Below are 72,089 nucleotides of genomic sequence, written 5' to 3'. Positions count from 1 at the left end.
GAGATAATTGTCCCAATCTGCATTAGATAAAAATTAAACTTCTAATAAAAAAGCAATCAAACCCAGACATTTGATGTGGAGAAAAAAGACACGACCAGGACAGAGCAAGTAATATGACTGGAGAAGACTACATCAGCAATGATGGTGGAAATTATGGAGGACTAAGAAATTATGGAGGATAAGGAAAGAGAAGTAGTGGACAGGAAAACCTAGCTTGAAGTAAATAAACACGTTAGCCTAAAATAATCCCATACATCAGTTACTGAGCACAAGCACTATGCTCAGTAAGCAGAACATCTCAATGGGAGCAAATCTAAACAACAGTATCAATTTCTGCCCAGCCTCCATCAGAAGTGAACAGTACAGATAGCATATTTATATGACATCTTTATACTCTTCAATGCTATTGTTGCATCTGACACACTTTTCTAAGTGTCATTGATTTCAAGATAGGGGGAATAGCTAAAATGGTAGCAGGAAAAAAAAGGCTTAGAAATGCTTTTACTGTAATATTTAGCAGTGTGAATGGGGACAAGGAAAAAGAAGAGGCACAGTTTAGGAGTATTGGGAATTATATTTGACAAGTAAAAATAAACTATGGGATTCATTGCTGCAGAAGGCAAAATGCCTGTGATGGCCTTGAATCATTAAATGATGCATCCCAAAACAGGCGAAGGAAATCATATTGTCAAGGTAATAAAGATATTGGACATCAATCTGAAATAGTATAGAACTAATTAGCTTCAACAGGAATTGTTTTTTGAGGAACTGTTCCCTGGATTGAGCAGAACATGGTGACATCCACGGTTTTCCACTTGAAGACTGCAAAGTAATAAATACGAAATGTTTAAAAAGTTTTTATTTTTCAAATCCTAACTTAGACCCCCTAAATTATAGAAGAAGCTAGGCTATGCAGTGTTTGTTCAACCAGCTAGTTGTCTGCAATATGTATGAGTTTCATGGGAATAACAGTAAATGTCAGAAATGAATGTATGCCCTCATGGCCACAGTGACTTAATTTTTCATGTCTCCATTTTAGTGATATAAGGCTTAAAATGTTTTAAAATGCATTTAGAGAGTTCTTTGTTAAAAACCTTATGGGTGTCCCAAAGCTGGTATTTTCAAAAGATTTTGGAATAATGTAATATGCTAAAATGTCTGGAAATGGCTATGCATCATTGTGAGGATCAGTCTGGCTTATTCATCTTCCAGACACTCTTTGAATGTGCACAGTGAAGCCAAATCCAGAATTCTGATTTTGTTGTACCTGCTCTCTGACTTCAGAAGAGGATCTGCCCAAGGATGATCACAGGATTACCTGAGCAATAGAAAAAAGAGATAAAACAGGTTTTCTTCTTGTTAAACAATTTTTCTATGACTCAGAAGCAAGACAAAGGATGAACAGAATACAGGAACTTATGAACACATCCTGTGTGATGTAAAATGTCTTAAATTGGATTGCTTTTAGAGGAAATTTGCTTCGGTAGAGCTGAGATCGTTTTAGAAATTATTTATTAGAAAAAAAATCAGTCAATTTACTAGAAAAAAAATCAGTCTTTCAATGTGTGTAACTCCTGATTTCATGATTTTTCAGCTTTACATAAGAGTGAGTTACCAGCATTTCTTTGAAGATTATCATACTCTGATTTTTGTTCACTGATGTATGAGAGTTTGAAAGATGTACAAAGAGAACAAATAATTTCACTGCAACAATGGTGAAAAGAGGAGATATTTTTTTAAGGGCCAGATTATATACCTAGGTAGCCAAACCACTCACTATTTGCATATTAAGGCAAGTGCAACTTTTCCTTTCTGTGATTGCTCTGTGAGGAACAAAACTTCAGGTTTGCGATACCTGAGGGAGTTTTGATATTTCCCTACCCAGATCTGCACTGTCTGTGCTGTTATGATTGTCCTGGGTTGAGGTGTATTCTATTACCATCCTCATGAGCTGTTGAAATCAGGTGGGGCAGTGTTTCCTTGCCTCCTCCCCCCAGACTATCTTGCTGTTAATGGCTCATCATTGTCCTGCCCCATGACTCAGAGATAACTCCCTCCAGACTATCTTCTGTTAATGAGCCTAATCAACACTTGGCCTCATGACTCATTACCCCATTGTGAGATGCTCCACCCAGAGGGAGAAACCAAGCATCCCATCGTGGATATAATCTGGGACTCTGAGCACCAGAGACACTCTTTCCACTGGATTTCCAGAGGACAGGAGCTACACAGCCACCACTGGACTTTCTAAGGAAGAGCAGACCCCTTCTACCACAGGATCACCACTTCAGAGGATTGCAGCCACCATTCTACCAGACTGCTACCACCACCCTGCCTAACAGGGACTCAGGTTGTATCTTGATTCTGTCAGTTTGAATTAGTGTTTTCTTTCATTTCTTCCTTTTCTTTAATTTCCCCATTAAATTGTTATTATGACTTGGTGCCTCCCACTGGTTTGTTTTCAAACTAGTACAATGATCCAGTCACTTGTCCTATATCCTGAGAACACTTCAAAATTTTTTTTCACTGTAAAAAACATGATTTGTGTGAATGACTAATAGAAGACAAGCGTCAATGAAAGGCTTGTCCTGTCCTTAAAACATTGTCAGAATATACCCACCTATCCAAACTGCTTTGCAAATCAGGCTGATCAGAACCTACCATAGCTCAGCTGACAGGTATTATACTGCATCAATTTGATGCCTTGGGAACATCCACTGCATTCCTGCTCTCTGCACCCAGAAAATACATTCAAGTGGTAGTTCTTGGGTATGTGACTTTATAAAGCACTCATCTTGATGAACATCAAGGTCTTCAAACCCCTCCCCCCCCCCCAGACAATGGAGCAGGGACCTCTCACCAGCATCTCTTGATTCCCAAATGCTGCCTTGGGGAACCCACCTAAACTTGGACTCCATGTCTCAGGCTTGTGGGAGGATGTTGCCATTCCTGGTACCCTTCCTTCCCCTCTGCAGACTGCTTAGGCATTCGACCTCAATTCCCAGAAGAGAAGGATGCATTCCAGTTATTAGTAATATTATTTATATGTAAAACCTGTATTTCTGGTGAACACTCTACAACAGATTGACAGTGTGATAGTCTTAACAGTCCTGTCTTATAGAAATCATTCTCATCTCTCAGAATGTTTTACAGTATTTCTTGTAATAATGTCATCTCAAACCTTCAGATTTTAAAAAAAGGATTTTGGGGAAAAATCCTGCAGCAAAAATAGAAAATTCTAAACTGTTTTATGACAACAGTTTAAAATGAAACTGTTTCAGCATTAAAAATCCATTAAAAGTTAAACGAAACCTCCCAGCACAAAGACAAATATCTAGGGATTCAATTACTGAAACTGCTTTCAATCTACTTATTTAAGTGGAAGATTCTTTTTTCAAGCTTACAAGAAAAAAGAATTCTTGAAATAAAGAAGCTAACGTCAAAGTTTCTGTACATCACAAAGCAGTAAAGCAATTTAATATGATATTAACATATGAAACAGAAGTTAACTATGCTTTTCAAAGTGTTCTTTAAACAGAAATGGAAAAATAATGGGCTGATGATACATTCTTAGGCTTCTGATTTAAAATTGCAGTGTTCCATAGTTTCAGATTAATAAGATGAGTAGGAAAGTTGGTTGTCATGTCGTATGCTTGTGCTTCTAGACCTAGGTCCATTCAGAATTAGAAATAGAGACTATTTGCTAAGATTTGCCAGATCTGAAAACAGTTTTGAATTTAGGCCTATCTGACTTACAAGCAAAGTGTCTAGGTCCTTTCCTTCCTAAATAAAATTAAATGGACAGAAACATGCAGTGCTCACTTATATTGATCCAGAACAGATTAAAATAGAGCACTGTGAGAATCTGTTTTAGCTCTCTGTTACAAGTGGTCTGGAGTTCAAATACTTTGCGCTGCTCTACATTTACTAAGTAATATCCATCATTCTGTACTAGCTGATGATTTCTTTAGCTACAGAAAGGAAAAAAAAACCAAAAAAAGAAAAACCATTTTATTCCAGAATGTTGATTCTCTTAGGGAAGTTTTTCAAGTGTTATTTCTTATCCTTCTAATAAAACTGAAAAAAAAATGTACAATGACTCTTCTCATCACTCATAGACCTAGCATCCATATCATGGCAAGAATTGTTCTTTTCCTGCTTTATATAACCTAGGTACATTCCTCTCATTTTTCTAGAGGCAGACATTTTAAGCCCAGGAAGATGACTGTAAGTAGCATGTCTGGCCTGCTGCAAAAAAAAGGCTTGAGAACGTAAACTAGTCACTTCATCTCAGCTGTCTAGGGTTTGAACAAAAGCACACACTGATTTAAATTTCCTAAGTGGTGAAAAATCCACCACTTAACCTGGTAAAACCTTCCTGTGATAAAGTGATGCCTTTACTATCTGTGTTATGTCATTGAAAGGTGTTCAGGGCCAGTACTTGGCATGAAATGCAGCTGTGGTGTCCATGACATATGTTAGACAAGCTAATAATAACATTTTTATTCAGCTCCAAAGAATCAGTGTGCAAAATGTCTAATTTACATAGTTGACTATGTTGGGCTGGGTTTTTTTTTACTCTATATATGCACAGGCAAGGCAAATGTAGAAAACCAGAAGGTTATTAGAGGAGTTTGAAATGGAAGATAAGTACTGACAGAAGAGGATTATGAATTCCTGGCAAAGACCTACCTTCCTGTCTGTAAAATAGACACATCTCTGGTGTCACACAGCAGAGAAGGAGGGGGAGGAAGAAAAACCCAGCTGAAAAGAAAGCACAGTTTTGAGAAAGGCAGACAAAAGAGAAATTGCCATGTTAAATAGCAAATTTGGGCATGCCTGCTGAAAGCAATTTGAGTTCACATGGGTGAGAGGGAAAGAAAGCTCTGAGTTCATATATAACTGACACAAATTAGTAATAAGCTATTTATTCTTGCTGCTCCCGTCACCTTTGACTAATAACAACCTTTCACAAGAAAGTAATGATTAAAGTCATCATGACCAGATTTAACCCACTGACCAAGAAATCAGCAAATGAATCCACTCTTGTGACCAAAGTCAAGAATGGCCAGTGGTACAAAATTAACCCAGTCGTAATGATATTTGAGAAATGTAATTTCATGCTCCACCTCAGCTGGTTTGCCTTGACTTGTTACAGTTCTTTAGAATCACTAATACTGCTTTTGAAGAAGGAAGAAGCCCTTCAGTGAATGGAAGAGAAAGTGGAGTTTCATCCTCAATTCCTAAATGTGGTAATCTTAAATGAAATGTCTGAATTACGTGGACATCACAGTTAAATGGCAGGATAATCGGGTTTTTTATAGTGTCCAGTGTTGGTCCCTGGATGCTTTAAACACATGAAAGGCAAGATTGTTATGAGGACCAGCCAACAGGGGTTTAGTTTAACCAGGGCAAATTAAGCAGATAATGCCTGAATAAAATTTGCTTCCTGTGCTGAGGTGGTTGAGGCTGTAGGGAAGGGGAGGGCAGTGGCTGTTCTGTGCTGAAGAAGTGCCTTTGACACAATCTCCCACAAGCTTTTCACACAGGAACCTCTGAAGTTTAATAAAAGTCACTGTGGAGTCTTGTATCTGGGATGAAATAATCCTGGGTACCAGTGCAGACTGGTTCTTCTGGCTAAGGAAAGGATCCACCTCTGCAGAAATGGATCTGGAGGTCCTAGTGTGCAACAGGTCATGGGTCAACAGTATGGCCTTGCAGCAAAGGCGTCCATGAGTGTATTAGTAAGAAATGTAGATATCTTTTTGTTTCCCTGAGTAAATTGCAAATGCAATTGCCAGTGTAGGTTGTTTTGAGGACAGCTAACTGCTTTAGTCATTATCCAGGTCCAGGAAAGCCATCCACCCCCTATATCTGGCATTTGTGAGACTCCAGGTGGAATCCTGCGTCTGATTTTGGCTTTCCCTGTACAAGAAGGATGTTGTTGACATGCTGAAAGGAGTCCAGGAGGCCTACAGGATAGTCGTGAGCCTGAAACACAATGAATGAGGAAAAGCTGAGTGAGCTGGACTTGCTCAGCCTTAAGAAAAGGTTTCAATGAGACCTTACTGGTTATCTACCGCTCCTGTTACTGTGGCAGGCTGTGGAATCCCCATCAATGGAGATGTTCAAGAGTTCTCTAGGCATGACCTTGAGTAACCTAATCTTATTAAACCTTCTTTGAGCAGGGGTTTGAACTAGGTGACTTCCTGAGATCCCTTCCAGCATAAATTTTTCCATGATTTGAAATCCTCAGGGCTTCTTTGAGGAAAATGAACAGGTCTTGAGCAAGTGTTTATTCAAAATCTCTCACAGACCTTGTGCAGGGAATAAAAGCAAAGAACTGAAGTAAAATACTTTGACAAACTAGATCACAGTACATATGAGTAATGGTGGGATGTATTAAAGTTGTAATTTTGATGTTGTAGGCTAGATGTTCTTTTAATATGAGTGTGTGTGTGTGAACTGAAGCAACTGAAGAGCAGCTGATTTCTTAAAGTTGTATTTAGCTTCATATTAAGTCTCTTGTATTTACTTTTCAAGTGAGTATAGGCAATTCTTGTTACTTTTAGATTAGTTTCATTTACGTGGTCTGCTTATTCACCCTTACAGCTACATAAAGAAGAAACTTAAGAAACTACTTAGTCTGAAATGCACATCATTTACTTGTAATTCTCCACCAAGCATTGTGAATTAACCCACCTTTATCATGCTCTTTTATGTATTAATTGGTTACTAAACAATTTCAAGCCAGTTAAATTGCTTGACCCTCTTAAATTTTCCCAGTCTGCCTTTATTCCTTCTTCTGTGCTTCAGAACTTCCTACCTTCTGTTGAACTGGCAATTAATCATAACAACTCTGTTGGCAAGCAATTGCTTGCTCTTTATAGAACACACCGTATGTCTCTTGCTCACAGTTCTGTATAGTTTTTGGATATGTTAAAAATAAAGCTGGTTGCAAATAGCTGAGATTTTTAGCTAGAAGCTGCTTTTGGAGCTGTCTGTGTGATAGAAGCAGAGTATTTTTTGTGTCAAAAAAGATTATGCTGTTACAGGGAGAAGTATGAACAATACCTTTATAATTTCTTAATCAGTAAGAATAGACCCCATACAGTCATAGAGTTTTGACTCAGATTTCCCTCAGATATTTCAGCAATGTCTCCCACCTGAAATAGGACTGATGAACAGCCTGGATTCAGAGCAGAAGTGTTGCTCAAAATGGAGTTCAGCATGTGTTTTAATTGTGTGCTTCAGCCTGTGCTTAAATCCATGAACGATCAGGAAAGAATTTATATATACTTTAAATAGAAGACTGAATGGCTTTCTTAACTGCAAAAGAAAGAACGGATTCTTGTTGTCAAGCTTAATGCAACCTTGTGCTCAAAGTGTGACTTGGGGTTTTTTTTGGAGGTTGAGGAGATGTGTTTGGCCTAATGTAGCTCATGTGGTAGTTTGAGAGCTGAGGCTTTACTGGTTTAAGCAATAGCATCATGATCTCTGCTTTAAATAATTTTAATAAATCCAAGACTTCTCTTGGTTCAGGCATCATCAGTATCATGGCTCAACTGCAGTGGGCAGAGTAGATTGTTTGGAGGGAAACTGACCATTTATCTTCAATCATTTGTGCTTGTTCTTCCTTTGCCAACACAGGGCTATTTTGAAAGTATAATTAATAATCATCTGAAATATATATTAGTATTTTTAGTCCAACAGTCAGAGCACCTTTTTTAGGTATGGAGGATAATTCAAAGTTTCTAGTTTTTTGTTTTCTTAACCAAAATCTATTGGTTCAGTGGAAAAAATTTGCTCTATTTTGAACTCTGGGAAGGAATACACAGAAGGATAAAATCCAGACTCGTGGTATAAATAGCAAACCATCCAGAAGAGTCCATGAGGAATTATTTTTGCCAACATGATACTGATGGTTGCTTTTGTTTAAAACAAAACAACCCAGCCCCCAGACAAACCACGAAGTATTCTTATGTTCTAAATTTGATCACACTAGCACATTGAAACACACAGAACCTCTGTAAGCCAGACTTACCTAAGGCCCTTTTCTGAATTGCAGTTTTAGCAGTATTCTGACGTGCAGTACTGCACCTCGTGGTGTTTTGGGTGGTTTAATACTGTGCAGCAGCTGATTATTTTTGGCTCTGAGCAGTGCTGAGTCATAACAGAAATTATAAGAAATACAAGCACACACAATCTTCATGAGCATCACCCTTACTCAGGCACTTCAAAAAGCAAGAAACAGAAGGGCCAAAGGCTTTCCCAGCTTTCTTCTTCCTCATCTGGGGAAATCAGCAGAAGTAGTAGTGGAAATTCTCCATCCTCAGTGATACAGCTGGCTTTTTGAGCTTTACTTGGAGGTAGATATATATCAAAAGAGAAAAACTTAGAGGTTGCATGCTGCAGGAGTCTGAGGAAATAGTGATTTCCTGTTACAATCCTGAACCCATTGGTGGCAAGAGTAAAACACAGTTTTTTCTTAGGCTTTACTTTTATTACCTCAGATATGCGTGTTTTGTGTAGAGGGTCTGACTGACTTCCAGCTTCCTGTTCTTCTCCCCTTTTGGAAGCCTTTTGTTTAGAAATCTCCCATGACTAAATCTTTGTGAACTGTACTCAACCCAGTTGGAACATTCTGAGAGGTCTGAGGGAACAGGACAAGGAACTGGTTTTGCAATACTATTAATGCATTCTGTTTTGTCTCTTTGCTATCTTGAATGTGAAGGAATTACACCCTCTTTTAAGTTAAAAATAGTCCAAAAAATGCCACTGGGCTCCCATTTGAGTCACAAGATAGAAGTTTCAGTGGCATGTTTGGTTCAGGATTATGTGAGCCAGTCTCCTGAGGGTGCTGAGATGCTCTCAGCAGGATAAACCCCCCTCTACTCTGAGATGACAAAGTCTCCATCAGTGAGTTTCTTGTGTAGCCTACTGGTATGGCTGAAAAGATGCAGGAATGTTACTGGATGTACCACAGAGGAGAACATACTGAATTTCTCTGTTTTCTTGCTATATTTCTATGTTTTCTTTCCTGTCTTATATTTATTACCATTAAGTAGTGAAATAGTAGCATGTTCCCTACCTTTCTTGACTTATATATATCCTTCATGAATTTGTAAGTACTTTGAATTAAAAAAACCTGAAACAGGAGTATTGCCTCAGCCAGGAGGGTTTTAAATTTGCATGTTTCTTCTTAATGCAGGGGGAAAGAAGATAGACCACAGAGAACATTTTGTACCCATTCATCATCTGCTTGTCTAGTCTGGCTTTTTGATTTTTTTGTTGACATTTTCCTTTAGTTAGAGATAATATCCAGGCCATTTCAAGGCCTCTTTTGAATATGTAAATATTTTGATGATTTAAAGGCTCAAAGCCCTAGAGGGTATAGGAGGCAAAGAAATTTATTTAAAATTAAAGGATCACCTCCTAAGGACCACTAAGGCTATGAAGAGACTGGAGAATCTCTAGTATCAAGAAAGACTGAGAGCTGGGACTGTTTAGCTTGGAGAGGAAAAGGCTCTAGGAGGAGCCTTTATGGATGTGTGTAAATGCCTGACAGGGGGGTGTAAAGAAGGCTGAGTGAACATTTTTCCATTGGTGCCCAGTGACAGCACAAGGGGCACAAACTGAAACAGGTTTCTGAACCATCAGGACCCTCTGACCACCAGAAAGAACAATTTTAAAGTGTCCAGAGAGGCTGTAGAATCCCCTTCCCTGGACATACTTAGAAAACATGTGGACATGATCCTGGGCAAGCAGCTCTGACTGGCTCCTGCTTGAGCAGGGGTTTGGACCAGGTGGCCTCCACAGATCACTTCCAGCCTCAACTATTCTTTGGGATTCTGTGCTTTGATTTTACTCATGAAGCCTCTGAACTCAGCCCTGATGCCAGCTGGAAAGGATTTTGACAGTCAGTGATCTCAGGCTCCTCCACTAGGATTCACCCCAAAACACAATCTATCTATTCCAGGTTATCACATTGTGCTGTCTCAGCACCTGCTCCTCAATAAATGGAAGAAGACTGATCTAAAGTGAGGGTAGCTGTACAAACATGCAACCACCTGAAGTTTTGTTCTGCAGAAGTAATGTTAAAATCAGGGCTCATTTCAGGTGGAAATCCCTACACGAAAGAACTTGATTATCACCATAAGGTAATAAGGTAATAAGTTAAATAACTCAGACAATTAGACACGAAATGCACATTGTGAAGCTTTCAGGTGTCTGCTGTTGCTTCATGAGTCAAAATATCAGAAATTCCTACATCCAATCGACAACACTTGATACAATAGTTATTTACAGTTTATAGAGGGAAAAAGGGCTTTATATGGAATGTGCACTGTAAGTGGATTCAAGGCCAAAAATGTTAACAAGAAATGGCAGAGGAGGTATAGATATGTTACTGGTGCATAAACAGAAAGAACAAACATCGAGGGTTTTCCCTCCTTTCTGAAGGAAGAAAACAAGTACAATGAAAAGAAGGATGCATCACACTATCTTATGGCCAAGGGAGTGCAGAATAAAGCATCAGGAAAAAACAGCTTAGAGACATAGGGTTAGCAATCATGTTAAATGTGTAAGTATTTGTATGTGTCCCGTACATTTTTTGGGTAATCACTCATAGTGTAACAGTGTGTTCAAAATTCTATTCATCTTGCACTTGCATTTCACATTTTAAAAATTCATAAGCATGAAGGTCTTATTTTTTATCTCCCATAGTGGGAGATGAAATCCAGAGACTTAGAAAAGTCAGGAATCTCAGTAGGAAACAAGAAAAAGATAACATGTCTGTAATCTTTAAAGCTAGAATTATTCACTAAAGCTTTTTTTGAAGACAAGCATCTAGAACATTTCTGTTCCACTGGAAAATAATAAAATTGGTAGAAGAATAGAAGACTTTTAAGAAAATTAAAAAGAGGTTGTTGATGATACCCAGCAAAAAACCTGTTGGATCTTGTGGTGTTTGGTAGGGTGCTTTAGTCCTGCTTTTTGTATTGCTTAAAGACTGATAAAGCTGTATCTTGAGGTATAGGCTGAAAATATACCAGCTATTATAAAATCTCTCTTACCTAATTCTGTGTGGGATTGGAGGATATGGGTCTGATTTACATTTCATGAAGTTTGGGTTTCTTAGTGGCAGGGAAACATCTCACCAGGTCTTTCATGCTGACTGCAGAAGGATCCTGACTGAAGAATAAGGAATAAATCAGCTGGGTTCTCAGACAGGGGTTCACACACTGTATGCAGAGAGCAAATGCTTTCAGTCCTGTGAGGAGCTAGGAACAATTACAGAAATACAAAGGCTGAAATGTGTTTGTGTGAGGAACTCCTAGACAGGAATGCTGGCAAAGTTTTACTGTTCCAAGTGAATTTTTGTGAGTTTGATACTGCTGCAGACTGAGGTTGGGAGAGTGGAATCTGACTCTGAGCTGGGGGGGGTTGGGGTATGTGTTTTTCTCAGTGTAGTAGGTATCCAGGTCTGGAAGTTTACTTCTCATCAAACTGCTGCATTTGTATATATGATTGAAAAAGTGTGGTAGTAAAACTTCTTTTCAAGTGTGCTGTTTTCCTGTATTGATGTTGAACCAGTTAAAGAACAGAGCCTGAATAAGCAACTTGTTTTGTCATGCCTAATTCAGATAAAGGAATGACAATGCAGATCATTGTTATTAAGTGACCTGGGTTACCTACACAATTTTGTTCTATAACACAAGTGTGGTTAGCTTTGGAAATTATTGGTGTTTTGACTGGTCAAGCATCAATTTGCATTTGATTGTGAGTTAAAATTATTTTTGACAGTGACACAGGTAATTTAATACTTATTTTCTTAGGTTAGAATAACCTTAAATCACATTTCTTTTCTTGCTAGAAAATTACTTAAATGGCTGTGTAAAACCAAGTCTGTGTTTAGTGCTTTTCATGAGTTGGGATCCTTTTCTGAAGCTGAACGTGGCTATCTGTGTGCTGTCAGAATTACCAGGAGCTCATGCTAAGGCCATGAAAATCAGTGGAAATATTCCATCTAACTACAAGAAACTTTGGAGGAGACTTCATTATGCTCATGGTAAGAGCAGGGTCATAGGCTCATAAAAAATAAGATAAATAGAAATGCCCACATTTGATGAAATTGTAATGGTAACTTGTGCTTCTTAGGCGTAGACTGAAACATTCCACCTACTTTGCAGCTAGGACTGGTTACAATCTAGAAAGGAGTAATTATTTCAAAATACTGCCATTATTAGCTGAATAATTTATATGAGTATGAATACTGCAAAAATATTAATTGAATTATATTCAGTGAAAAATTGCATTTACAGAACAGTCATAGAATAGTATTGACAAGATCTGCTTGCAATGCAATCACCAGTCTTGTTCTACTTGAGAAGAATGTCTTCTGAGAGATGAAAGAATTTGATCTGCATTCCTTCTTCATTGTGACAAAACAGCTTTAAGGTAGCTTTGCACACATGATGCTGAACCTGGTTAAATGTTTTTGAGAATAAAATTTAAAAAAACTTCACAGTACACGTATCTTTGTCATAGGTTAGCAAACATAGTCCCGGAAGGGATGTCCTTGCTAAGGGGTGCTTACAGTTTCCTCTGGGACCTGACAGAACCTATCAGTGGCCAGTTTGAATATAGACAATTCTTTGAGCCACTTAAAGTTGTGACCACCTCTGTGATCCGCACTTAAGAATAGACAAACTCCCCCCCAAGCTCTCTCTCGTTTCCAGCGCTGGGACAGGTGGCTGCAGGCTCCGTGCGGGGGCCAGCGGGCCCGGCCAGGCCCTGCTTGGGCCAGGCCAGGCCAGGCCAGGCCACGGCCATCCTGGAGCCATGGGCCTGTTCCAGCCGTGGAACCACCCCCCCCACTGCCTTGCTGTGGGCAACCAGAGCGGCTCGGAACCCCCCCCTCCACTGCGATAAGAAAAATTCCACATTCCAGCTGCAAAGCTGCAAGGCCGAGGTGAGATTAACCCTTTTATTGCTGTGAAGAGCTGAAAACCTGAGGGAAGAGAGAGAGGAGATGCTTAAAGCTGAAAGTCTGTTGTGAAGCTATGATATATCAGAGTATCCCGTTGTAATTTCACGAAGATATGGAGGGTGGAGTGTTCAGCTCGTAAGCAAAAGCACCTGCGCTGAGATAGGCAGATGCTGACGCAGCTGTAATTTCATGAGAAGTTTGGACAGGGAGAGATGGACCAGATGAGGACTTTTGCTCCAAATGGGAAAGGAGAAAACCTCAGTTCCTAGAGATGCTCCCAGAGATAGTCCTAGAGATGAAGATGAGGAAGACCCTTTGCTCCCAGGGAAAGAGAAGGGCCTCTGTTTTTGTTTCTGAACGGCTCAACCTTAAAATTGTGCCCCAAAAACTTCAAGAGTGGACCCTCGAAAGCAGTTGTGGGAAAAGCTGCAAGTCAGTGGAAGGGACTCACATGCGAGCAGAGAGACTCCTCTTCCTAAATGCACTGAACAATATTTGGAAGTGGGTGGCTGTCTCGTTGTGATCATGTTTTCATAGCACGAGCAAGAAGAGACTTCTCTTTCTAAATGGACTGAACAAGGTTATTATGGAAGTGGTAAACAGACTGAACATCTCAAGGGTTGTCTTTTTACATTGTCAGTGGGAGAAGGGAGGAAGGTGGGGGGAGGAGGAGAGTTCTGAAGGTGGTATAATTTTTTTTCCCTTCTTTTAGGTCTGTTAATAAGCTTCTTTATATTCTTTCAAGTTTGGTGCCTGCTTTGCATTTCTCCTAATTCTTATCTCACAGAAGACAAACAGTAATGAGTATTTTAGGCCAAACCACTACACTAAATTGGTGTTTCCACCTGGTTACAAACCCAACGCGCAACAATCTTTTAGGAAGGGAGAATAACTGAGAAATACTTGTAACTGTCTATCTAGAAAACAATGGTTTCTCTGTTGGTATGCTCAGTTTTAGTGCTATTAATAATAATGTAAAGTTCTCATATGCTCTTTTTCATCTGGAAATAAAAAATCACCTTGGGAAATTAATCTCAGCCCTTTGTCACAATAAGACTCATGAAGTGATTAAAGCAAGGACAGCAGTGCAGAGAGACAACCCTTCTGTTCCAGGCTGGTGCTCTAACCAAACAATCAATATTCATTTTGGGTGCCCTAGGTCTATCAAGGAACTCAGAGCAGATCACAGCTAGTGCTCAAGTAGTTTGTTTCCAAGGAAGGGTTATTCAGAAACAAAACAAACAACTCCTCAAGTCTGAGTTTTAATATTTTAGGGAGGCCAAAAGAGCACACTGGCAATATCCACGAGCTCTCCAAAGATTTAATGTCTGTTACACAGTAAATGCTGCATAAAAGTGATACTCAAGGCATTATAAAGAGATGTTATATTACCATAGCATATCTATATTTCAATTAAATTAAGGGACATAAACCTGTTTTATGTGTTTTAAAATAGTTTCAGCTTGCAACCTAGTAACTGTTACTTACTAGCTGGATGAGTTCGTGCATCACTAGAAGACACAGTTAAACTCAACACACAAAATATTTGTAGTAAAGCGAGACAGAGGATTTTATTGAAGAGCATTGCAATTATTAACTGAAATGCTCTGCTCAAGTTAGGCATCACACTTCAGTAGAACAGTCAGTAGAAATATGTGTTATATGGAGTTATGGCTATGTGGGAACGATAGAGCCAGGGAAATGGAATAAATACCAATGTACTTTGGTGGTGTCTTGGCTTGATCTTAGATAACGATGCAGGTGCTCTTTCTGCTATTTTTCCTAACATCTGTATTATATGAGGGATGTTGTTTTAAGCTTTTGATAAAGTGCTATTTTGTTGTCTTTGAATTATGAAGTTTCACAAGCAGAGCTAATGTCTTAGATCACTTCAGAATAAAAAGGAAAATAGAATAATAATTTATTTATAAGTTAAAGATAATGAGTTATAAAGAATCCTTTCCTATATCTATATCACCAGCTCTTTCATTGTCAACACAATTAACCCCAGTACACTTTTATTTATTATTATTTATTAGAGGCAAAATGAACATTACAGTTCCAGGGTTTTAAAGAGTGGCTTACCCACTAAACTTGTTGCATTGAATTAAGCATACTAAAGTCTAATTTTGCCTTAATATTTAGATGACGTACAGATTGTGAAGATGGTGGAAATAGTGCCTAGGTGGATTTATTGCTACATATCTAGATTTGAGGTAAAGGACAATAAATATTCTTTGTGCTAAACAGAACCATGGGAATAGCTATGCATTAGTAACAGTAAATTTTATTTTAATAGTTGTTTAGCACCAGAGTTTCCATATGACTAAAAAATGACAAACGTAGAAAATACGTTTTTTAAGGAAAGGTGGAGGGGATGGAGGTTGCAGGCAGCTGTAGCTCTGTTAACGTGACCTTAATACTATGCAAAGCTTTAGGAAAAAAATTGACTATGTAGCAGATCTGACTACAATAATAAACATAGGGAATACACTGTATTCCTTTTTCAAAGGAAGAAAACAAAATTGTACTTAAAGAAGACTAATTTAGCACCAAAGGAATGCAGATTAAAGTAGGTAAAACACCTTAAAATCAAAATCAAAATAACTTTTTTCTTTTTTTCCCCCGAGGCTTGGATCCTGTAAATTGTATTAGTGCTTCTCTGTGGGTTTTACACTTTTAAATTGTTCCAGTTCTAAATTCTTACCAAATTATGCAGGGGAAATTTATTTCTAGGAATCAGTTGTCTTACTACTTTTTAATTCAATATAGGTTTTAGCTTGGAATGTGGATATAAGTAAAATGGCCCATTTTAGCTGAACTGGAAGCCTTTGTGTCTTTTCCAACACATGTCTTTGCAAGGTGGACTTACATCCTGATAAATAATCACCAGGTTGAAAAATTCTTTGGAACTGTTGCTTATCTATAACAGATTCAGTATTTCAGATATCTCTTGTTAATGGGGATTTGGTTGAATTACCTGTCCTTGCCTGTTTTCTTGTGGGTATAGTGATGAGCTGTTGTCAGCTGTCCAGGAGGTTTGACATTAAGTGATAGCTTGGTGCTCTCAGCCATTTTGAGGTTTCCATGCTGCATCACTCAAATTAGGACTTCTGTGTTCAGAGAAAAATTTTTCTCCCTGATCCTACATTTAAAAATCAATCTGCTGGATGCAGTTTGAAACAAGGCAAAAAAGCTACCCCATATGTATTCTAGTTCCATGCAAAGAGTGCTAAAATTATAAAGAAGCCATCAGTAAAACAGGTAAGAAGCCATTTTGTTGATTGTTTTTTTCCTCAATCTATATTGTGTATGGTTTATAGGCACAGGTTATTTTTCTTCCTGCTTCTGTAAGTATAATGCTGGATGTGAGGACACATTGTACAGCCAGGCTTTTAGAACATGTTTCAGAGAAGTATTTCACTGCAATTTCTGTTATGTGTTTTTGAATGTTCAGTATTTTGCTGAAGCCCTATTTTCCCAGCTCACCGCCACAGGCCTAGAACAAAGCTCTCTCTTCAAATGAAAAGGTGAAATCACAGAAGAGAAAGAAGTTTATGACCAGAGCCTTGCTCTTACAGGCTGGCAGGCTATTTTAATCATCAGCCAAAGCACAGAAGCCCCTGCTTGTTACTCAAACCTCCTTCACCTTTGGGAGCAATGTTCTGTGACATTAAGGAACTCTATGACAAAATAATACCACCTAATGAGCTACAAGATAACAGACATTTAAGATGAAGGCTAATATTGAAAGACACTGGAGTTCTTTGTCTCGTCTTCCTCTTCAGTTTGCCAGGTGAGTGTTAGATTGTGCCTGTCTGCTCCTCCCTGAGGAATGAGCAATGTCCAGCTCTGCCACAGCAGTTGTGTCTCAATGCCTGCCACAACATTTTCCCAAGGAGGAATCATTTGCTTGATTTTTTTTTAAAACCAAAGGTGGCATACCTTCTCCTCTGTTGGCATAAGCAAGTCTTTTCCACCCCTTCCCTTCCTATACTCATTTGTTCATGGAAATGTGTGTGAAGTGTGTGTGTACAGCCAAACAAACCATAGCATCTCATCACTCATTCCATCATAGTCTCCTTGGGAATGCTGCAGTAATAATATTTAATTAGTTTTGGTTTAAAATTTAGAACTAGCCTGAGACTGGACTTTAAAGCATTAAGTAGTTTATTTCATAAAGGGATGACTCATTTAACCAACACGTGGAGCCACTAATGAGATGACAGGGAGCAGTAGGGACATTTTGTAGGTCAGGAGAAGAGGCTAAAGTTTAGCCTTTAAACTATGTGCACAGAGGTTTAATATGTTTTCTCTTTGTGTCTGTACAATCTTCTTGACTTAGATTTGCCGCTTAGACTCATGGCACAAGTCTCAAATTTACGTACACGTACTAAAGAATCATTTACAAACAGCATGGAATGAAAAAATTTACAAGTTCAAACCCAGCACTTTCAAATCTCAGTCCTTTTTCTACACTTCATTAAATAATTTTCCCCCAAAGTCCTTACACACACTGCTGCAGCCATTTAGCTTTGACTGCAACACTTTTTCAGAGGGAAGTGGTCTGGCCCAGACCAATTTGACTACCTTGGACTGTGCTGGGGGTTTAAGATGTCTCAGTCATCAAATCCTATGCAACTCATGTCCAGGCACCTTCATCCACAACCATCCCACCAAGTTCCTGCGTTTTCCTTGGGTTGGCAAAGGCAGAGCTACTTTGGGTGAGTCTGCAGAGGACTACTAAAACAGGAACTAGAACCCTTTCTCTGAGTGTCTCTTTACTCTTTTGTCAGAGCAGTACATTTCTATACCATAAAATATGGTTTGATGAGTAAAAAATTCCTTTATACATGTTTTATTAGTGCCAGATATAATAAGGTCTGAAAATTAGATCAGTTCCCTTGATCAACATCCAGATAATTTAGACAAAAACTATTCTTTCCATTCTGTTGCATTTTTGAAGCACGAGGGAAGGATTTAAACAAGATGTTCTCTGTCTTTTTAAATGGGAAATTATAAAGATACTAGGTAATTTATAGCAAGATAAGTTTATTCTGTGGAAGTGTCTTAAAGGGAACCTCTATCACCCTTCTCTGAGTGGGAACACAAGAACAATCCCCTTCAAAAAATGATTTTCAGTGGAAATGATATTCAGTGGAATACATTATTCATATTTATAGAATAACTTCCAAAATGCATTTAAAAAAAAAAAGTTGAATGAGCTTTTGTGAGGAAGAAGCTGCAGAGAAAATGCATGTACATAAACAAAAATCCCATTGTTTACTAGGAGTTTGACCTATGCTCCAGAGTGTATGTAAAAATAGAAAGTGAAGTATGGTAGGAGGGGTGTATAATCTCTTGCACAAGCTCTGTAGATTGTGTTTATTGTATGTCACAGTGTCAGTAGTTCCCACCACTTGCACTTCTGCCTCTTTGCTCCCACTGCAAGTTCTGTTGTCTAGAGAGGCTCTGAATGTTGGATTCAAGGCCTGTAGCAAGCCAAGGGTCACTTGATTTTCCTTTTGCTGCTGTGTGTTCATTTGTATCTTCCCTCTCACTCAATTATGTCAGAATCATTCAATGCAGGTAAATGGAGATCACCAGGAGAGAGATGGCAAGTAAATAAATAAAACCCCTCCTCACAATCAGGGAATATTTCTGGGTAGTCTGGTTAAAGAAAAACTTTGCAAGAATCCTCTACTTGTTGCTGTGAATGGACTTTTAGCTTATTTCTTTTTTGTTTTTTTCCCAAGGAATGTAGAGCATTTTCTATTTTCATAAGGTTAAATTAATTAATGAACTGTGTTATCTTCATTCATGGGGACAGCACAGATGACCAAATTGCTAAAATGTTTTTGTCTTCCTCTGCCAAAAAGGAGTAAAAGGCTTCCATTATGTCTTCCTCCATTTGTACTTTATTGGTGAATCATGACATTTAGGATCAGCATATTAATTCAAAATACAAGCTGATGGCAAGGAAAACTTTTGAAGATACGTTTCTTTTCCCAGATTTTGACTTACAATAACAATTAGCTGGCAGATTGTGTATTAACTCTTGGCATCACTGGAGGGTATTTCTATTTAGGTCTGTCAATTAAAAGAAACAAAACTTAGTTTTAGGCGCTTCATTGCTTTGACATTTCAGTGCTAACTAGATTCTAGCTGTAGTGCAAATATCAAAAAATCCTCATTAAGTTTTATTAATTATATCATAGGTAAGTTTATTTGACATGTAATCAATTTAATATCACAAAAGCAGCAAATACAGTTATACTTCCTAACACATTAACTTAATAATGAATGTTATATAACATGCATTTAAAGGGTATTTAAAAATAAAGCTGGGCTAACTTGCAAGTAACAGTGAGAAATTATTAACTGGTGAAGTGACACCAATGTGAAACTGAAAGAGTTGGAACGAGTCATGAGACTGCTACTGAAATAAAGAATTTTCATGGCTATTTTTCTGATCTGTAAGATTTCACTATTTTATGCTGATTTGGTTTTTAAATTTTCTATGCTCTTTGTCTTAATAAAGAGCAGTTTTCTTTGGTCAGAGTAACCACGTGGGTATACTTTAAAAGCACCATTTCCCCTGTTTTTCCCATGGGTATATTAACAGGAGGTTCAGTGACTGTGGACATAAACAGGCAAAATATATTTTTGTGTGTAGATCTGTACATCCCTACAAAGACATAACTGGGATTAAAATAGAATTCCTCTTTTCAGCTAGCAGAACAGAGCATATCACTTCCAGGTATATAAAGGCAAGAGCTCAAATATTCCCACAGAGGAGAGTTTAAAAAATCTTTGGTTTTCTCAGGAACAATGGATCTGATAAGTGATTAAAAGTGCAAACCTTACAGGTATTCATATCTGTGAAGTACCATAACCATCAGAGCCTTACATTAAAAATTCTCTCCAAGAACTCTCAGTGGAATGACAACTCCTAATTTCTGTGGAGCCAAGAGAAGCAAAATATTTACTTTTTATGTCACCTGTCTTTAAACTTCACTACTATAAAATCCCTTGCTTCCTGCAACAGAGGAAGCAAAGGGGACACAGCATAGACTTCCTTTTGCACATGGAACAAAGCTGGATGGTACTTTTATCCTTGGGTTCTTTGTTGCTCCCCAAATCTATCCCTCTTTGAACAATCTGCCACTACTCTGTGCCAGCAGGAGCTTTAGAAGAAGGCCATCTGCACTGATTGCTATGTTAGCAGACAGATTCTCTTAATTCCTGATGTACTGGAAAGGGTCTGTGTTCAGAATGCGATTTCTGGCCATCATGTTTTGGGGATGGGGCAGGGGCAAAGATCTCACGGACCCTGGTAATGCTGCTGAGTGAGAAATGGCCATTTATTCCCAGAACTGCAGAGCTGGATACAGCACACACCCAGCCTACCCTTCAAAGGTAAATGCAAGGCCTGATATCATTTTGTGTAAGTACTGACAAGTAAATGGGAGATTTTGAGGAAGATTTTTACAGTAATGCTTTAAGTGGATCACTGATGTTCTGCGGTTCACTGCAGACAACGGGAAGCTTTCAGCTGCAGCAAAGGGTCACCAGTTGTTTATATAGTGGCAGTACTCAAGAGGATCCTGTTATGCTATGCAAGGATGGAAAAGAGACAATTCTTGCCTGGAATGTGTTTCCACTGCAATAAATCATACTTCATCCTGGGTTATATCTCTGCTGTATGCCAAGAGAAAAGGTTGTTTGGTTTAATTTAGACACCAGGCAGAGTTTTGTTCTGTTTAATTCACTCCTTGAAAAGATGAACTCTCCTAAGTGTTTTCTGGACACACATCTCCCTGTTCCCCTCCCAAACTTTCTCCTGTGTCCTTATTGCAAGCCCAGTGTTTTGGAAAGACTGTTGGGGTATTTCCCATGAAACAGAGAGCAGATCATCTTCCCATATCCCTTCTATTCAAGGAGAAAATTACATCAGTTAAAAGTTCTACCTCTTCCAGTGAGCTCATTGACCTGTTTTTTCCTCCTACCCTCTGTGTAACATGTGAGCTGCAGATTGGTGGGGACTGTTCCCCTGGGAAGAATGCATGTTTAATTTTTTTTTTTTTTTTTTTGGACGGACTCTTGTCTGATTGACTATACTCAATTGGCATTTCATCTGTTTTTCTCATGCTGAATCTTTGTTACATAATTGTCATTTTTAAAAGACAAAAGTGATTTTGGTAACTGAAAGACCCTCTGAAGATACAGATATTTATTAATCTGAGTGACAGAGGGGAGGCATCAGATATTGATGCTTATCTGTGACCTCTTTTGAGGTATATACAACTTCATTGTAGTAGTTTAAAAATAGTGAGTTCTCCTTCTTGTCTCATTAAGATATGATAAAACCAGGTAGTGCCCTTTTGGGACCTGTTAACAGAATAGTTTTGGTCTTTTCACAAGGTTCTCTTCAGTGCTGAGCAGGAGTTGCATGAGTTGCACTGCACTGCAGGTACAGCTCTCTTTAAACCAGGGGGTTAATAGGCAGTGCTAAAGGAAGGAGCTTGTCATCAGAAACACAGGACATCAACATTTTTAAGGAAACATGTAGGATGGGGAGTCCTTAATTAGATTTAAAGTACAGAGTTGAGTTTGACACCTTACTTTAAGTATTATGTCCAACAAGGAGAGAGATCCAGGTCACTGCCAACATACACTTGTTCTGCACCGGGGAACATTTACAGAACATTCCCACTATTGCAGCTCCACTGACATTAGTGGTAGGACGAGCTGCAACATTCACAGCTCTCCAGCACCAGCAGCTGTCTCAGCACTGTGCTAATTAGATTGGCACTGAGCTGGTTTCATAGACATGATGCTGCTGACAGCTGCTGGGGTGCCATCTACACTAGGGCTGCCAGCACTGATAAAGCTGTAGTAGTGTTGGGAGCCGTGGCAATTATTTGTAAGTAAAACTGAGATATGTGGGCTGAAGTTGTGGTATGTGTATGAATGCATATATGTGATTTACTTTATTCCCTGTTTCCCCCTAGCATCCTACTCACATGTATATGCTTTGCTGATTGTCTGTGAAAAACTGAAAATCTCTTGAGTCATGTACGTTCTGGCTTGATGGAGGAAGAGTGGAGGGAGCAGGAAGGTTTCATATTTGGGATCGAGGATCTGAAGTACAATGAATCTGGGTGAGAGTAAAGAAGGGACAATAATGATCTCGATGTGCATTGTGCTAGTGGTGATAAGCTGTGTATTGATTTTTAAAAGACTTTAAAAACCTTTCTGTGCCCAACACGAGTTCGTTGTGGTGGTCATATCCACATGTATCTGTGTGTGATACCTGCTTTCATTATCAAATCAAGATCTGTTGGCATGAACAAAGCATATTTCTAATGGAGTATCATTTATAAAGGTAAAGGAATAGAAAGGTGTCAGTGCATGTGAATATGTCAGATCATTCATTTTTCCTACAATGTTTTGTCATTTCTCTTAACATTTTAAAAGAGGTAGAAACACTTTATTGAAATTATGGGTCTAATCTTTATTTCAATTTTCCTTATTCTTTTACTCAAAGCACCAGAGTACTTGACAGGTTTTTTCCTTTATTGGAAATAAGCACTGCTTGGCTCGGCACAGGCGAGAGGTTACTTAATAAACCCTTAAAAGGATAGGTAATTAAAAGGATACTGTAGGCCAAAGAAAGGACACCATTGTCCTTCACAGCAGTCCCTTTCTAAAGCAATTTCCTTTGAACCAACTAGGGCGATATTTTTCACAAGTAACTCTTGGACCTCATATTGAAATAATTTTGAGACATGGCAGTTCTACAAAAAGTTTTTTCTCTGCATGCAAAACCATGCAAACAAGTGAGAACAAAATTTCAGAGAGAGGCTGTTTAAACCATCCTGTACTCTGAAGAATAGTTTAAGGGAGACTTCAGACACTTTTCTACATTTATGGATGTCAGCAACATAACCCTTTAAATTCTGTGAAGTGTCAAGACATGTCAAACCCTTCCCGTCTCCCCCCAGTATATTTTAGTATGAATTTTTAGCATTTAGTTGAACAAAACTAGCAGGGTTCCCTCTGCTCCAATGCCTGTACCCATACAGAGGCCCAAAATCAATGCCCAGATCCTTTTCCAGAGAAATGCACACACACTCAAGAAAATGAAATAGTCATTTGCAGCTAAATTGCCTGTGGCAGACATTCAGAAAAACTGTACTGGTTGCCTGATCAATCACCCACCCAGCCATGTGAATCCTTGGTTCTAACCATTCTTTTACACAACCCCACACTCACACAGGGTTTAGTTTAAAAAATCTTATAGGCTACACTGAGTAAATTTTGTTGAATGTGAAAGAAAATTCTGGCCTGTTTGAACTGTTCTATGTAAAATATCTATGAACCCCTTTGTCTTTTTTGTACATCAAAATTCTCCTTTTTTTCCTGAGGAAAGTTAATTGCTTTGAAAGCACTGTGTTGATTATTTTGTTCTATTTGAAGCATAAAATAGAAATAAGACTGTGTATTAGAGAACTTATTCTGGATTCATTAGAAGGGAATACATGCAAAGAAAGTTGACTCCTCCATTTTTTGTGTATCTTAGTATGTATTATCTGTTCTGGAACATGATAAAAGCAGTTGTGAACTCCAGGCATTCAAGACCATAAGAAAATTGTAATGATAGATCTACCAAAAAGCAATCTACCAAGTGACAAGCATATTTATTAGAAATCAATACAAGTATTTTGCTAGGTAAGGCCATGCATTAGCTCTGTTGTTGTTTTGTGTAGTTAATTTCTAGTCCTTAAGCCTCTGGAGCACTTCACAGTTAAAAGAAAACAGTTTTGTGAAGTGGGCATGATAGAGCTACCTGTCACATGATATTCTTTGTCTTGTTCTTGTAAACATAATCCTCGAATAAATATAAATATTTATGTTCACAAGTAATCAATAAATATTCATGGCTGCCTTATGTGTGGGGGAAAAAAACCCTTCATCAACTTCAATAGTGAGATTTTTCTAGAATTAGTGAATTTAAAGATTCCCATGGTTTGATAAAGAGTAAAATACTACAAATCTGTGCATTGCAATGTGAACCTTGGATGACCTAAATTCTCTCATCCTTCACTCATTGTGGATGATATTTTGAATGTGAAAATAATTGAAGGTTTCTGTAACTGGTGGCTGTTCAGTGATTTCACAGTATATTCCTAACCCCTGTTAACTTGTATTACTCTTGGTCCTTTTCATCACCTGCTAGTCCATATTCTTTTCCCATGGGATTCCAGCACTTTATTCCTACAGAAGGATGTAGTTTGCAGCTGTGACACTGCAAAACTCTTTTTACAGAGTAGGATCAGACCCAGGAGAGCAGAAGATCAGTACTGTTGGTAGCACACCTTTTTTCCATAGACAAGGGAGGGCTCAAGACTGACATTGCAGAGGGTCATTTCCTGATTTCTAGCTCCTAGACCTTATAGCCAAGAGAAGCACAGACAGCAGGAGACCTCAACCCAGCCACTTGACAAGGGCTCTCAGCAAGCATTGCTTGGGAGGTGCTCCAGAGATGAGAGGGACCAAGGCATGGTTGAACCACTTCAGGGATCAGAAGTATGACCATTTTTCCTCATCCATCTCCATTCCCCTTTCCATTCATCATTTCTGACTCGGCCTAGCTTTGCTCCAGAATTCATAGCCATAGCATTGAGGAAGTAAATAAAAGAAACCTGAAAATAATTCTTCAGACAATGTGTTCAAACCTCACTGAAAACTGTGTGAGACATTTCTAATTAGAAACAGAAGTAGAAATCATGCACCAAAAGGCAACACAGAATAAAAATTTCACCAATAATTCATCATGGTTTAAAAAATTTAAGGTTTTAATTCAAGGTAAAGAATAATAAAGAGTGGTTTAGTCTGATTAGTCTCTGACAGACAATATAATTTTGCTTTCTTTCTGACAATACAAAGAACTGTTGAAAAAACTACTGCATTAAGAACAAGGTTTTTTCATGAGCTACTGAAATTCTCACGTAGCTGTCATCAACACTAATTTGCAATATTGCATGTAAACAAATTAGCAATGGGCTTATGTTTAAGACCAGTGAGAAGGAATGGTAAGTGTAATGTTAAGTACAATTAAATGGGTCAATGAGCTACTTGGGGTAGTAGTTTAATTTAGTTTCTTAAAGTGAAACAATTTTGGTAGGATTTGAAATGAATTGAAGTCAGTACTAAAGGGAGAATGGGAAGCATGAGAAAGCAGAAATGGAAAAGTAATTTTTACGGTAATGTGGGACCTGTGAGTGTAATCTGCTCTTGCTGATATGCAGCTACAAAGTTAAGAGTGTCTTTTAGCTGGAGAATGTATTTTAAACTGGCTATCACCAGCAGTAAGGAGTAATGATGATCTCAAATAAAGAAGAAAGTGTCTGGTAGGATGTACTTCTGTAGGAACTGCTGGAAGCCAGGTGGGAGACCCATGGAAAAAGGCTTTTAACATAGTGATAACTCATGTTCCTTCTTCTACAGGCATCTGATGCCTCTCCTCTCTTGAAATTCTAGTAATACCAATATATTTTATTCATAGGGTTTTTTTTTGTTGTTGTGCTTTTGTTTTTTTAAGAGACACAAGACTTAAGTGCAAGTTAAGTTTTTTCTTCAAAAAAACCCCTAGTGTCTGAAGATAGGTTTAAAGGGCTTTCCATTTTACCCACACTCACCTCTAGCCAAACATCTGTAAGAGCAATAAGTCTTACTTTCACCATATGGTACATAAAGTGTCTGTATGTCTGGACACAAACTGATAAATTAATTGCTACATGCATTAAGTGTGACTGTAAGTCTGCCTGCAGAGATAACACTACTGTCATCCTTCAGCATCATACCAGATCTGATGTTTAATCTTTTCCCTGATATATTAAAATTCTAACCTCCAGTTAGATAGTCCTGCAGGTGGTGCTGTGGGAAATGTTTGCAGTTCAGAGACAGGGCTGGAACAGGAGTGGAGAAGAACAGCTTCATTCCTCTCCAGCTTTTTCCAGAACAGAAATATTAAGGTAATTTCTTTCAAAAACTTCAAAGCACACTACACTCACCTCTATGGAGCACTCAGCCAAGGATCAACAAAGTATACAAGGGATGCAAGGTGCCTTTTTCACCTGGTGGAACTTTTAACCGACTTTCCTATACTGTGAATGACTAATATTCGCATTTCAGCCACTATAACTAGGCTTTAGCTTCCAGTAATAAGAACTCATGGGACAAGAAAAGCAATGGAAAAGAATAGCCTGAAAAAAAGTAAAGAGAATAAAAATGTATTCACAGAAAGATTAATGGATTTTAACAGTAGAATTTTACTACCCAAAGGCAAAAGGAAGTTTTCTGCAAATGTAAAGTAATAAGTGACCTGGCTTTGAGTTTTTGCTTGTTTGTTTTGGGTTTGATTTTTTTTTTTTTTTTTTTTTTTTTTTTTGAAAGTTTAAGGCTGTTTGCATCAAACTGATACAGTGTGTCACCTTTTCCTGAACTGGCAGCTGGCTGGTGAAGTTTGATTACCTTCATTTTGTATTAGCAGCAAAACTGTGATGTAGTTCACCAACCAGAATGGTCAGAGACATTTGCAGGAAACTTCAGTGTTCAGCAAGATTAGTACTCGAGTACTTTTGGTACGTTTTAATCTGTAGGAAATATTTCAAATCTATGCCAAAATGTCATATTTTTATTATTGTTGAAGATTGTTATGATTATAATAGAGGAAAAATATTTTATAAATCCACATATGAGTGCTTATATTCATGTGTAGAAGTATGCTATCTTATATTATCCACTAGATGGACTCAGGAATAGTGTTCACAATCCAAGCTCAGACTCCTGGTAACGAGGAATATCTGCTGATATCCAGCTGATTGCTGGAGTCTGGCACACAGCAGCAAAGCTGGGGAAAGGAGCTTCTGCACCTGCACCTTCTGTCAGGCAGTCAGGGCAAGGTCAGACTACGATCTGGTAGGACAGGGGTTCTGCTTGGCTCCCAGTGCTCTCGCTATGATGGTGTAGAAAAGACAGGATTATATCCAGCCAAGAATCTTGCAGGCTTCTGCATATAGAAAACATGATATAAATGCTTGAGGTAATTTGAATGAGACCTCTCATAGGTGCTCAGAGTGCACGTAAGGCTGCCATATGGCCATAAAAGTGGGAAAAGCGTGTGCAGAAACATTCCAATAATTAGCTTGAGCAGACAATTGAATATTCCACTTCAAATGACAGGCTTATTCACAATCATTGTCTCCAATTACTTATTTCTTTTTCCAATCACGAGCTAAATTATTATTGCTCTTTGTGTTGGTTTGTTTCCTTATCATAACCAGCTGCTTTTCACTTTAGTTGGTGTATTTGTTAAATGATGCAATATTTTCTCAACCCATAAAATGTGAACGGTGAGCAAAGGCATCAGCAGTACTCATTTCATTGAAATAATTATTCTCAAATCACCTGGAACATCCATCTGTAGTTATGCCTACAGTAAGGGATGGAAATAACCTCCAGAGAACATGCTTGTGTTTCCAGGTAGCACAGGCTCTCAGAGTAGCACTGTATCACCTCCTTACTCTGTTCAGATATTAGAAACAAGCCAAGGGATAGCCAAAAGAGAAAGTGGAAAAAGACATCAGCAAGGCTTGGTGACTAATACCCACTCTTATTCCACCTTCCTTCTGTTCTGTGCAAGCTGAAGCAGTAGTTTAGCAGCTGTAATGACACAAAGGTCCTGGGATCCTTCACTACAGGACTGATTGCAGACTATCCAATGCCTCCGTCTGACGCTTGATAAAATAGTCAATGCAGTCAGTGGGTAAGATGTCCCAGTAGTAACAAGACAATACATCTTAGAAAGCAGAAGTGCTTAGTCCTGTGAAAGTAAAGTAAACTTAATGGAAATAAATAATGCATGCTGCAAAGGAAAATAAACACGTGCTCCTACCACAGCCATTCAATCCCCAGAGTTGGCTTTAATAATAAATCACCCCAAATGCTTCAATAATTTTTGGGGAGAAGATTACACTTAATAGAATTTTTATTTCAAATACCAGTACAACACCAAGTCAATCTTTTTTCTTTGCTTCAAATCTGTAGTTGTTTATTGATGTGTCTTTCCATAGTTATTTTTGTGAGAAATACAGGACTAAATTGATGGTATAAGATGTGCTATATGAGTACAAATGGCCAGACTGATAGGGGCATAGGACTACGAGGAACTTCATAGGGTCACCTAGTCCAGTATGATAATATTTCCCCTATATCATCTGTGATGGATTTTCCATTCTTATTGCTATTAATGGCTATCCTTTCCTTAGCAACTCCCAAAGACAGTGACTTGGGACTTGCACAGGCAGTCTCTGACAGTAGTTCATTATCTCTGTCATTGAGGGCTGATTTATTTTTTAATCAAAATCCCCTTCCTGTGTCCTGTTTTCTGCATCCTGTATCTTATGTCTTTCATCTAATCAACACACATTTCTTGTCCCTGTCTGCTGTGGACATGAAGACTGAGATTATTTCCTTCCTCATTCCAGTAAAATTCTGTGTCATTGAAAGTGTTACCATGTTCCCCTTTTTCCCCTCCTTTCCTCTATTCTAAACAACCCTGAGTCGAATGATCATGACAGTTCTCGAGGAAGAAATCTTATATTTCAATCTAAGCCTAATATTACTAGATACATCAAGTGGATTTGAGAGGCCAACTTCATTAGATTTTGAAATGAAATTGGGATTCACTGTTCCTTGCAGCCCTGGATGACTGATCACTCTCCACATCCAATCAGCCTGTTGCTGTGGCCTTCTGTGGGATTTTTGCTGCAGTGACGATAAAATATAGTAAACTAAAGAAACAAAGACATGCTTGAAATGCCACAAAAGAAAGCAAGAGGTTTGGGGAGAGATCGTGTGTTCTCTGTGGCCTTTCAAATGTGAAGAATCAGTAGTGAGAAGATATCTCTGAGGCAAGGTTGCTGATTAAGTAAGGAGGATCAAGGTCACAATGCTTTAGCTGGCTCAGGTGAAGGTGGAGGTTTGAGAAAAAAGGCTCTTTTGCAACTCATCCAGCCTCATATTCCTGACACACCTCTGCAAACAGGTAAAATCAGGGTCTTGGGAAGGTGTTCAATATATTGCATGGGCTTGTGAAAGAAATCTTTGTTTTCTCAGTACTTCCATGCAAATAAAGCTGAGTTTTGCCAGATGTGCACTAATGGTGTCAAGTCTTGAGCATGTTTTGGAAGAGTTCTGATTCACATTGCTAAGCCATTGCTACTTCACATTTCCAAGATCCAGTTTAAAACTGATGATGTAAAAACCCCATCACTTGATGCAGAATATTCACAGCTGCAGTCCCCTTGGGTAGAGTCACAGTAGGAACCTGTGTAAGGGAGTTTCTTGTCTGTGGTAGCCTTTCTTTGTGCTGTTCACCAAAATTAATAATCCATGGGTTTACACCCTTCTGTGAAACTCAGAGATAGGCCAAATGCCACTAAAATTTTTAATACCTTCTTAATTTCTCTCATTAGCCCTTTTCTATTACTAGTGCTGCTGACCTGATGTTACAAACAGGCATTTTTGTTCTTAATGAAAACTCCAAAACTGAAGTAGCTTGCATTATTTTATACCTATATAATGCTGCAGTCATTGGCACTGCTGGGAAACATATGAATCATTAAAAAATCTGTGATAAAATTGCAAGAGAGGGCAACATTCTGAATACAGCACTATTCCCAGCTCACACCTTCACTGTCTGATGCTTTCAAGTCTGCCCTTGAACGCCAAGAAACCAGTGAGCTCTAGGGAGTGCCAGTAGCTGTAGTTCACTGTATTCATATCATTAAAGAATACATCAGCTGTGACAATTTAGCAACTGTAAGAAAACATGATCACATTTGCATCTCTGGAATTCCTGTAGCTTTAAAGAAACCTGGTAAGTGAATGTCTGTGCTCTGTCCTACACCATTGCCGATGCAAACTGCCTGGAACCTGAGATATGCACATTATGATGCATTAATAATAATAAGATGCTAAACTGGCTTTGCATTTTCTTAATTTTTAACTCCTGCAGAAGTGGCTATTAAATATTCCTCATTACTTTTGAAAAATCTAAAGGCATTTCTCTGGCCCAGCATTCTGCTTCTTTCTCTCATCTGAAACTGTATTTGGCTATACATGTCTCTAGTCATATATACAAGGATATTGGTTTTACTCCTTCAGAATAAAAGAAATTCTAAAATTGATGCCCCTGAGTGAGTTTCTGCTGAATGCATTAAGCTCTTCTCTATGCTTGAATTGATGCTTCACTCATTAGTCGATGCAGAGCACTGAAAACCCTTGTGTATATGCCATCCCAGTAGGAAAAAAAAAAAAAAAAAAAAGAAGAAGAAGAAAGCACACAAAACCCACAGCCAATTACTTGCTCTGCTTAGTTTGGTACTACAAAGCTGTAATAAATCCTGATTATTGTGCTGAATGAGTTATTTCCTTTAGACATTAAAATAAAACTCAATGTTCCAAAAAAGGCAACTTATAAAAAATTCACCTCATATACCCTGAAAATAATTGTCATGGCCTTAGAAATAACATGTGGATTCTGAAGGATTCCAATGCATTGTTTCTAGCTCAAGCCTAGTCCTGTGAATTTCCAAAATCTAACCGTCTGTAATATAATCAGACACTAGTGAAGGGTATTGGCTAATCAAGCCATATCTAATTAAAAGAGATATTGCTACTTATATTTTGCTGAATGCAAATTTTTGGGTGAATCTTCCTGAAAACTGATTAGAAGTTTGGCAAAATTTTCTGTGTGAAACCCTGCAGAGTTTAGGGTAGAAAACGACACAAAATCCAAGTGTTCTTTGATGTCTATCACTGAAAAGAACCTTATTCTTTTAGTGCACTTGAACAAAAGTGGGTGCTTGAGTTAGTGACCTATGGAGTTATGAGTCAGTGGAGTTTCCAGAGGATGAGTCAATCCACTCAAGTGTCATTTATCTGTCACTGACTATATGGAAGGCAAGGATCTATTTCAGTCTTGTGTCTTAACCGAATAAAGCTGCCTGTGTGAATATCCTGCTCAGACATTTGAAGCGGGACACAATTTATATTAACTCATGTTCTCTTGCAAATAGAATTTTTTTTTTTTTTAATATAGTGCATACGTGTATTGCTATATATGTGTCTGAAAAGAGATGTGAAGAAGCTGTGGAGGAGCATTTAATTACATGCAATATTTAGTGTTTAAGTTGTATAGCAGTGTCTGTTGTCACAATTTGCTCAGGCATTTTGCTCTGTCATGCAAACTGATAAAGTTTCTCATGTTTCTCCACCAGTTGAAAAGGAAATAATTTTCTGGTGAGCTGATGAAGATTTAAGGGACTTTCCCTATTCATTTTTACCCTCTGTATGCTGAATCTGTGATTTCTCTTTATGATTACTTTAGTCTGACAATCTTACTACAGTTTGGCTGGAAGCTTCTCTTAAACTGGACTAAAAGAGGCCTTTTGACAGTCCCAATACAGGTAAAATTTAGAGTACAGGCAGCAGCCAACAGGCAAGGCTCCTTCTTGTATGACCAGGTAGTTTCTTGAATGAAAAGGTAGAGAAAAAGCTCTTATTTTCTCACTTTGCTCTCTGCAGTTTTCTTTAAAGAGCAGTTTCTTTTCACACTGGCTAGACCTTCATCCTACTGCACTTGGGGCTGTGGAATCTTTTAAAAAAGGATGTTTACTTTTTTATGCAGGACATATTGTCACTAATTTAAACAACAGAGTATCTCATGTCTCTTAGACAGAATACAGCTGCTCATTTGTCTTTCAGTCAATCAGGCAGAATAAAATCTTGTAAGCTGAAAGTAAGTATATTAACAACTGTTTGGGGAGGTTTTTAATACCATTCAGGATGCTGATTTTCATTAATATGTTTATTTTACACATTTCTTTCCTGTTCTGCGACGATTGTTTCAGGATGGACTACATTGAACTGAGGCAACTGAATAATGTAATCCTCATTTTTGAGACAGAGAAGTGTATATGAACTAGCTGTGGATTTTAATGGTACAAATGTAAAACAAAATTTCAAATCCATTAAATTTTCCAAGAAGCTGTGCATATCTTTGCTTTTCAACTGCATATTGTTCTGCCCTGTTTGTGTTCGTTGTCACCTCTGGTGTGAGTTCCATGAACTCCCTTGTATTGCATAACAGTCTATTCAATGACTTCAGGATAAGATCCAACTGTGGGGATTAGTCAGCACAGTACCATGCATTGTGGAACCTTGACCCATTCCTTTCTTCAGACTTTTAGGAGAATTTTTGTTTATTTGCTTGTTTGTTTTTAAAAAAGATACTTCATAAGTATCTCTGCTTTGACTTGTGAAAAAATTGCAAAGATTTCCTTAGAGCAGTCCTGCCCAACCTTAATAACTGTCTGTTTTTCCTGGCCATGGATTAGGCTGTCAGTCTCAGGTCCTCTCTGCGATGTTTCATTTCAGACTCGAGTTTAGCATTTTTATCAACATCTGCGTCACTACTTAATAAATTACTCATTGCACCTTAAAGCAAAATGGTAATGCCTGCAACAGAACCTCAGTATAGTAACTAAGTGAATGAATAATACATGTTTGTGTCATGGGAAGTACAAGGAAGAGCTGCTTCCTTTCACTCTCGGTGTATCGGATGTGCAATTATTGTATAATTAAGTTCAGCTTACATGACAGGTGAATGACATTTCCACGTTGCTGTTCCAAGTTTGCTCCTCAAGCAGGCTAAATATGTTGTACAACAAAATTTCAAGCAGAAGCAATGCAGAACAGCTACTATAGTGTATTTTTGTGAGCCAGAGTGGCTCCTGTCCCAGTTTCTTCTACCATGGTAGGCAAGATGTACTTTTGATAACACATGTATGAACTAGGAGACCCAGTAAGCCATTGAAGGTGCTTAATTAGAGTAATCACAATAACGAATGAGTGTGGGGAACTGGAGTGGTGATGGTTAGAATGAGTGAAGTTTAATCTCTTCCCTTGTATGATTTCCGTCTTTTCTTTCTTTGTTTAAATGTGACTGCACCCATTTGTCAGCTGACAAGGAATCCCATACCACATTTGCAATTCCAAATGACTGACTCCTATGAATCATTTTGCAAGAGATGTGTAGGAAGTAAATCTCAAGGGAGGGAAAATATTCCTCTAATCAAATTGATATAGCCTATCCCTCATTGCAGCTCTAAGAGTACTGAGAAGAGTTATTTTTGTTTGAAATGATAGAACTTGCAATTTAAAAAAAAAATTACACGGTCCTTGTAGTTGCATGGGAATTCACAAAGCTGTATATTTAACTCTTAAACTGCTGTTGATTTGGGGAGAATGTTTTTCATGTGATAAGTTAGTTAATATTTACTATATGGAAGGGTGTTGTAGAACCTTTGCTGTCAAGGAAAAGCAGATTTCAACTTATGAGCATTTCTAACAGAGATTCTGACGACTGAAAAGATGGGAACTATTTTGTTCACTGCAAAGCTATGAATGAACTATGCAGAGCTGCAATAAAATCACTATTTCTAACCTTGTGAAGATAAGCAGCATTCACCGTGTCTGCAAAAGGGGCAAACCAGAGAATGCTCTTTCAAAGCCCTTTTGCTCAACCCGTTCTCAGTGGGTGTGGCTTTGTTTTAGCCATTCTTTTCCAGGGGCTTGTCAGGGCAGCATGGAACTCAAGTAAGAGTTTTGACCTTCATTTCAGCCCATAATGAAGAGCTTCTTCTGAGAATGGAGAGAAACACAAAATGGTGAACCACTGCCTTTATGTAACAGGTGTGGATCATTGCTCTGATCCACACCTGTTATGTATAAAATGTGGAAAATCAATTTTTTTTTTTTTTACCAAGTGCCCCAAACTTTCTAGTCAGGAGCTGTGACGTGAGCTAAGGTAACTCCCACTGCCTTTGGATCAGAAAATAGGGTAAATGGGTAGTCAAATGTTTAATCAAGAAAAATTTGAAAGAGATTCATAGGATTCTTTAAAAAGTCAGTAAGAAAAAATACACACCAGTTCTATTTACAATATTTGGAGTTAAAACACATACTTTTTTGAAGTCTCAAGGACCTAGTTATACTTCTCTTTCATTCTGAAACATGCAGCTGATGTTTTGATACACAAGAACACTGATTGTGCTGAGATCATGTTTTATTACTACTGTACTCACTGAAAGTAAGAGGTGTGAAAAAATGAAAATAAATAGTAACTATTCTTTTTTAATAGATAGGCGTTCCTATTTTCCATCATGTTGGTTATAAGAAACATCAGACACAAAATGACAACATAAGATTGACGAATACAAAAATTTTAGGTGTTAGATTAACTCAGTATTTGTTCAGATGATGCCACTGATTTTGTCTGTTATTTCAAATTGGTTAATACAAATTTTTAGAAGAAATTTATTACTAGTGTTGGATCAAAGGGAAATTTTTATACAGTGGAATTTCTTCCCACGCTTGCTATTTCTGTTGCCAGCATTTGTCCTTTTACTGTACTCATGATGCCTCCCAATAGCTGTGGAATCAACACATTCCATTAATACCTGCCTTGTGCCAGGGTCATGGACACAGATTTTGAGACTTATTTTGCAATATTCATGAGCAAGAAATCACCCTCATACTAGATGGAAGCTTATTCCATGTTTGAAATCTATTTTCATGTATATATATACATATATATAAAATGTAAAAATATATATGTACATAAATTCTGTATGTAACAGTTACATTTTATCTATTCTCTTTGCATAAAATTATTATTACCATTACTGTAAAATCACTAGCAAAACATTGTCAAACACTGGTACTGACAAGCAGAAAAAAAAATCCTCCAAGCTTTTAATCTCTGGCTTTCCTGCCTAGGTTCAGTTCAGTTCAGTTTGCTTTCAAATTGCTTACCCATCAATATTCCCATGAATTAAATACTTCCAGAAATATGACTTCATTTCTGTTGCTCACACAGGTCACGTTCACCTTGAATAAATTTTAAAAAAGTATTTAATGGATTAATTGCTGCTTATAACATTGAATATGTCCCTTTCTTGATACTGAAGGAAAGCCTCAGTAGTCTTCTCTGTTCATGGTTAACTCCTTGGGATTTTTTAAAATACTGAGTGCAGTAAATAAATACTTCTCTACAGCCCTTTTTGATATAATATGTGTGTCTTAACAAAGGTAACTTTGTTTCTGAAAGTTCTCTGTCTAATGGGGGTGGAATTAAAAATGAATAGTTATATCATAGCTGTTTGAAAGATCTGAGAAACTGGTAAGATGCAGCCTGATCTAAGGAGCATTGGGCTCAATGAGGAAGGGAAATTATGAAAAATGCAGGATTAATGATCATCTATTCCTACATTTCATCAGTTAAAGCTTCGGTGTGTACCTGGATGCACACGCATTATTCAGAAAAACTCTTCCAAGTACTTCATTCCCATAATGACTATGACAAATGAAGACTATGACAAATATTTACCCTGAGTTTCTCCAGAAACTGGTTTACATTCATTCCATGTTTTCACAGGAAGTCAAAGGTACCCAGCTTTAAATCAGGGTACCCAAAATTTTATTTATTCTTAGATTTCCATTGTTGTCAAATATTTTCTCAAGTGGAAAACAACATAGTGGCCTGTAAGTAAGACAACATAAGTCTGGTGTATTTTGTTTCTATGTGAGAATGCCACAGCATCCCACTTGCCTATGGATAAGAAAAGGCCTAATCAAACATCACAGCTCCATAATTTTCAAAAGCTCTTGAGGATGGTAAGTCATCTCTTCCAAAGGCAAATTGAGAAGGGATGACTCTGGTCTTTGCTGTTTGCATATTCATTGCACTTTGCTGAGACCATCACTGCCTTCTGTTCTGGAAGAAACTCTAGATTCTTATTTTCAAGACTTGTGCTAGGCAGTGAAAAGTCTCACAATGTATATATTTGAGTGTCATTTAGCACCTTAACTGTTCTACACAGAAAGGAAATTCTCAGCCATGGTGTGTAAAAACCCATACATTGCATTTGACTATTAGTGGTACCCCCTTTACCTGTTTTTATAATGTACTATATTCTCTGCAAAAAATTGCCCAACTAGTTAAACTGAAGAAAATGCCCAATATTTTAATAAGGAAATAAAGTGCACAGTCCTAAGTCTGTCTGTTGTGTGTTAACCTTCTGTTAGAAGTAAAGTAAAATGCAGATGAATGACAGGATCCAAATACTTTTTTTTTTTTTCCTGGAGAATACAGCACTAATAAGCAGGTAGAGAAAAACTTCCAGGGTGTACTTTGTGTAGCTGCCATCTGGTAGCTATATAACACAGTTGTGGTGGTCAAGCAGGTAGTGATTAGCCATGATTCAAAATGATGTTTCACAGCAGCCATCCCCAGTAGGGAAGGAAACGTGGCATTCACAATATTCTGCTGGAATTCACATGCTGGGGAGGTGACACACAAATGCTGTGGGCAGGAGGGATTTGGAACACATGGGAGATTCTATTCCTTTGAAAATTGTCCTTGTCATTCAACCATCTGATGGTTTTGTAGGGTGGTTCAAAGAGTTGTAGGCATAAGGATAAGCTGCCTGATGTTTAATTTTCATTGGGATGTTTCTAGAATGCTGAATATATCATTAAACAAAATAATAAAGTAGAACCTTTATTCTACAGTGTCAGAATCAGTCACTAAAAAGTAATAGTCATGCTGGATAGAAGTACAAATCTTCTTCAAATTTTTCCATTTTGGAATCTGCAGGAGGCCAAGTATTATTAAGAAAATAACAGGAAAAAGTGTAATCTAGAAAAATCACAGATCTGTTAGTATTGCCCCAGTATTTTGATTTTAGAACAATAGGTAAAAGAAAATAAGATGCAAAGATAAATGTAGAATAGAATACAATTCTGCAGTCTAGAAAAACAGGTTTAATGGCCTTGCTTTTTATGTTTTGTTTAGCACAACAGAACTTGCTGATCATCTAATCTGATTGAGAGTGAATATAGAGTTTAGGATGGAGAATATGGATATTATTAATTTTAATATTATTAATGTTTTGCAGTTGTAAACACACAAGCCAATATCCTCTTAGGAAAGGTGAAGTGTTAGTACCATCCTGCACTGCAGATTCATTCAGCATTATGTGGAATTTTGGCTGTTTGTGTTAGAGGACTATTAATATACACTGAAGCAGACAAAGAACAGCAGAATGATCAGAGAAAGGAAAGAATATCATGCGAGAGAGTAAACAAGCTCGGCTTGTTTGGTTTAGCAAAACACAGATGGAAGGAGTGATATGATTGTACTTGATAAATATGTCAGGGGAAATACCAGGCTGGGAGCTATTTAATCTGAGACTGTGTTTGTACACTGAAAAGTTTTATAAAGCTGGCTATAAGTACATTAAGGACTGAAATCGTAAAATGCTTTTGAAATATGAGAGAGTCCAGTTGCGAAGGACAGGAAGCAATAGGTACAAATTGAAATGCAGAAGATTCCATTTAAACAAAAGGAAAAAAAAAAAACAATATTGTCAGGGTAGGCAGAGAGCATTGCACTCTAACCTCTGGTAGTTACATGTATTCACCAAAGGAATTCAAGCGTACTCAGAAATAGATCACATGCTCTGAGTGTTTAAGCCTATTTATCCCACTAATGGTCTCGATTTATTTTTCAAGTGGCTGCCTTGGTTCAAGACAAGCCAGAAGATTTCAAAACAGCACAACTCCCATCTATGGCAAAGGGACACCTGATACTGAAACCCATTGTCATATCTTTAAAGATTGTCCAGAGCAGGTAATATCTTGGTTTGCTATTTCATGGAATTTGAGTTATAAAAATCGACTTTGTTTGTTTGTTTTCTAATTAGTAGCATGAAATAATATTTCATTCCTATTTCATAGGAAAAAATATTTGCTGAAAGACTTAAAGTTTTTATTTGTTGACTGTAGCTTTTTACAACTACAGACTGCTGACAACAAGCCTCCATTTTAGGAGAAGGATCAGAGCAAGGAATCTTCTCATCTTGCTCCATTATTACTGTTCCAGAGGTAACACTGTAGACCTTAAAACAAAGAAAAAGAAATGACTACAATGCCTTTCTGAAGAAGATCAATGCTTATCTTACAAAAACTGAGGCTGTTGAAAAGGCACTAATTTTGTCAATCCATCTAAATTTTACAAAACTTTCCTTCTAGTATATCAAGAAGAAAACGGTGCTGTTCATTCATTTATGCACACAAACAGATGAAAAGAGTATGCATGTGTGTGTATATATATATACATTAAAAAGTAAACTTTATATATAAGCAGTAATTTTTAAAAATGTCTTCTTTTTTCATTAAAAGGTTATTTTGTCTTTGGTCATCAAAAAGAGTAATAAACCCATCCTTGTGACTTAGAGTCACAAAGTAACACACCATGCAGCACTTTGAGCTTCCATTTCAGATTATTTTACCAATACTCCAGACTCTTGTGTGGTCAGGCAGATCAGGTAGATTATGCATTCACAGTTTTGCCCAGAGCAGAAAACAATCCTGTGCAAAAGGAGACAAATACATACGAGAAATCTGGCAAAGATGCAATACACAGCTTTTTCTTTTCATTTTTTCCTCCTGCCATTGACATCTTCTGTTTGAGGACTACAACCCTGTAAATGTTTGCCACAAATCCTGCTGATCATGTTTTCCTCCCGAGCAGTAGATACTCATAACTTAATTTCTTCTGCCCTGGTTACAACTAGGTATCATTTTTTCCTATAAAACACTGCTTATTTTATTTCTAGTTATCTAAACTGGGCTGTGCAGAGTGGAGTGAACCACCTATCTTCTACTTCCACCTTCTTTTCCTGTACAGCAGTAATTTTTTAGTTCATTCAGTTGATGTTTTTTGGACATAGTCATAGGTTCAGTATTTGCTTCCCTGTAAGCCTGGTAATAGGTAGATGATGTGAAGGCAGAGTTAGGTTTTTTTCCAAAGGACCAAGACTTAAGACAAAATCTTTATTTTCATGAGTAATCTTGATTACTTCAGTATAAGAGCTTGGAAGAAAAATTCTGCAGAATCAGATCCAGTTGGGTTTGTTGTTGTTGTTGTTTTGTTTGTTTGTTTTTTTGTGGTGTTTTGTTTGTTTGTTTGGGATTTTTGGGGTTTCTTTTGTTGTTCTGGAGATACCTTACTTGTGAAGATCTGACTACACTGATAATTTACAAAGGGTTTTATTTTTTATATTATGCTTTTTGCCATGCTCACTGAATTAAGAAACTCTGTGTAGCAACTCTGCATTCTAATTTCTGATTTAGATAGGCTCTATTTATTGCTCAGTTTACTTCATTCTAGGTCAACAGCTTTAATTAGAGTATTTTTAGCAGATCATGAAATACAAGTGCACACAGACATGGAAATACATTAACCAGTACAATCCCAGCACTAAGTGCTGCACCTCTTTCTTCCTCTATAAGCAGAAACAGCTGCTTTTTTGTAAACATCACTGTTTGTCATCTTTTCTTGCACTCACACTACCATTTCTCCCTGTCATAGCTTTGGTTTTATTCTACTTTTATTTCCCCCGTAAAGGCATATTTCTTACTAATAAAACTTAATGAAAATTAGTCTTCAAAAGCCATGTTTCTGCTCAAAAATTTGTAACTATAATAGAAAGCTAAACTGAACAAAAGATCTTTTCTAAAGTATTACGTTCCTTCAATATTTACCATGGACTAGAGCTGAATTAAGGTGCTTATGTTTCTAAATCAAATCAAACTTTAGGGTGGGATGTGGGAATTACAATTTTGGCATGAAAAAGTAGAACAATTGGATTTGATTAACAAATGTAATGGAGATTTTTTTTGTTACCAGACTTGGCCACTTAAGACATGCTTAGAAGGTCATATGCATGGGCTGGGGAAAAAAAGAAAAAAATCATTTCAGTTCAACAATAGGGACTGTGGTACTTGAATAGACCCTGGGCTGGAGAGTGAAATTTTTTATACTTATGCATCCATGATTATTTTTCAAGTGGAGGCCATTGTCTGCTAGTCCAAGGCTCTGATAAATCTTCAGTTCCTGTGCTGATAGTGTTGCAGGCAGGACTATCTTGAACAAAATCCAGGCTGTTCACACAGTGACATTTTTGTAAGGAATCAGGAGTTACCATGCACAGCTCAGGTTTTTCTGGTACTCAGGTCTAGTGGCACCCAAGCTCTGCCATCCATAGATCCCATCAAGTCATGTGGCAAAGCAGGACTGCAATTCCCATACCCATGACCTGGGAGGTGTTCTACAGGTAATGTTTTGTACCAGGCTGGAATCTGTTTGACAGGGGCTTAGGAGAAAGGTTAAGTGGAGGACAAACTACCACTGCTCTCCAGCAGCAGTTAACACTGATCTTTATAGCATTTTATAGCAAAATAATATACATTCTGGCACTGCAATTAATAGATTCTGCATGACAAGTGATAAAAGTTATAAATTACTTCTCTCAGGCTTCATTTTTCCCTGCTTTTTAGTTAATATTACAAAGCCTGATGTAATTACCCATTTGGCAGCTCTCCTTGTCAGTCATCTGCTGATTCATAAGCCTGTCAAACAATATATTACACACCAGATCATCTGTGAGGACTTTGCTGGCACAGGCCTGGCACTGAATTTGGTTTTCAAGGGTATTCCAGCAGAATCAGAACTATCCTCATGGTTCCTGTGCCAGTCCTGTCTCCTTGCTGTACACAGAGCAGTAGGATTTTAGGCTGCACTTCTCTTGTTGCCCAAAATGACTTGCATGCTTTTCCACTCCAGAAAACAGCCAGCTGTGCTTCTTTTGGCATTAGTTTGCCATGTCAGGAAATATGTCAGGTGCTGATTTTGTAGCTGTTTGGGGGGATATCTACAGGCAGTGTGGAAACCTGCTGGTTCAGCTTGGAGGCATTTAGCTGCCTTTGTTTCCTGTGGTTTGATAGCCTTTACTTATTGGGGGGCCCACTTCCCTGCAAATCCCAGCAAAAGGGTGTAAATTACAAACACACCAGCACCAGGGAGACATTTTTTCATATTTTTACTGCTAAGTAAAAGGTAGAAAAATTTTCTGAGAGCCAATTATTGGCACACTGAAGTTCCCTCCTCAGCATCTTTGTCTCCTTGGTGCACTTCCCTGCTGCAGCTCTCTATGTGCAGCTCTGTGACTCTCTGCCATTGATCAGCCCTGCTGTGTGTATTTTGTCCTTCCAGGTAATTAAACACAGTCCAGATAAACAAGGAACACTGCTGAGGCCTAGATCTAGGCTGAAAAATGTAATTGTTTTCACCTATTGTTATGAGGATTGTTCCCTTTTACCTTTTAACAGATCTAACTTCGAAGTATCTGGAAAAATATTAACTACTGAGTATTTTTGCATTGGTAGGAGTATAGTTTTACAAATGCTATTTTAAATGATAACTTATTTGCTGACCATTTTACTAGTAGGGTAGGAATTGAGAGGTGTTAAACATTTACTCATCCTAGATTTATGTTTAAATATATGACCTTTTGTTCCAAAATTATTTTTCAGGATTTTTTGCAGTTATTTCTTTGTCAATAAAATAATTAAAAATCATATATATGTATATGTATATGTATATGTATATGTATATGTATATGTATATGTATATCTATCTAGCTATAGATATAGGATATAGATATAGGAATATATAGATAGATATAGGAATAAAAACTATTTATATAGTCATATATAGATATAGGAATAAAAACTATATATATAGATATAGTTATAGGAATAAAAACTAGAATGACCTTGATTGGGCAAAGGAGAAATGTTTGTCCAGAAGTTGCATGCAACTTATTCTGAAATCAGGAAACTTCCAAGTATCATTTTCTATATTTGATTAATTATTAGCTCAATTTTCCTTGGAAATCACAGAAACTGAAGAAAGAAATGCCAGATTCTCACAGAGAAAGGTGTTTTTCCTTTAATTCTAGACAGAATGCAGACAGAAAATGCTGAAAATCTTGGTAGGATACAACTTATTTATTTTTCTCTTTTTGTAATTAAATGTGTGAAAACAAGATGGCTAACTTCCAAAATAGATTTATTATTATTATTATTATTATTGTTAATGTTACAGGCCAAAGATCATCTGAAACCTGAAGTTCATATCTCTCTAGAAAAAGGACAGCCCTCAGAGACATCATGCAAACCACATGACAGAGGTAATTTTAGCATAAATATTAAAATAGTAGGTATTACCTCGGAACTGTAGTAGTGGGAGTTAATTCTACACTGTATCTGAAAACAAAACATCACTTGAAAACCAAGACCATTACCTCAGAGGATGCTGAAGTTTCCTGTAGAAGACTGTTCATCTCTTTATTGTATTGTTTAGCAGTAGTGGATGTACCAGCATTAATTTTGATTAATGCTACCAAGGTTAGCACTCCACTGATATGAATGAAGAAATTCAGGTTCATGCTGAGTCCTCCAGATATGACAGGACTAATGGGTTATAGATATAAAGGTTGCAGAATAATGAAGGGCTGGATGGACTGACTCAAAATCTCAGCAGTTGTGCTTTTCTGCCACATGCCCCTCAGCAAATTTTTTGCAGGACATCTGGGCTGTATCACACTGCTTTTCTAATGCTGGAGGAGTAACTGACAGGGGATTAAGATTTTCTTCCCACTGGAAAATTCTCCATTACTGCAGCAGGTCATAATTAAGTCAAAATGGCATTCTTATTCTCTCTCCAGGAAGAAGCTAATACCCTGACTCCTGTGTTCCCTTCTTGCTCAAGTGCTGCTCCAAACCAGCCCCTTATGGCTCTTGGAATGGATGAATTCTGGTCTCTGTGGTGCTGGAGTTCTTTGTTTCCTGTGGCCTGAAATTTAGATAAACTCAGTTTACAAATTGTTGGAAGAATTTGGTGCTGTGAAGTTGTCCAAAATAGTGGCAATAACAATTGAAAATGTGCTTGTATTCCAGTGTTATAAAATTGAAAATGTGCTTGTATTCCAGTGTTATAACTGGGGCAGTGAATTAAACTCTTATATATGTGGGCAAGAACAGAGCAGTCAGTATGATCCTCTCTCTAAATGTGAAATTGATGCAGCTGGTGAGGGGGTCAGTAGCTCTGACCGAGGAAGCTGTGACTGGTCCGGAGAGATGGTCCCATGAGGAATCATCTTCCTGAGGCCTGGTGTCTTTCTTCAGCTGTAGCTGGAGTGCCCTTGCAGAGGCTATCAGCTCTTTAGTGATTGTCAGCTCGTGATTCCAGCTCAGCTCTGCAGGGCAGCCTCCAGGCCAGACCAGACCAGAGAGAGACGAGAGGCTCGTGTGGCTGTTCCGCACGAGGCAGCTTTATTGGTCCGTACCCTGCGAAGGGGAGCCAGGGATGAGCTCTCTCTCTGCCCTCACAGGGGCAGGGGCTTTATAGGGATACAGGGGGTGGGTGTCAGAGGGTGAAGGCCAATGGGTTACAAAGGATCTGCACAGGGTCTCCCAGAATATTCTGGGTCTGTCTTCTCGCCATAACTGCAAAAGTGGTTGCCTTTCCAGGGGAATCCTGCTGGGGGGTTAAGCAACCTCCTTATCTCAGTAGGCCTCTCTCCATGGCAGGGGCTGGGCATACCCCACATGAAATAAGTAAGAAATATGTGTCAACGTTTTCCTCTCATTGATGTCAAAGAAAATGGGAATTATGATCGAAGTTCCAAAGACATGGTTCCTTTCAATACAGGGCTGAATCTATACTTTTTTCCCACATAAAGCTTAACAAGTCTTGAAATGCATCTCATAGCAGAGGACCACGACCCAAACAATAAAAATACAGATTAGATATTAATTGTATGTGTCTAGCAATGAGGGTTACTAACACCTGGAATACCTTATCTAGTGATTACTTCTTAGACTACCGGTTACTTCCAATACTGAAACCAAGTTAAGTCCACCTTTGATTGAAATACTTGAATTTTTCATGCCTCCCTGCATGTGAAAATCATTGGTTTATTGTTGATATATAAAAAAGATGTCCTTTCCATCAAGTCAGATTCTGAAAAATTCATGAGAAGAAATAGCACTTCATCACTCATATGTGCACCTCTTCTGCTTTTAAAAATAATACATCTGATTCTAAAGAGGAGAGTGCTAAATTGTTTGCCTACTCCCAGAATGTAATATCTTCTTAGAATGAGTGAAATTTAAAATGCAGAAAGTAGTTTTGCCACATGGGAAAAGGGAACCTGCTTTTAAACTGACGAGTGTGGTCCTGAGCGGTTACGAAGAGGATTCCCTTGCTACAGAATGCTCTCACTCATTTTAGCATTACTACTTCATCTTACCCTCAGCAGACTTTTCAATTCAGCTATAATATCTGTCATAAGTTGAACTTTAAGTGCTGTAGTTGGGCTTTACCTTGTAGAATATGTTCCTGCCTTCTTCTGTACTGCTTTGGCCTCACACTCTTAATTGATGGTCTCATTTTCACTTTGCCATTTCACTATTCTGGTAATTAGCCTTTCTTCTTACCTAGGGGGATCTTTTTGCTTTATTGATACTCCATTCACAGCAAAGCTCAGCTGAAAAGAAATGTTTTCTTTTTTGCCAATGCCCAGTCATTTTCTTATTTCCTTTCTGGGTTTTTGGGGTGTTTTTCACATGTAAAGAAATACCTTTATAAATACCTTTATGAATACAAAGTGCCTTTGTCTTTTATGCTTCTTGTAAATCATTGATGAACTCCAGTCAGAAGAGTGGGAGCACTTTACGATCACAAAGTTAAGCTTGTTACTTTTTGGTGGTTTTTTTCATGTTCTCTGACAAACCAAGACTTTTTTATTGAGATCTGTTCTTGTGAATCCTATTTCAGGATTAAATTTGTTATGCTGTATTTGGATATTCCTGGAAAGTACTTCATGATACATTTTAGAATCTACTGTCAAAATGCAAACACATTATTTTTATGCATTCTGCAGCATTAGACACCAAATGTGGCACAGTAATTTCTAACAGACTTGAATTCAAGAGGCATCTGCTTTTTGCTGTTTTGGCATGAACATTACTTTTAGATACAAAGGAAAAAAAAATAAGGAGCTGGTGGTAGATTTCAAAGAAAGTTTAAGTAATGGGTTCTGATTAAGCATTGAGAGTTTTTCTTCACACTTATATTTGATGTCATCAACTCATTAACTGTTGAATTAACATTAGCAATGAGTTCCAGTGTGGCTTGAAGGAAGGTGAGCTATTTTCTTTGCCATTATTATTGATTTCCTTGCACAAGCAGGAGTGTTACTGAATCAAAACCTGTTTGTGCAAGCTTCCTTGTTACTTTTTCCTTCTTGGGAGAGCATTATTAGCCATATTTCTAGTGCACACGATCTGCTAATATTCCTCACAGGAAATTCACTTTTTATACACAGGACCCAAACCAATGGTCATGGGCATCAATAGGAGATGTTGTGTTTATTTCAATGGACTTTGGATTAGGTCCAGGTTTCTCTAAAACTGTATGCTCTCCGTTTTCATTTGATAAACATCTCTGTAACAAAAGAAAAAAGAGAACATTTTCAATACTGCTGTTCTTATTAAAAGACGTGCTTCACGCTTCATCCTGCTTTCCACAGCTTCTCCTGTAATATTCCATTTTGGTTTCTTCTTACTCTGTGGAGTTCTGTGGGTGTGAGTAGTAAGGAATCTGGTACTCATGACTTGCTTGGTGACGGTTGAGTTCTTGCAGGTGAAGTGGAGAAGTGGTGCCAGCCATTGTGGCATTACTCTCCAGCTTCTGACAATTTGGCCAGCAATGCCACCTTTGAAAAGAAATACACATTTATAAGCCTCAAGAGAGAAATTCCTGAAGAAAATTGATCCATCAAATCATACTGACATTCTATTTTTCCTGTGGTGTGCTTCCCTTTCTTGATCTGTTTGTGTGTTCTGTATTTCATCACCAAGACAAACATCTTAAAACCAGATTTGTAACAGTCTCCAGAACACCTTCTACGTTCTCCATAGAATAGATTTGCACTTTGTCTTCTATGCAAATTATTTTTGTTCTGCTCTCTGTAAAAACATTTAAATAAGTGCTTCCTTAGACTCTTTTTCCACCACATCTCTTCAAGGCAGTTCCTGTTTGTTTTTCCCATCCTTGGTTTGCGTTTGTTTTTGGAGATTTACCTAACAAATGCAGTACAATCTAACAGAAATAGTTCCCTAGTTTTCCTTTCTTTCACTTGTTTTTCCATTGGGGGGACAATATGGTTGGTTTCCTAGGTCATCTCATTTCATGTCATTAATTAAATAACCTAAATTTTTAAAAAAATGAAATGTTAGAAAGTTTAAATATTTCTGTCTCCCTTGCATGTCTAAGATGCTCCAGAGATGGACAACATTTTTGCTGATTCAACACATAGGATGGTTTTGTATGACCCAGGTTTTTCCCTTTGAAACCCATTAGGAGTTTACTGATGAGTTCAGACATAGAGGAGTTTTTCCAAAAAGCACATGAGGAGGAGGAAGGAATTGTACTGCACTGAACATGTTGAGCAGCCGCTGGTGCTGCAGCTCAGACTTGGAGAAGCCCTTACAGGTGTGTGGGTGGCTCCCAGGGCTGTCCCCTGCAGAACTGCTATATGCACTGGTGAGTACATTTGAATTTTGAAGGTGTCAAGGGGACAACTAAGGCATGGAAATTATTCCATAAATCAACTCCAAGAATCCAGTTACAGACCACGGAGTTACTGACTTAGCAGTTTTATCTAAACCATTGATTCTTGAGAGCTTTAAGGATAATTTGCTTAAATCAAGGTTACCTTAATTATGGAAACTTGATTAATTGCTGCAGTATTTCGGCTTTCTTGAAACATATTAATCCTAATAGAGGCACCTAAGTACCAAAGCCTTGACAAATACCTAGTGTTGTGTATACGGAACATAATTTATGATACCGACGTTGTAGCTGTTACATTCAAAGACACACTGTTTCCACCAATGGGTTTACTGCATCATTTTATATAGTTGGTGACTGGCCTAGAAATGTGTATAATAAATGAAATGGAATACAATCAGATACTCAGGGATATGTTGTGCACTGCTTGTAGAAGTGCAGCACAAGACGAGCAAGAAAGAACTAAAGTTGACTTTGATTGGAACGTAGGCGAGTAGTGTAGATCTGCTCTCCGTGTAGTTTAAACAAAGTGGAAAAGCAATTTATAACTAAATACAGTACTGTGTGTACTTTTCTGAAATTGCAAAATAGAGCTGCTGGGTTCTGAAGTTCAGATGAAATTGTACAGTGTTCTTTGTCTCCTACTCATTTCACTTAAATCTCTTCTCCCAAGGGACCAGGTGGCTCAGGTCCTTAACAATGAGATCTGACAGTTTTCCAGTTTTTGGTGTTTCTTTTCTTTTTGGTGACATGTTGAAAGCATTCTAAAACCATGCTTTAGTTCTGGAATATCACTCAAAAGAAGAAACAGTTAAGTGAGTGAATGCTTTATAAATATTCAATATTAATATTTTCCTCCTCTCTCTCTTAAATTTGCTACCAGTGGTAAAACTGGCAGGTTAATATTCCCCCTGAAAGTCTGTCACGCTGCTCCTGTCATAAATGACATCACATTTCAGCGAGATGGTTGCCTTCAGCGCTAGATTCAGAAATGTCTGTTCTAGCTGCCAGCTTGAGCAAACAAATTTCATAGTTTTCTATTGACAAGTCTTTCTTAGCTTGTTAACTTCTTGACTGTTCAGCTGAACATAATGGGCATCAGTTCTCATAGCTGCTCACCATTTTACTGATATGAAAGACAGAAACACTTGGGTTTTCAGCAGGAGCTGAGCAGCCAAAAGCAAAGCTTCAGAAGGGTAGGTACATGAGTGATAACAAATACATACACCCACTTAGAGCAAATAGCTTTATAGGGTAAATTTACAAAAGTGCACAGGTTTACACATGAAAAGCAGGAGACTAATGGACTTCAGATGCTTAGGCACATTTATCAGCCTCACTAAGCACCCACTTGAATCAGAGGCATCTAAATACCCTTTAAAACATAGCCCTGAGCAATACAGTGCTCCTTTGATCCCCAGAATAAGTAGAGAGAGCCTGAAGGCAGTTCCATACCACTCGGACTATTTGAGGTCCTAGTGATTTGTAACCAGTCACGACACTGCTCCTCCTTTACACATGCTCAAGAGCTTGGGTGGCTGGTGGAGAGGCTGCTGCCATGTGCTGCCTTTGTGCTGTGGAGAGCCTCAGTGCAGAGTGCCAGCTCAAGGGTCCTCAGGGTTGCTTGAAGCTGCTCCTCCTACAAGAGAGATGAAATTCAAGACATTCTGGTCACAGATGCTGAATACTCAGAAAGTAGCAAGAAAAGTCTTGGTGTGTGGTTATATAATCTTTATATGCATAAAAACATACTGGTTTTACAAGGAGTGACAGTTTTATGAAGATGTCAGCTCAGGCTTAGTATTGCCAGTATCTAAAATTCATGCTACAAAAATATCATGCAGTTACCATGTTTGCAGATTACATGGAAGAAAAGCTCTCTCTCTCTCTCTCTCTCTCCCCCTCTCTCTCTCTCTCCAGTTTATTATACGACTCCAGAAATGGGTTCACTGATAAAGCTAAACTACAATTAACACTATGAAGGGTTTCCATCCAGTTAGGCATTTTTTAAAAAAATTAGGAGTGGGGAAAAATGTCCTGAAATCTATGACCTACATCATCTGAGATTTAAGAAATGACAAGTGAATGGAAAGTAGAGGTGGTTAGGCTTTATTTGGAGCCTACTTTTCCTCCTTCTTGTCCATGTTTCTGTGTGATCCTGGCAGTCAGATAGAGATCCCTGGAGAAAAGGGCATCTGTCTGCTCTTTGCTAAGAGCAAAGTTCCAGGCAGTCTCCTAACATGGGATTATAAGGCTCTGCTTGGATTTCATTTGGCATCTAAGTGCCCTGCTCAGAAATCAGCAGAGTGTCTACATTTAATTTGAGCACATATATAAATTTTTACTTTAATATGGGTGCAATAATTTTCACATGGGATGTGCAAAAATGCAACTTATAGATAAGTGTTTTTAGGATAACACAGAATTTAATAAAATATACAAGGTAGCTAGTTAATCAAATGGATTCTTTCAAATTTAATTTAGCTGTCTTAAATTATTTTTTTAGTTAAATTTTAGAGGCCAATTCTTTGACTTAAATAATGTTTAATCATATTGAGTCTTAAGTATTGTATAAATGATCCAGGGTACCACACAGAAGTTAAATCTGGGCCTTACCCTTTTTATAGATATCCCAGCTATAGCAAAATCACACATCATTACTTGAATGATGGGGTAATTGCAAATTTTGTATTCCTTATATTTAATGAGGAATTACATTGTATGGGGTAAACAACTGAACATTTCAGTTCTCCAAAGATGATAATGTGTGTTCTTTCACTACACACAAATATGTGGGTGTGAATGACAGGCTCCTACCATCAGGAGTCTTCAAAAAGTCTTGTATTATGACACGTGGGAGGTATTTTTTGTGATGATAGTAGTTCTTGCAACATAAATACCCGTGAACATTTCTAGACAGAGAAAAAAATTCTCTCTGTGTGCTTTGGGGTAATGTTGCAAGTGTTATGTTGGCCTGAACTGTTAGACATCTTCCATGTGAACAATACTGTCCTCAAATAGACATTTCAGCAGTTACTGTTCTGTACACATCTTAGCTGGGACTTCTTTCATCCCTTGAGCTTTTTGGTTTTCTCCTTCATTTAGGTTTTCACATTATGCTTATCACTGCAGGCTCTTTCATCCGAGTCGCTGTGACTGCCCCCAGACTGTCTGCCACCTGTGGCTGCAGCTTTTTGAGAGCCAGCCCTCAGTTACAGGGGTTGTGTTTGTAAGAGAAACATTCCCCATCTCCAGACCAATGTACCTGGGGTTGAAATCTGTCTTTGCCTGTTGCCTGTGGGCTCCAGAGTTCTTGTGTACATCAGGCAAAATGGTGGAGTGTGAATTCCCAGCATGGAACCTGCCCCTAACTAACCCCTGGCATGAATATTCATCCTACTTAAATCAAGACAGCTTGTCCCACTTTCTGTCAGTGTTCCCTACCACAGTGGCAGTCTCATTCTCACTGTGGAACACTGTGCAGTCTCTTTCCTTCTCAGGCAAGCCTGAAAATATAATTTTTAGCAAAAAAATGCTGCAGACGATTGAGTGCTGAGGGACTGACCCTCCAGGACATAAGTGCTCACAAGCCAAGGGGAGGGAACAGCTTGGAAGTCCTGTGTAGCAGTCCTTCCCAACACACTGAGATATTTTATTTATGAAGAACAGTAGTCATGAATGGCAGTTTAAGCATTTACTAATCTGCTTAGCTCAAATGCTAGGACTTTTGAATAACTTACCATGCCACTCATTCCCCAATGAACCATAAGTTTATAGAAGGAAAAAAGGAAATTCCAAACAAAAAAATATGCCCAGGACCTTAGGGTTCCCAGAGCTCAGTGTAAGCCTGAGCCATTCAGAAACTGAAAATGGCCACAGGAAGGACACATGATTTAAATGAATAATCTATGTAAAACCAGATGGTGTTATTTCTAAAAATAGCATCACCAAGATTATACATCTATACTGCTGGCATAGTTATATCTAGATTTCCAATCAATAGTATACACATCAAGACACCTGAAATGCTAGAATACAGATTAATTAAGACCCATTTTTTCCCTTTCAGAACCCAGATGTTAGAAAGCTTTGACAGCAATAGGCTTTTAAGATCCAAAACATTGAAAATGGAAGGTGTATTTCATAATATCAGCATGGAATCTGGCTAAATTTAAGTGCTAGAAGGAATTTACCATGACTGTGTAAGATCTAAATTTGTACTGAATGAAACAAGGACCTTTCAGAAGCTTAATTTTGAAATGGCAACGTAATCAAAACCACTTTAATCTTATCCCATAGAAAAGAAATTTGAACTTGCCTTCAAAGCAAGATCTGGCCATACATCTAGAGCACCATCCTATGGAACAAAGTCTTAATGCTTGCCTGTAACAAAGCCATTTTGAAACCATTGCATCCATATCCACTAGAACAGTCAGGGAAGGGGAGGATTTCCCTGTGCCTGTGTGACTGGTGTTGGCTTAATTAAAGTCATCATTTCCAGCCCACTCTGTACTCTCTACACAATGTTTTTACTGTACTGAAATGTGAACATTTTTCTCATCTATTATCCAGGACAAAAAGGAAGACATTTAGCACTCAGAGTGTGGATAGCCTAAACCTATCAAGGTAAAACAAGTCTGTTCATGTTGAGTTTTCCTAGTGCAAGCAATCTGTTTGCCTACTCTACCATAAGCTAAGAAATCCATCAGGTTTGGAAATGTTTCTGCACTTGATGAACTGGTTTTACACTGAACTATCACTAATCAATGCTCCATTATCTTATTTTTCCTAGGTGTTTGTCTGCAAACCAAGCAGTTCTCAGAGTAGTTGAAGCAAGTTGGGGCTGGGGATGGAAGAGGGGCAGATGTTGACAGAATTGCACAGTAAAGTAATATGATGAGAAGTGTTGTTCTTCATCATATGTCAGAGTTAAGGCTGGTAGATGAAGCCTTGCCATCCAACTAAATCCAGTGCCACCCTAAAAACAGCCTATGAATTTGCTTTATTCAGTGTTGAGGACTAATATTCTTGCAACTCCCAGAATCTAATAGCATGTGTCTGTCGGGATTGCAGCCACCAAATGATGATTCCCCACAACTGAGAACTTTCAAATCATTTTTTATGTGCAAGATAAAATTGTCACCTTCAGTAAAGACCTCTGTCACTTGTCCTATTGACTCTTTTCCCTTTCTGCTTTTTTAATACCATCAGATCCCAGGGAACTTGCACTTTAAAAAGTAGCACATAAAAAGAAAAGTAATACACTGATTTCCTGAGTTCATGCTGTTACACTGTCAGACAAAAATAAATCACAGTAAGACGAAAATTATAATTTCAACAATTTTATAACTGTTAAAAGAAAGAAAAAAAACCTAACAAAACATGTCAACAAAACACCCTCTGATTCCCTTGTCTTGAATGGAATCTCATCAGTTTACCAGAAAGAGAAAGGACTCAGAACTTTAAAATCAGGTGCTGCCACTAACTCTCAGTCAGTACTTTCCAAAAGGCATCTTCCTATTCTTAACCTGGATTTCTAAGGTATCTGGGCACTCCAGCTGCTGAATTCTGGTTGTCAGTCATTTGTCTACAGACTTGTAAGCAGTTTTAATGATAGTTCAATTTTTCTGGGTGTATTGTGAAGTTGTGATTCAATGCTAATGTGATACTTGCTCCTAAGTGCTGCCCCAGTGGTGGGAGCTGATGCATCTCAAAAGGCATCATGGGTTATTGTGCCTTTAGAAATCCTTATATTATGGCAAAACTGTGAAAAATGGATCAAATCTCTAGTCTACTATCTGAAATAAAAGATAATATTTTATTTTACCACTAAATTGTATCAGATTAAAAGCTGTTCTGGGAAAAAGTACCCAGGTTTTTTTTGTCTGGAGACATCAACTGATAAAAATCAGTTCTTCCCTTTGAATCTTATTCCAGTAGTTCATACCCTTCATTCTTAGAATCTGGAAAACCAGGTCAGTTTATATTTTCATTGAGCTTTCAGACAATTTCTGCAGTCTGGAATGTCCTTATCTTCCTTGACTAATTTTCCTTCCTGAACAAAGTCCATGGGAAAATCCTCAGAGAATGACAGTTCCAGCTCACCAGACTCCAGAAGGGTCACATTGAGATGTTGTAGAAGGCTCTTTGTGACATTTGGGGGACTTCCATTCTGGGTCTAGAAGGATCAGTCCTATTCTTCCCACCTGTACTAATATTTCCTCATCCCCTTATTGCCACGGAGCGCATAAACCCTGTAGTTAAAATCTGGGACATTCCTAAATCAGTGTAGGAAAATGTTCCCTTAGTGAGACTTTATATTTATTTACATATTCACATTGTAAATATGGGAATTTTAAAAGCATTTTGATTTGCGCTTGCTTTTTTCTAAGACAAAGTTTGAATGACTTTGGTTCCTTCTTTTTTTAATTTTCTGGGTTTTTTTCCCCAGTTTATTCATCAAGAACACCTGTGATTTTCAAAAGACCTCAAAGTGATAAATGTAAGAGTTTTTTCATACTGAAAGAGAGGATCACTGCCGTGAGGATCTCCCGTGTAAATAGAAGCAGAGCACATGACAGTATGGAGATTTTGGCTCAGGCAGGTTTTTACTCCCCTTACTCTTACAATTCTATCAAAGCAGAGATGAGATTGTGACAATTCTTTGCTAACTTACAAACTTCAGGAACACAAAAAGGAATTTTTAGGCACAGTATACCACTGTAAATAACTTTTCAAGACTGCATGAGTTCACGATAATAACTACAACCATTAGGATTTGTAGAGCAAATTCAGTCTGTTCTGTTGTGGCAGCTTTATGACATAAAAATTGGCAGTTCTATAGTAGATAATTTAATAGCTAATTAAGCCTGTTAGTTCATTATTTTCATCTTGAAAATGATCCCATGCAGATGTAAATCTTAAGAGAAGTGCAGTGTAAGGAATTGTGGTCACTATCAAAGGCACTGCTCATATGCCTGTCAGAATGAAAGCACATGATAAAGTGAAAGAATGAGTTACCTTTCAGAAAAATACAGATTAGGAATTGTTTCTTTACAACAGAACAAGTGGTTGTAATGGCAAAACTTCCCAGAAAAGAAGGTTCCTATTTTCCTCTCATTTTTTAATAATTTAGCTAGTAACATTATTTATTTGTTGTTAAAATCAGTCTTTGTTTACATGGAATATCTCCAGTTGGTAGAAAGTTGGTTGCAGCAAAATATCAACCATATTTTTTTCTTCAAATGAGAAGTGATCATTTGGAATGGCACGGTTTAGTCATGGACTTGGCAGTGCTTGGTTAACAGACTCACTGATCCTAAAGGTCTTTGCCAACCTAAATGATTCTATAATACCACAGAGAAAAACTCTGAAACAGCTCTTCAGGAACCCATCCCCCAAACAACAATACAAGCAATATAAAAGGTGACAAAACATAAGTCTGTCTGTTATTCCTTGGAGCACAGTGTAGGACACACTGACATATTTTCCTGACCTTAAGAACTGATTAGATGAACTCTTTACACCTAGGAATGAACATTTACAAGCTGAGAATAGTCTGGGTAGTTTTAGGGACAGAAATCCACTCATTCTCACAAGAAAAAAAAAAAAAAAAGACGTACCACATTGTTCTGATCTGTACACTACTCCAAATTTTGAAAATTCTGGCTGATTTAATGTCTTTATCCTGAGAGTTAAAGTCTCCATGGAGATTTTGCCTGAGGGGAATTTTCACCTTTAAAATTGAAGCTGTCAGCCAAGAGGAAATCTCACAGAAGTGAGTAGCAAATGCCTCAGAGAGGCAAAAATATTGCTGTAAAATTCAGTGCAGTGGGAGATCAGACTGGCCATGTGCCTTTTCGCTCTGAAAACAGCTCACGGAACTAGCAGATTTTGACTCAATATTGTGTTCTCATACAACACATGTGCCCACAAAAACAAGTCAAAATATATAAACCAGATGAGCTATTCCCTGTGGCCAATCAAGGAAGTATAAAGTGAGAGCAAAAAGGAAAGTTTTAGCCTTATTTCTGAGCAGTATTTTCAGATATCATAGAGATAAGCACAAAAAAAAGTGTAAAGAGTGAGAGTCATCAGTGCCACATTGCTGTGAGGTTTGTGAATATGTGTCAAACTCAATTATGACTCTTTTATTTCAGCCTTGCTACAAGAAACTTGGGTAGTGACCTACATCACAATTTGCATCTTTAATGTATTAAATTCCTTAATATATCTGTGAAGTGGGCATTGTCTTCATGCTCATCTTACAAACTGAACACTAGCAGAGAGAACATCTTTGTTTACAGGAGTCCCAGTATCTTTGTTGAGGGTCCCAGTAATAAAATGATGGCTGCTGAGATATTTAGAAATGTCTGGGCTCCTATTATGACTTCCAGGCTTGGTCTACATGATTTGCTCCAGTCCCATTGGCATTAAAAGGAACAGATCCCATTTCTTGAATGGCATGTCCTTGAAATCTGGCTGGGGCATCATCTGCTTTCTCTCAGTTATGAGAAAAGGCAAATGCCGCAGACAGCAAGGCACAGCAAACTGACAAGTTCAGATTATGCAGTGCATCCTGTAACAACAGCATTGGTTCTAGCTTCAGTTTTGCAGAAGGAAGTTGGTAAGAGAGTATTGTAATGTAAAAGCAGCTGTTGTTTTCACATGAAAAGTGTTTTGTCTAAGTGGTACACTTGTGTTCTCCTTTCTTACTGTGTCATGCATAGCTACTTTACATTATGCAAACTGACATGAAATTGTGGCAACTGTCCCCTGAACTGTGACATCTTGCCAGCTGGCAGCTGTTACATGGGGACAACATGCATATTTGCAATGAGTCCTCCATGAGGAGGAGCAGCCTAAATTTCTCCATGCCAGCTAAAGCTGTGAATGTGGAGAAGGTATGTGGAAGTAAATTTTTTTTTTTTTTTTAATGACTGATATTGTATCTGCTTTGCATCTCCTGTGTGGGCTTCTGTGAAGAGCTCAAGGAAGGCACAAAGTTTGTGCTCTCTGTCTCTGACCTGGATGTCCAAGGAAGGACAAGAACTGTTACTACAGAACTGTATTCCGCAGCCACTGTCACTTTTACTGTCTGGAGAAGGTAAAAATGTTCTCCTCTTACACCATCAAAGCAGAGGGTTGCTCAGGTTGCTAACAGATCCAGTTCTGGAAAAACAAATCAGTTCCCTTACTCTTAATTTTCTACTGGGACTCTGGTGAGACACTTTTTACAAGGGCGTGTAGTGATAGAGGAAGGGGGAATGGCTTCCAACTGAAAGAAGGTAGATTTAGGTGAACAATAAGGAAGAAATTAATGATTTGGTTGAGGAATTGGAACCAGTTGCCAAAAGAAGTTGCGGATGACCTATCCCTGAAAGTGTTCAAGGCCGAGCTGGATGGGGCTTTGAGCAACCTGGTCTAGTGAGAGGTGTCCCTGCCCATGGCAGAGGGGTGGAACTAAGTGACCTCTTCAAGGTCCTTCCAACAAAAACCATGCTATGATTCTGTGACTCCTTAACTCTTTAAGGGCAACCTCCATTGTGGTAGAGTGTGTGTAGATGGCTCTGCTGCAACCCCAAATCTTTCCTGCACAGCTTAACCTTGCACCACACTGGGGCCTTATGAAGCCCAGTCCCTTTAATCAAACAGATTTTGTGTTCATTGCAAGCAAAGGCAATGCATGAGTATATACAGCTATGGATGTGCTGTTGTGGTCATTATTCAACTTGGAGGTTTGGCTCGTTGACTGTATATCCATCAAAAACACATTTCATGTTCATTATGGAGTATAACAGGACATGGATCCCAGATTGGGAGAAAAAGGGGGAACAAAAAAAGCCCATAAGTGCTAGGAGCACCCTCCAGCAAAAACATATCAAATGTTTCAGCCACCGTATTCCCGGAAGTGAAATTTCAGTTTCTATTACTGCTCAGAATGACTAAATATAGAAGCAAATGAAAAATCTGCCACAGAGGGATGCTAACATGAAGGGCATCTTTTTCCCCTCACGGCTATATGACCCTGCCTGAATGGGGGTTAAAGGGATGTAAGTAGAAGCAGCATATGACAGATAATCCTTCAGTTTCCTCTGAGGTACAAAAAGCAAGCCTTAGAGGTGTGAAACAAAATCACAATGAAATGGGAATAAAATGAAAATAAATGGAACATTCCCTAACCAGGGTTTGCTGTGTCACCTCCAGCCCAGGAGACAGCCTGAACCATGGTCTCTGCAGGCACCTCTGCTTTAGCATCACTGTCTGCTGCTGCTGCTGCTACCCACAGAGCCTCTTAACAAGTGGAAGCTGTTAGCTGAGCTAATGAGACTGGAAAGGTGCAATGACATCCCTTGTACACTAAAGCTTCTGCTGTAATTTTGGGTCTTTTCTATTCAATGTGGCAAAAATGTGGCAAAGAAATAACAAACACTAGCTGAATTCCAGTTTTGGGAAACCACTGGAAGATTTTCATAGCTTTGAACAAAGTTTTGCTTGAAACTACAGAGAAGGATGTTTTCTTTGTTCTTTTCACACTGTTCTTAAAATCTAGACAGCCCCAAAACCTGGGGAAATTGAGCACTTTTGCACACACCCTGCCCTCCACATATTTTTCTAAACAATTGATACAGATAATTAAAATAAACTTTATTCTAGAGCTGTTTGGTCCAGCTGTGGTCCAATGTAACTTATGCTTTTGAAGCTATAAAAATGATGTGTTAATATGGATAGCAAATGAATTTTGCCAACTTTACCACAATAGCAGAGTAGACTAGGCCATCCTCAGCCACTCAATTAGTATGTTTTGCATGAATTTAATTTACATAGAAATGCTTATCCATTTTCATTGTTCCATGCTTTCTCTTCTTATATTGCGTTATTTTAGCTGTTTCAAAACAAAAGATCACTTAAGATCTTCTTCAAATTTTCACAATTAAACAAATGGTTAATGGCACCTTGTTTCTCACAATCTTCAAGGCCAGATTTTACTCTCAGCGACTCTAACCTGGAAAGGTATTTTGTCATGAGAAGATATCCTACAGAGACAAAATATTGCAAATCTCCATACAGCATATGATTTACAATACCTGGATATTCACCACAGAAGAGAAATTTTGCCAGATCTACTTGTATTTTTTAATCTAAGCAAGATATTAGCATTATGTAGATGCTTCTTGCAGGTGTTTTATGATCTATAACAAACTTACCTTTCCATAATGAGCATCAGACTATTTGATGTGTTTGTTAAAGCATGAGTTTCCGGAGGCATGGGAATATGAAAGCCTTTCTATTTTTATTTTAAAACATCTGAAAACCTCCTCTTGTGGCTGCCAAAGAACCTTCAGAAAATGTGTATCATGCAGTCAGAAGTCATGTGTCAAAAGTCAGAAAGAAACCATAAAGGAATGAAAATATACACTTAAAATATCCATAAAAACATAAGGATTGTTTTTAGTGCCTCACTTCAGATGTTTCATTGTTTAGAGTTGTAGAAACAGTACTATATTTGTGAATTTTACTACAAGTAAGATATAGTATCACAGAAGTGAAGTTTAATGGTGTTTGAATTGCAGATTTTTTCTGTGATCTGCATGTAAATCTGAGATATGTCAGTGTTGAATTTCATATGCAATACAAACTTTTTTTTTTGCCACTAAAAAACATAATATCTAGTGAAAAACTTATTCTGCTAATATTTCTTTAAAATTTCCACTACTTTTTGGAATCAAAATTGACCTTTCAAAATTGGAGGACAACTTAGCAGTTATTTTAAGTGCATTACCCTCCTTGACTTGCTAAATCAAGATAAATTGTAGTCAGCCCTAGACATGTTTTTGAGCTTGTTCAGATCATAGCCTCCAAACAGCACAGGGTATTCCCTTCCTCATGCAACTCCCAGGAGTACTTTTAAAGCTGTGAGGAGACACCAGATCTGAGTTCCCCGTGAGCATGAGGCCTTTAAATGGAGAACGCTGATGGCTAATTACTGGGATGAAAATCTGTTTTCTAAATGTTTTTCTTAAATATTTCTGTCTGTCTGGATCTGGATGCTGGGAAGAGGAAACATAGATGTGATGGGAGTGGGTAATTGCTGCCTGCTTTTCTTACCTAAAATACTTTTACAAGACATTTTAAAGGGCATAAAGTGCTCCATGGTCTACCACAGGAACCTGTGGAGATGAATGCCATCTTTGCTAAATGTTATAGACTCCCTCTGCATGGATTTTAAATGATAATGTCCTCCTGAAAACATTACACAGTCTATATATAAATATGGCACTCACAATATATAATATTTTAGATATAAACATGGCACTTTTACTGTCATGAGTCTCCAATAAGCTCCTGTGACCTCCCTTAACACAGGCCAGGTTTCCTCCCTTAACACAGGCCAGCCAGGTGGGCTCAGAATGAGGGGACAAATTGTTTTTTCTGTCAGTTGTGTCATAGCCAGTGATATAATTGACACATTCTGGTCTTTGCAATGTCTTTGGCTATTCTGTTATCTATAGTTAGTATTTTACAGTCACCCTCTCCACCTCCTTCCACCACAAGAAAATGAATGCTGGTGCGTTTTGAACTTATTTACATGGCACATATCTAGAACAACTCTGCTAACTCCATATTCTGTAATTATTTTACAAAATACTGATTCCTGCATTCCAAACAACTTTCCAGCCAACTTAATGGGATATTTCTCCTCATTGTGACTACAACAATAACCTGAATGATGATAACACGTGATAGGTAGTCTCTATTTTTTGGGCCCTCCACTGAACTTATTTCACAGATCTACCAGCAGAATAAACTGGGGCATATATACAATGATCTCTTTCTGTTTTGTGTGTAAATGTTGGCTTAATCCTCTCTTTGTTTTCTCCAGCAGTAGTTTGCAGTATGCAGATGGACACTGATCAGCCTACACTCCATGGTCATACTGAAGATAAACATGGAATCATTCTTGCAGGGCTGTGCAGTTACAAAATCTGTGCCTTAAGGCCGGGGTAACTCTTGCTCTGTTTTCCACATGATATAGTAGCCACCCAGGCTTCCACAGTACTCTGCTCCACAGATGACATAGTCACAATTCAGTACCATGGGCTTTATTTTCTCCCTGAAACAAAAAAAAGAATCAGAAAATCTGTGGTGAGCCTTTTTGTTAATACTGCAGTAATCTGGTGGGTTAGCAGATGGTTTATACTGCTTTTGGATGCCCTTTTCACTGCTTGCTGTGAGAAGGTCAAAGCAGCTGATGTAGCTGCTTCTGTTAAGTTCACTGCCACCAGCTGCAAGGGCATTAGTTTCTTTTGTTTCTTTTCCTTTTCCTTTTTTTTTTTTTTGTTTGTAAGCCAGTGATTTTGGGTCAGAACTGAGGAAATAATAAATTACTTACAGGCGTTTTATCATTACAACACTCCAATCACCTGAGCTCCCAGTCCTTCTTTTCCATTATTACAGTGGGACAAACTAAACTGAAAAAAAAAATTACAATCTTCGATAGTTCTTGAGGGAGAAGCTCCAGATTTAATGCCCACAAAAGTATTCAGACCACTGCGTTCAAATTTCTCTTCCCTTAAGATGAGCTTTGCACATCAATTGTTCAGTGCTGGTTAAGTGCTTGCCAGTGGAGGACAAGCCCTGCAATTGCATTACTCATTCTGGGCCTTTTCAGGAAAAAAGATCTTGTCACCAAGTCAGTGTGTCTTCATCTGGCTTTGGATTGATCCAAAGAAGCAGGGAAATTTCAGTAGAGTGATGTAACAGGATATGCAGAGAGTTTATTCAGTTTGTGTACCATGGGAACAATTTTTCTTCTTAAAACAGGCAACTTTGTGATACTGACATTGATGTGAATTGTTATATAAGTTAAAGGAAAAATTCATGTTTTGTTGTAATATCATATAGTGGTGTCCTGCAAGGTACTGAAAGCCTTTAACCTCCATTGTGTCCATCTGAGCTTGAGATTTAGATTTAATTTTGATGTTATCTTCAGTGTAAAGTAAGAACTGATGACTCCAGAAAAATAAAAGTACGTATTTATGTCTATTTTGCTGTATGTTTTTATTTATTTTGCAAACAGAAGCGCTATTTGTGACCTTTGTGAATCATCCAGTGTAGGTCCCATGTCAGTGCTGGAATGGGCATTAACACAGAGAAATTCTAGGAGATCCCCAGGAATTGTATCTTTCTTTCTGTGACTGTTTTCCCTACTGATAAACATTGAAAATAGTTTTTTGGTTTTTTTTAATATTTGATTTTATGGTGGGTTTTTTTTTAGACTGGGTTGTAAAGCCCCTGTATTACAGTGAGAACCTCAAGCATTGTTGGGAGAGGGAGAGGGCTGCCAGAGCCTCCTAAAAAAACCCAACAGCCAGGCTCTCATGCATGTGCCTGGCTTTATTCCCACAAAGTGGGGAGGTTGTTTTAGTCATGAGTTTTATGTTCCCATTCAGAGAGAGGAGGAAAAAAATGAATATATAATAAAGGAATTATATGGGTGTTCATGCTGTGTTGGAAGGGATTTTTCTGTGTGTCCTCTTTGTGTCAAAATTTTTTTGTACTTTCACACTATCAGGTGTGGAAGAGATGAATTTTTAAATCATGTTCTGTTGCCTCAGAAAATGGGACATTTGCTGTTGTCCTGCTTCAATATTACATCTTATTTCATCATTCAAGAAGTTTATTTTTCCATAATTGCTGATGGTTTCTGCAAGGCCTAGTCTCAGTCAAATAGATTTTACTAAAGGGGTTGCCAAAAATACTAAAATCAATTGTTCAATTTACTGTGTAAAGTTTAAAGGGAAAAGCAAATCAACAACAAAATAAATGTTATTAAAAAAAAATTCTTTGAGTTTTGTTAACAATCCTTGATTGATAGAATCATAAAACAGCCTTGACCATATTATTTAAACCCTACCACAACATTGAAACTATAAATATCATATTTGTCAGTAAAAATCCATGATTTTGAGAATCTAATTTTAAAATAAGTACTTCATAAATATTTTCTAGAATTACATTATTTTATACTTTAAATAGTATTCATGTTAGCACAGTATTTTGTTTTGAGCAAAGATAGTATTCATTTGTAGATAATTCATGACAAAGGCAAGGACCTCAAAGTTCAGAGTACTAATTCAGATTTGTCTTTTGACTGTGCTTTTGCTGCTTGATTTTTTTCTTCTAAGAAGAAAGTGTTTTCCTCTTTCTGACTTATGGACAACTTATTTTATTTATTTGAAAGTTTTAACTAAGATCCCAAATTGTTGTACTTGCAGGTTTTGGTTTTGTTGTTTTTTTTTCTTTAAATTGGAACTGATAAAATTTTTACTCAAAAAGAAAAGGTGGCACTAAAGAAGGGATTTCCAAGCCATTAAGACATTAAGAAAATTAGTCAAACCAGAGCTTACTGTTTTCCTGTCACTGACTGTAGCATTGAGAGGCATATATTACACAAAAAAATAATTCTGGGAAATACTACAGTTGTTTTATATTATTTTCTAAATTTCTCTGGTTTAGGTCATAAACTAGAAAGGTGAAAAATAGAAATACACATTACAGTTTTGTTAAAAGCTAATGTATTGTGAAAGAATGACCCTGCTCAGAGCCTGCTTTCTGCTCAGGGTCTCCTTTCCCTCTCTCCCTCCCAGTTTCGTGCAGCTGCCCAAGAATGGGAGCTGAACCATCAAACATTCCTGTGGTTGCACAGTATTCTGGCAAACAACTGGTTATTACAGAAGCAAGGAGAGTATCTGAAACCTACTTTTGATGTTTTCTTCCCTAAAACATTCTTTTCTATGCAGAAGATGGAAGCAGAGCTTTTTCTCCCCTGTGAAAATCAGGAACACTTCTTTTCCCCACGTCTATCATCAAAAAACCCCATATTTTCAAATTTTTGACAAAAAAGAGTGACTGAGATATTTGAATTCTGGACAAGTTGTGTCCTGGAGAAGTTATTTTAAATTCTCTTCAAGGCTGGGTTTTCTATGCATGGACATTTTATATTTCCACATCGGATTAGTATTGAAAGGAACATTTGTTCTAGATGGCCTTTCCACAGAGTACTTTGGAACAGCAAATGTTGGAGCATAAAGAGCATAAAGCCTAAATGAATTTTGGGTCAGATGTAAGTGGGTTTTAGGATTTTCTCCTAAATCCTTTTCTTGATGCTTTTTTTCTGTGAGAAAACCTGCTGCTAGCAGGTTGCATGTGCCCACAGAAAAAGCAAATAGAATACCCAATAAACAGCAAATTCCATTTTGTCCATGTTTTTCTTTCCTGCTTTGTCAACCCGTGTCAGTAGCTGTTCCAATGCCTTTCAGCTGACAGGACTTTCTTCCCCCTCAGAGTATTTCTGTGCAGACAGGAGGTGCTTTTGGGTCTGATGTGCACTCCAGGTCTTTCTAAACAGGTGCTGCCATCCCTGTTTAGTGCAAGAGGGAAATAATTCAGGCAGGATCTTAGCAAGGTAATTCTCAGACAAGCTTGGGTAGAGATGCACCTCACTGTCCCTGATGCTAGAGCTGTCCTGGACCTGTAACCCAGACCATCCTTAATCACTGCTGGAGATGCAGAAGAAATAGATGAGGTACTGGAGTTGCAAGGGTCAGGGTCTCTGTGTGGTAATGGGAAAGAAGGTGGGCAGAGAAAAGGTGCAAGGAGGGCTAAAAGAAGGGCCAGCCTTATTACCTGCAAAAGCAGAGGGGAACTTAATAGGAAGAGGTCAAATGGGCTGGGGTCCAAGACAGCTGCATGGTTGGGTGTCCAGCCAAAGGAGAGCTCTGGCAAGGCTGTGACAATAAGATGAATATTGGCATATTTCTATGAATAGAAAAGGAAGAAAATGCTTCTAATTCTTTCACATAATGCATTCAAAACATATGCTTGATCACCATGAGAACATTTGATGGAGTGTTTAAAGAAAAATAGGCAGAACAATTAGGATAACAGAACGCTGTGTGTCCCTGGAACTGCTCCTATTTCCCCCATACCCCTTTTCCTCTGTTCTGATGAGGTTTTTTCCATTCTTAAAAGAGATTGTTGCTCTTCTGGCAGTTTGGTCTTATTTTAAATTTCTCAGCAGACTATTTTCTTCTCATAGACAATATATTTTCCATCTTATCCACAGATTACAAAATCCTGCTGTATAGCTGGGTTTGAGCTTGAGCGTGGTTTGTCCCCCATTCCCCTGAATTCAACAAAGTTTATAATAAACACAAATTAAAAAAAAGAAAATACACAAAATTTATCCAGTTTTGTAATTGGGCAACATAAAAATCCTCAAATTCAAGTCCTAAACAAATTTGTCTGTGACATTTCCCTTCATCTGAAAAATAGGAAAATGAGACCAAAACTGATGCAGAGTTCATGATTCATCTGAGACTGATGATGTGGGTACAAAAATGTTTCTATGGCATCATAGGCGATCTCTGACACCATCTTAAAGTGTTGTGTTTATGTTGGTTTGGTTTTTACTTTAGAAATATCAGTTCAGATACCTGCAGATTTAGGACAATCAGCAGCTTTTTATAAGGTGAATGTCTCAAAAGGGAATAAACATCTTGATCTGCCTAAATGTCTTCACTTTATATCACATGTCAGATTGCAGATGTTTTCTTTTGTGTGAGGAAGCAGCCAGGGAAAGGGAGGAGGGTTGGACCAGCAGTTTAAGACAAATGTTTTTAAACTTTTAAAATATTTATCTACCAAATACAATTTAAAATAACCTGCTTATTTTTAGATTTTGTGCATTGCATGTATTTTGGAAATATTTCTACATTAACAAGAAGCATTTATCATTAAAGTTGCCTCAATGGAATCTCTTGAAGGAACAGAAATTCTATCATGAATACAGCTTTTTGCATAGTATGTGAAGGCATCCAAAATTACATATTTGAAGTAATGTATAGCCTCTATTAGAAATAATAAAAATCTGTGTAGTATTCACAGTTAAATGCACAAATGCTGTGTTACTTCCTTTTTGCCTGCTTGGTACATTAAAAAAAAAAAGTCACCTTGTTATATTAAAGTATTATACAACAGTTTCAGCTGGATGGAGAATATTAACTTTTTTTTAGTTCATCTGTTTATGAACACAGCAAAACTCTAATCCACTGTGTTTCATAGTTCTGAAGAATATACAGATATTCTGGAAGATCAGAATTAATGCCAAATGACCTGGTTTGATTTGTCTGTACCAGTCTAGGAGATCCATGGTGAGGGAGCCACAGTACAAAACCAGACTGCAGCAATTCTAGAAGAGTTGGAGTTACAGCCCATGCATGACTGTGATAGAAAAGTGAAAAGTTAAAAAGTTTTACTTTTATTGCCTTCTCAAAAGATAAAATATGCTTAAAATTCAGCTCTGTACTAGATTTGGTTAAGCTGTGTGTGTAGGGTTGCTAAAGAGGCTGAGAAGGGCAATCTAATATTGCATCCATACTGAGGTTTGTACACTGGGTTTTGCTTCATAAATAATGCGAATTTGGGCAAATCAAAGTTCAGCTATCAGAACTTTCAGAAGTTGGAAAATGAAATTTTCACAGAATAGATTAAAAGGATAACTCAGGTAAGGCGAGTACTTTAATACAGGCAAACACAAAGTACAACTGACACTTTTTTCTAGTGCAGTGCCATTATGATAAGGTCAATAAATTATGGGTCCCTTTCCTTAGTCCCAAGCCAAACACTCCAAAAAAGTAGGAAAATAAGTTTTAAACAGATGGGAATGCATTTTTGAAGCACCTAACAAATTTAATTTGACTTTATGCAATATGGATGCAGTACATTTTATAGCAATATACATTTTGTTTATAATTTCAGGTTACAATGGTGTTGTGGTTTAAACTCTGCTGGATATTAAGAACCACACAGAAGCTCACTCAATGGTCCTGTGTGTTCCACTCTTACTACTCTTCCCCCCCGATAGAATGGGGAGAAGAATCAAAGCAAAGCTCATGAGACGAGACAAGAACATTTTAATATTTGAAAATAAACTAATATGCAACAATAATGGTAAATTATAATAATAATGATTATAATGAAAAGGGAAAACAAGAGATGCACTATGAAATTGCTGACCAATACCACACTTGCCTTCCCAAACCCAAATTGTCCCCCCTTCCAGGTAACTCCCCTCAGTTTATATACTGGGCATCACATTTTATGGTGTGGATTGGCCCTTTGGCCAGTTTGGGTCACCTGTCCTGGCTGTGCTCCCTCCCAGGGTTTTTTTGGGTACCTCCTCACTGGCAGAGCATGAGACAAGAAAAAAAGTCCTTAGGAGAAATACAACTTAGCAAAACCCAAAATGTTAGTGTGGTATCAACACCGTTCTCATTCTGAATCCAAACCACAGCACTGTGACAGCTACTGAGAAGAAATTAACTCTGTCCTAGCTGTAACCAGGACAAATGGTAAGGACAATTTTTTTTTCTCAGCTGGAAATTTTAGTGTTGCTTATCCCAGGTAGAGCTAAGGTTCTTTGAATGACTTAATTTTTCCATTGTCATACCTTAGAGCATGCTGTAAGACACTGCAGTATTTCTGAATTTTCCAAGAATGCAATTTTTACTGAAGTCACTGAAATATTCCTCCAGTGATTTCACAGTTGAGAAATTAGCAGCCACATTCCCAGATTTAACTTGTGTTGAATGTGCATTACTTTAGGGATTCTTCTCTTTTTTAATTAGTAAAATTTTCATACAGGAGGAGTAAACAAGAAACCTAGAGAGAATGCTAACAGCTTATATTTCCAATAGCATGTAGCTATGTATAAATATGACATGATGCATCCACTTCCCCTATGGAGAGAATATTTGTAATTGTCAGGATGATTGATGTTGAAATAATAATCAGCTTTTCTTTGTTGCAATTTTGGAGAGAATCCATAATTATGTGTGACAAATACTTTGGAATTGACCCTACTGTCTTTAAAAACTTCCATAAGTAATCTCAGTGGGAGAGGTGCATGCTAAGAGATTATTTCATTTTGAAAAGGAGGACATTTTTCTTTCACTGTTCACTGTACATTTGACAATAAATAATGGGGATTTCATTGTGATATTTTCAGATATTCACATAATGGTTTGAAATGTGGTTGTGAAGAAAGAGAGGCAGACACACTAATTTACTTGCTAAACAGTTCCGTCAGGCTTTTATTGAGCGTTTCTTATTTTTTGTAAGATATACAAAGTGACACTTTCATCTCAAGATTTTGCATCAGGATAACTTGTAACTCTTTATCTTGCACATTTTTTCTCTTTCATTCCACAGAACCTTATATAGTCTAAGTACCTTTATATTTGAAATTTCCATCAGACTGCTCATTTTCAACTCAAACATACACAAGTGCAGGCTGTTCATGGCCCAGTACCACCTCTGTGGGATATATTTCATTTATAAATAAGACCCTGACTTGGCAGATCAGATAAAACATCAGAATATACCCTGCACCCACTCTGGAGATGGTCCAGCCCCTGTGCTCAAGCAGGGTTACTTAAAGCTGGTTACTCAGTTTACCAGGTCCAGATGGCTTTTGAATATCTCCAAGGAGGGAGACTCCACAACCTCCCAGAGCAATCTGGGACAATGGTCAGTCACTCTCACAGGGAAAAAAGTGTTCCCTTATGGTCAGACAGGCCCCTCTGTGTTTCAGGCTGGGCCTGTTTTCTCTTGATGTGAGGTGCTAAATAAATTGTTGCAGAAAATAAAAGCAGAAATGTAATCTCTGTTACACCTATGACCTATACACAGAAGGGACAAAAAGGCCAACTACTAGCTGGAAACTTTGTAGTCTAAGTAAATGCCTCTTTGTTGTGGTTGTCAGTTGAAGGAGTCCCTAAATGACTTTGTCCACAGGAATTACTAGTGGTATGCCCTTTAGTTCAAAAAATTTTCCATTAATCTTACTTTCTGACTTCAGTACAAAAAGATAAAGAAATAGGCTTCCTTTTTTATGTATAGGAGAGGACCATACCTTTGCACGTGCCATGGCCTCTGTCTTTTTCCCTTCTAGACGACAGATCTTCAGTTTATGCAAATTCTCATTGCTGCACTCCCTTCTGTAGCACTGTACTGCTTCTCACCAGCTTCTCTGCAGCAGCTGCAGACCAATGTCAAATACTCACCTGGTTTGTGTGTGCCCATGTCAGCACAGGACAGTGTTCCTTGCTTTCTGTCTCCACCTCTCTGTCTTTTGATTTCCTATAAAAAGCCTTGTTACTTTCCAGCCCCTGCCAGCACTCTCTGATATACAAAAGTGGGTTGTGGATCAGATGTAGCCTTGTCTAGAATTGGTATATTGTCAATCCCAAATTGGCTTTCTGTTGTGTTTGTCTCCAAGGATGGTGTCTGCACAGGACTGGGGGGTTTTTAGTGCTGTATTTCAGGGTCAGGGTTCTGCTTTGTTAGCTCCAAAGGGCTGCTATATGTATAACAAAGACTGAAAACCATTAGAGCCTCACATTCTGTTGACAGTACCATTTTATACAGTAGTTTATTGCCTGCATATTATCTTTCAGGAGAGTAGGAAGCATCATTGATTTTAACTTGACTTTTCTTTTGTTCAGCTTAGCAAACAGACATTGTGAAAAAACCTCACAGCTTTACCTAAAATTCTTTTCTTTAAATGTCACAAAAGACTGAGTTAGGCCCAAAATATAGCCCTTTGTGCAAAATGGATGCAGAACCATAGTGTGAGTATGGCTGTTGAGGGAGTTTTCCTTAAACTTTAGTAAAATATTAAAGTTAAAAAATAAGATGATTTCTGGCACTATTGAAACCTCTGAGACAGCAATATTTTACTGTTTCATAAGGGGACGGATGAATGCAATTCACAAGTATCATTTTCATTTGTCCTAAATCTGCCATCCTCCCTTCTGCTAAGCCTTTATGTCATTAAACTCCTATTCCTATCACAGCTGCAATCAAAATCACAGGGTAAAAAGTGCTTTCCTAATTTGAACTAGACTAGATATTTTTTAAGCTCTCATTTTATTTTGGAAGTGTGTATTAGCTGTGAGCAAGAAGATGATTAGTGACAGGGACCTTGCTCACAGCTCACAGCACTGAGTGTGACCAGTGCCTTCATTTCTGCAGGGTCCTATACTGTGATGTGGCTCTACCAAAACACAGACAGGCCAAAAATTCTAGAGGGGTTTTCATTGCCTCTGGATGTTACCTTGCCTCTTGGTCTTAAATCTATGTTAAAAACATTTTGAGAGGCTGTAAGGACTTAGAGATCACAGTTGCCTGTCCCAAACACTGTTACCACAGAAGGACTTTTCCATGAGATGGGTACAGAATGGAAGGACAGGGTGGTGCTGACTCCAGGCCTGGGGAGGTTCTGGCTATCACGTCATGGGTAATGCAGCCAGAAAAAAATTCCCACTGTGGCAAACTATGTAAAGAAGCAGCTGCTCATCTATGACCACCAAAGCCACCCCTAATTTAATATAACCAGTAGAATAAGAGAACTGTGCAGCCAGTGAACACTAGTCCCTTTGTTTGTTAAAACGTATAAATGACAAAACAAATCAGGAGCAACATGTATAAGGAAGATGGGTTGATTAAAACAATTAATGTGACCATTCTGTCCATTTGTTTGATGTCCTTAGGCTGTGATAAGCCTACAGTGTGTGTAGCTACTTTGCTATTTAATGTTAGATCATTTTAAAGAATGGATTGATCTATTGATGTTTATAGCAAGGTAAGGATTAAAATACTCTGCTTGACTGATTAAGAATTTTCTGTCTCGCTGGAGATGTCTGAATATATTAAGTAAAATGAAACTGATGAAAGTTCCCCTCTTATGTCTTCTCTAACCACTGGGTTTATCCTCTACTCTTGTTTTATGAGTCTAGTCCTTCTCTCATTTGCTTTTCTTCCCAGTATGAGACTACAATGTTCCAGAAAATCTTTAGCTTTAAAAGTACTCATCATTGGCTTAAAGCAGCAGCCAGATAAGGCATCATTTATGCCAATGACATTAATCTCATTTTCTTTAACAGAGAGAAATGGGAACTAATAATCTATGGAATGAGGCTGTCTTGTCACCTTCTTTTTGCATGGCATGGATTTTCAGCCAGTTTTTTAACATCATTCCCTGTGTTCATGTGGTGTCCAGTCTTCAGACACGATATCTTGTCTCCATTAAAAGAGTTCTGAGGTGTTACTTTCTGCCGCTGTAGGACTGACCCCTTCAGTGCATTTTCTGGGATTTTCTGGGGTGGGAATAATCGTTCAGGGAATTTGTCCAGTCACTGAGTGCTGGTATAAATTAGTCTTGCTTTGTTCTTTATATTTTATATGAAAATCCCTGGACAGCCATAAAGATTCATGAAGTCTTAAATTATCATAGAATGTGCTGAGTTGGAAGGGACCCATCAGGATCATCGAGTCCAGCTCCTGGCCTTGCACAGAACACCCCAAGGGTCACACCATGTGCCTGAGAGCGTTGTCCAAAGGCTTCCTGAGCTCTCTCAGGCTTGGTGCTGTGACCACTGCCCTAGGGAGCCTGTTCCAGTGCCCAGCCACCCTCTGGGTGAAAAACGTTTTCCTGATATCCAACCTCAACCTCCCCTGACTCAGCTTCATGTTTTTTCCTCAAGTTCTGCCACTGGTCATGAGAGTGAGGAGATCTTTGGCACAGTTATAAAGTTTTGGGTTCAAGGAATATGTCAGAAAATAGCAGGGGAGCTCATCCACGTGGTATCACTGCACAGGCATCAGAGCATTGTTACAATACCAACTTTTTGTGGGTGAGGAACACCATTTTCTCTATTTTGTCTACTTCTAATCTGCCTGAGACCCAGAAATTTAAATGCAGAGTATGTACTTTTCATGACATTGTTGTGGGTTTTTTTCATCCATTTCATTGCTAAATTTCTTACTGCTCAAACTTGCTTTCTGTTCAAAGAACTGACCATTTTCAAACTGTTTTGTAAGCTTCAATATTACTGGATGGACTACTGTAGATAAGGAATTCTCAGTGCTATCTTAGTGGGATGTTGATACCATGGGATCGTTTTGCTCTCCCTATCAAAACAGCATGGATTTTTTCTCACTGTTCCTGCTTTTTTTCCCTGTAAGTTCTTTAATTCACTGACAGTTTAACTGATCAGTGTGACAAAAATTTGGTTTATCCACTGACTCCTATAAATGCTATAGGCTGAAGCAAAGCATCTTTTCAACAGCTCTTGGAGAACTGAGATTAAAAGCAATCAAAGAATACAGATATTTCTTGACTTGAGGGTATGTTTGAACACATGGAGCAGAAAAGGCTCATACAAATCTAGTTAGGCGAAGAGATTAGTTTCCACAAACCCACAAAAAGCATTATAAATGAAACTGATATGTCTGAATTTGGAAGTTTCTTTGAAGTTTGTTTCATAAAATTGGTTTTCAACCCTACAAGGTATTTTCAACTGTCAACATTCCTGCACGTTCTTATTTCCTGTCAGCACCATGATATCACTACCATGAATCAAGGACATGCAGTGGTGATGATCAGAAAGAGCTCAGCCAGAAAAGTCCCTGTGTTGCAGGGCCTGGGCAGCTATCACCTGAGAACATGTGGATTCATGGTGGAAGCCTCACTGCGTCAACAGCTGACAGAGGAAAAATGATTTGGCAGCTAAAGAAACCAGAAGGGCCTCTTGTCCTTCCTTGAATGCATTTTCTCCTTTTTGAGCTGTAGAATGTCAGAAGAGTTAAAAGCAGACAGAAGGATTAAAAATAGGGATGTGAGTGACTGTATATGCTCTCTTTTCAGGTTCTCTTGCATGATAGCAGTAGTAAGCTGATGTAGGCTAATTGGCACTAATACACATAACTACATGTGCATTCCTTCTTTTCAAGAAAAAAGAGGTTTTTAGATCACTCCTACCAAAAGAACTATATATATATATACACACATTTAATATATATACATTTAATATATATACATTTATGTATATATATATACACATTAATATATATACATTTAATATATATTTTTATATATATATACACACATTTAATATATATACATTTAATATATATACATTTATATATATATACACATTTAATATATATACATTTAATATATATACATTTTTTAATATATATATACACATTAATATATATACATTTAATATATATACATTTAATAAAAATCAAAACATTTTTCATTGCCTTGAACTCAGAGGACTTTGTCTAACTTTGACTAACTCTAAGGAATCTGTTAGGTCCTCTTTCTCTCTGCTTCTGCCTGCCTCTTATTTTAGGCCTCTTAATATCTTCTACCTCTTAGTATCTGAGGTTGGTCTCTGCAATTTCTGCTGGAAGGATATTCCCCAACAGGTGAATAGGTGACTCAACCAGTTATCCATCAAGGCCAGTGAGTGGAAGTTGTTCAAATTCCTGATACCTCCTGGACAC

At 37.9% G+C, this 72,089-nt stretch overlaps 1 long non-coding RNA gene across 1 annotated transcript; it reads left to right on the top strand.

Moving 5' to 3' along the window:
* Window positions 1–21,852: 21,852 nt before the first annotated feature.
* LOC138107167 (uncharacterized) lies at window positions 21,853–43,005 on the top strand. The gene is made up of 4 exons (XR_011149274.1): window positions 21,853–21,917; window positions 37,700–37,817; window positions 42,138–42,222; window positions 42,760–43,005. It is a non-coding gene; the product is annotated as an uncharacterized lncRNA (long non-coding RNA).
* Window positions 43,006–72,089: the final 29,084 nt, after the last annotated feature.

The sequence above is a fragment of the Aphelocoma coerulescens genome, chromosome 3 (genome assembly GCF_041296385.1).
Source record: "Aphelocoma coerulescens isolate FSJ_1873_10779 chromosome 3, UR_Acoe_1.0, whole genome shotgun sequence".
In the NCBI taxonomy this organism is placed as follows: domain Eukaryota; kingdom Metazoa; phylum Chordata; class Aves; order Passeriformes; family Corvidae; genus Aphelocoma; species Aphelocoma coerulescens.
The sequence above is the reverse complement of the archived record's forward strand: the minus strand, read 5'-3'. Positions and strand labels throughout refer to the sequence as shown.